Below are 67,121 nucleotides of genomic sequence, written 5' to 3'. Positions count from 1 at the left end.
AGCCCTTGATAGTACTGAATCAATAATAAATGAACTGGAAGCTTCTGTAGTCATTCTTCTCACAAGGCCATGTCTGGAGGAAGCAGGAGGAAGAGTTTCATGTCTTCCTTGCCTTCCTCCTCTCCCCCACTGCTTGGGTCCTGAGTCTTAGCTTGGGGCCTTCCCCTCTCCCAGCTGGCTGGACGGTGGGTGGTGGGCGCAGTCAGCCTTAGAAGGTGGGTCAGCAGTGGTGTTTATGAAGCTTAGGGAAGTAGGTCCCTGGCACAGCTGAGACTTTGCATTGCCAATGAGCCAGGGGCACCTGCCTTCCCGTGCCGCTGAGACAGAGCAGTAAAGAAGAAGCTGTCTCTGATCCTCACTCTTCTCCTTGATATACTCACCTGAATCCCAGGTGAGATCTCCAGAGGTCTAGTGAAATCAGAACAAGAACTTTGCCTTGTTAGTAAGCTACCACTGTCAACCAGGTAGTGGAAAGAGAAGGAAGTCTTCCTCTGTGGGCCACTGTAGATGCATAGTGTTGCTTAGATAAAAGTGAAGCAAACAAGAAAGAAAAACTCCTGCCAGCAAATTCTTTAGTATGTTGTCAAGGAGAAACCATTTATTTGAAAATAGATGTGAACTAAATGTCCATCTACAGGGAACTAACTGGTGAAAGGATGACCGACCTTCCTTCCTTCCTTCCTTCCTTCCTTCCTCCCTCCCTCCCTCCCTCCCTTCCTTCCTTCCTTCCTTCCTTCCTCCCTCCCTCCCTCCCTTCTTCCTTCCTTCCTTCCTTCCTTCCTTCCTTCCTTCCTTCCTTCCTTCCTTCCTTCCTTCCTTCCTCCCTCCCTCCCTTCTTCCTTCCTTCCTTCCTTCCTTCCTTCCTTCCTTCCTTCCTTCCTTCCTTCCTCCCTCCCTCCCTCCCTTCTTCCTTCCTTCCTTCCTTCCTTCCTCCCTCCCTTCCTTCTTCCTTCCTTCCTTCCTTCCTTCCTTCCTCCATCCATCCATATTCCATCCACTTTTCTAAGTTATGGAGAAGACATTGAAGATGATGTTCATAGCAAGATGTTCACATCATTGGATGAAAAAAATTGGTTATAAAACTTTACAAAAATTGGTTACAAAATTGGTTCGTGAGATCTTGTGCACTTTTTGTTTTCTTCTCAGTTATGTTTTCTAACTTTTCTACAATGAAGATATTAACAAGAGAAAAAAATAACTATTTTTAAAACAAAGCAGATGTGCTCTCTGACTTGGGCAGCATGGAACACTGACCTGGGGAGATGTGTGTCTTGGCAGGGGGAAGCAGGGAGGGCCAGGGAAACAGGGACATCTCTAGGCCTTGCTTACATGCCTGTCATGGGCTCCTGCCTGGTACAAATGAGGTTCTGGTGACCCCTGAGGCCTCTCACAACTTGGGGTTCCCAGATCAACTTAAGATCCCATTCAAGGATTATTTCTCAGTGTCCTGCAGACTTACAGATGAAGGCTGTCAGCTTCCAGTCCTTTGCACACTGAGAATGTGGTCAAAGTCCTGTGTTTGACCTGGCTCTGACCCTGGCCACCTGGCTGTGTGACTTTAAGAGAGACATCCAAGTTTTCTGAATGGCAGACTCCTTATCCATAAAGAGTGGGAAATGCCACGTCTCTCAGAGTTAGTGGAGTAGTAAATGCACAGTAAGAAAATAAAAAGTAAAAAGACACTCTAGTGAGGGAGACGAAATAAATACTATTCACTCAAGGGGTGGCAGAGAAGATGGTGCCGGGCCAGGCTAGGAGCATCTAGGAGAAGCTTTCACTGGACCCTCTTCTGTAGGACCAAGCCTGGTCCAGAGCTGGTGTTTGGGACTTGCTGCTACATAATGAAGACACGGGGGAGATCATGGGGTGGAGAGGAGAAAGAGACGGGACCTACGTGTGCCTGGGGGAAGGGAGGAGTGTCCGTAGAGGGGCCATTAAGGCTGGTCCCTCTTGGCACTCAGTGACTATGTGCTGGATGAACGGATGGATGGATGAGCAAGCTGGATCTGGACCAGGGTTTCTCGGGTACAGTACTGTTGACATTTGGGGTCAGACGGATGATTCTTGGTTATGTGTGTGGGAGCCCTCTGCATCGCAGGAAGTTTAACAGTATCTCTGGCCTGTCTCACTAGATGCCAATAGCAAACCCTCACCCCAACAGTTTGTGACAACCAGAAACATCTCCAGATGTTTCCAAATGGCCCCTGGGAGTAAAGTTGCCCCACTTGAAGACTACAGGTCTAGAGGGATGAAGAGGAGTTCTCAAAGGTAAGAAGGGAGTGGGTGCTGTGGAAGGAGTGCTCAGAGTCTTCCCCTGACCGCCCCCCTCCCCGGGCTTGGTCCCTCCCCACTCTCCCAGTCACCTGCCTACCCCACCCCATGAAGTCCTGCCTGCAGGGCCCAGCTTCCAAGCTGCAGAGCCAGGGTTCCAGCCCTGGCTGCTTTCCTGCCAGTCCATCGTGATGGGGCCGGGGGCCACTGGTGGTGCCTCACCCTGGCCCAGCTCAGTCTCTACACAGTCCTGTGCTTTTACCCTCCTGTCCCGCCTTCTGTGAGTCTGGGGCCAACCACAAGTATCCCTGAGCCTCCACCCCAGACGGAAGCTTCATGATCTTGCCGTGAAAGCCCAGCTGCTCAGAAGGGAGTCTTTGGGAACACTGGCCATTTGCAGAGCACAACAGGCACAGACTCCTTAGCAGAGCTCCGGAGCCTGCTGCTGCTTCATCACATGGGCCCAGACAGCAGAACACGTCTGAGCATGTCTAGGCCCCTCTGGCCTGGTCCAGATTAGTGATTGGTTAGATGGCAGCACGCACAATACCCACTGCCTTCAAATAATCCCCTGGCCATAGTTAGGAGCCAAACAAGTCCCTGACTTGCTTCTGTGCCCCTTCAAGGTTTTGTGTGCTCTGGACCAGGCCAGAGGGCTTCCCCTGGAAACCCTGTGTGAAGGGGCCTGCCCTTGCTCGTAGGACTCCAGCTCCAGGGCCGGGGTGGCTCTCTAGAGCCCAGTGTCTCCTGAGGCCTCGGCTGTTTCCAAAGTTCACCACTTCCTCTGCAGCTGATGCCTCCCAGATCTCACCCTCAAACACTGCCCTGTGGGACAGCAAGAGCTGAAATGCGGCCGCACTCTTGCATTTGCTGACGGGCCACAGGGTGCGGAGAAGTCTTTTCTGTGAGCACACACAGCACGCGCAAGCCATCATGCAGGGTGCTTCCAGGGCTCCTGGGTGTCCTTTTTCTGGATGTTTCCTTTCCCCTTAATTCTCTCACAGAGCGGTTGGTTGGGACTGTGAGTGGACACACCACCCACCACTGGCTCATGATAAACCAAGAAAAATGTTTGCAAGTGGATGTCAAACAGAAGAGTAAAATCTTAATTGCATCTTGAGTTCTTACAAATTATTAATCCTCCAGTAGAAATTATGAACCCTCCATCAGAAAAACAGGCACAAATGAGAAAACCCCTCTATAAAAAGAATCTCAAAAAAATACAATACAGAATAAGCAATATGGATATGGTAAACTAACCCCACAAAATGATTAAAAGAGAGAGAGAGAGAGAACATAGAAAAAGATGTCTTTTGTGTGTGGTTTGTCAGATGGTCAGAAATTATTTTGAAAGTTGCTTGCTGCCTCTGTGACTATGGGGGATCACATCCAGGCACCTGGCCGTGGGGACTTCCATTGTCCCCTTGGTCCCTGGGTTCCAGATTGCTCTCCATGAGGGCCGGCATCCTGCTGGGGCGGCGGGCTCAGAGCCAAAGGCAGAGAGGGATGAATAAGTGATGGGTTTCTGGGCACAGGGAGGCAGCCGGGATTACAGTAAATGAAATCTGAATGGCAAGGCCCTCACTCCCCAGCAGCTCTGCACCGGCGCCTTCTCTAAATGATCTCCTTTTGTGCACCCTCGCCATAGTTTCATTATGGCCCATTAAACAGCAATAATTAAAACAGAATATATTGGATTTGTTTATCCTGGACTTCATAAGGATATGAGGTTTGCCATGGTGCCCGTGCAGAGCTAGCACTGTGAGGACTTATAATTAGCAGGATAATTAAGGAGAAGTTGTCTTTGTAGCAAGAAGGTGCATTTCTCAGGGGCGACAAACTTCTGGTGGTGGAGAGTCCTGCCTGGGGGTGGCCCAGGGGATCAGGACCTGCCGGAGGCTGGTCCATCCCCGGGGACGAGCCGGGGTTTTTCAGTCAGCAAAATGCTGTGTGTGCCGGGTACTGTTCTAGAGGCTGGAGGTGCCATTAAGCTCGCATGCTCTCAGGGAGACGACACTAAGCACATGCCATTAAAACTTGTGGAAGGTGTTGATGGCTAGAAAAGGAAATTAAAGCAGGAGATGGGTGGAGAGTTGGGCAGATTGGGGCCGTGGTGGCCCTGGAAATCTTGTCTGGAAGAGATGACTGAGCTGAGGATCGATGAAGTGCGGCTCAGAGCCCGAAGCCTTCCCAGTCAGAGACAAGGGCAACGACAAGGGCGGGAAGGCGACTGGCCAGGCTGGGGCTGGGAGGGTTTCAGGAGGGGCTTTGCTGATGGACCAGGAAGCTACTCCCGGGTGGGTATTTCCTGCCCAAGAGGAATGAGCTCCCCACTCTGCGGTTTGGCGCCACCTGGTGGCCGCTGTTGGCTCTGGCGGACATGGGGGGCAATTCTGGGTTGGGGGGCTCCAAATGACTTCAGGACAGCAGCCATTTCAGAAGTTGCCCACTTGCTTGGTAATTCTCAAGGAAAGCAGAAACCTGAGAAAACTGGGCTGGAAGAACTGGGGACACAGAGACCCTCCCCATCTCCTTCCCTGCTTCCTAAGCTGGGGCTGTCTGGCTTTCCTCCACCCTCTTTCCTTCCACTTTCCCAGTCTCCTTTGGGGGCACCAGGGTCTAATCTGTATTTAGATTTTCATGGAATTTACTGGGCTGACCAGTGACCCAAGAAGTATGGGTATAAACAGAGAGCCCCATCTGCTGGTGGCAGCCCCCTCTAGGACTCACCAGAGTTGTGCAGTGGGTTTAGGGGAGGTCCTCAAGACCACTGCTACATGAACCTGTCTTGGGGAGAAATCGGCCAGTGGCCTGGGGTCTTGACTTCCCTGGTATTTGACCTTGTAAATATCTCTTGCCCCAGGAAAGAAAGCTCTAACTTTGTGCCTCTTCCAGGACCTGCCTCCCCAGCATTCCAACCCACATCCCACTGTCCTTTTGCCTAGGGTTTCCTGACTGTGACCTATGCCTCCAACCAGACTCTTTACCTAAGAGCCTGTCCAGGGGGATCGGAGCTCCATTCAGACTTCCATCCCCTGGCCTGGGGCTTCTCCCCAGGAGTACCTGATATTCCAGACTGTCCCTGAGACCCTGCCAGCCTCCAACTTTGCCACCCCTGACTAGAGGGGGCTGATGGATGCGGTTTTTAGTTGGGGGCTATGCTCACTGATGTTTATCACCCGTGCAGACAGTTCCCCTTTTAAAGGATGGAGACCTGAAGTGTACTCAAGGCAGAAGGGAAGCCAAAAAGCAAAATATTTTAGTGAGTATGACCTTTCACTGAAATGGGAAGAAGTGTGAATGGCTCTTATGAAACTTAAATATGCTTATTCTTTGATCAAAATAGTTTACCTACTGAAAATTTATCTTGAGAAAATAACAATGAGTGTGGATATTCTGCAATAGTCCCCAAAGTAAGATAGTGGCAGTAATTGACAATTATCCCCCAATATCTATTCCCAATGATAGAACCTGCGATATTTTATCTGGCACATGGATGTCAAGATAAGAACTGTTTCTAAGTCTCCAATCAGTCGGGTGTGTTCTGGCCAATGGGATGAGAGCCGAGGTAACAAGTGCAACCTGCAGACCCTGGGCCTCCAGTGAAGGCTGTGTTACCTGCTCTCCTTTTCTAGCCTCCCTGGTGGCTGCACAGCCAGTGTGGGGAGGGGTCCTCCTGGGCCATGCAGACAAGGGCCACACTCAAGCGATAGTGGAGAAAGCAGATTAAGGGAAGTCTTGCTACCTCCTGGAGCATAGCCACTATACCAGACTGGCTGTCCACATAAAAGGGAAAGAAACTCTCTTGTTTCAGCCACTATTTGGGGTCTCTATTACAGCACCTGGACATATGTCCTAACTACGTATAAAACCTCTAAGAATATTGTGAAACCTTCAATGACATGGAAAGATATTCACAACAGATTGCTAAGTGAATAAGAAAATAAAAAACCAGGTAATGGTATGATGCCATTTTTTTTCTTTAAAAAGTATGCATACAAGAAATTCATGTAAAATATCATAAGCTATAGAATAACATGTTAATAATGGTTATCTTTAGGTTGTGAGATCATTGATGGTTTTAGTTTATTGTCTTATGTGCTATTTAAAAAAACATTTTAACATTTAATTTATTGATGGATTGAGTTTTTCCTTTAGAAAACTTTTTCTGAAGTGCCCAATAAAAGACAAGTCAGCCATAAGCCCACTATTTAAAAAAAATCTATCCAAGGGCTGTAAATTCAGATGCCTTCAGGGGTCAGACAGAAATCATCCTTGTGTGAAGGGGTGAGATGCTACAAAGGGGGCAGCGTCTGGACCTTGGCCAGTTGGGTTCCATACAGTTGTTTTCACATTTTAAATAATATAAAGTGTAATATAAAATAAAGCCAATGTCAGTTCTGGTCAAACAGAAAAACTCTTACAGTGATAGCCAGATGGCAACCTCTGCATCAAGTATGACATGAGGGTTCCCCTCCCCTAAACCCATTCTCCACCGCCATCTCCCCCCCAGCCCCCCAGCCACTCTTTACTGCGGAGAGGGAAGGAGGTAGGCATCCCTTGGACAGGGCGGAGTTTAGCAGGAGGGGGCAGAGGTAGGAGGGAGAGGGAGGGAATGGGAATACCAGAGCAAGGCAGGCATGCTGGGATCTTGACAGAAGTGCAGGAAGGGTGGGCTGTGACTCACTCCCCTGCCCATCCCCCTTTAGCTTTATGAAAGGGAGCCCACGTGTGCTGCCACCACCACAGCCACGGAGCACTTTACCACTTCATAAATGACTTCTGCGATGGGAGGAGTCTTTTCTCTTTTGCAGATGGGGACACCGATGTTCAAAAAGGTCAGATGACTCGAGAGTTGGAAAGTAGCAACAGGAATTTTGGACACGGAATGCCATATCCATTCTACTACTTCAGGCTGTGCAATGGGGAGGCAGAAGGCTCTAGAAGGGCGTGTGAATGAAGTTTGGCAACATAGCATAGGAGAATGCTTTCATAGGGTTGTAGCCTTTCCTGCAAGACGGGACAGTGTGTCCGCCTTGCTCTGCAAACCATGAGTCACTTATGACCACCTTGGATGTGGCCGCTGTGACTGCTGAGAGGTTTGCAGCATCGTTTGGTAAGAGATTTGAGAGAGAAGAGACGATTGATTGGCTCTTGATTCATGTACTTATTTATGCCCCGACTTGTCCCAGAGAGCATCGAAGGACATAAGACTGCACTGCGGGGAAAGGCATTGATCGCCAAATGTCTGTTCATGTCTATGCCCTCTAGACTTGAGCCCACAGCTCTTGCCTTATTCATTTATGCACCCAACAGATCTTTACTGCATGTCTGCTAGGTGCCTGCCATTGGGCTAAGTGCTGAGGATATCACGATGAGCCCACACTGGCCTGCTCTCTACCTTCATGGCATCTACTTGGGGAGACAATAGTAGCAAATACAAAACAAAACAACAACACACACATATATTATATTAAAAGGTTTTAAGAACAGTGAAAGAAAAGACATCTCTTCTCTTGCCCCTAGCATCAGACTGGCACAAACATGGTTCTCAGTGAGCATCTGTTGAAGGAATGTGAAGGAGAACAGGAAGGTTTGAGCTACAGGATGAACACCTGGGGGGGTGCTGTGCTGGGGACCTCCACCTTCCCAGCAAAGGTGAGACCTGTCCATCCCTGCTTCAGCTGCCCTTCTGCAGCTGCTGGAGCTCATTCCTTCTGGCTGGGACTTCCTGGGCCAAGCTGCTGGGGGGCTGTGGGGGCAGTCATGGACAGCTGGGGTCCTCTCCAGGGGTGCAGCCTGTCTCTGGAGACCTGGTTTTGGTAAGCTCTGCTACAATGCTTATGAGAGGCTTTCCTGACACACTAATCTCCTAGGTCTTAGGGGTCTTGTTTACAGGTGCATTTCCTGAAAGCTACTTGGCACAAAGCTCATGCTCCATGGTTATTTGTGGAATGAATGAAGAAATGAATGACTAGACAGGTAAACAGTGAAGGCTCCTAGTGTGTCTCAGTGCGTGGTGCTGAGCTTTGCCCCTTTCTTGGCTGGCCTTCGGGCCACTGGGGGCTACTTGGCCCCGAGGCTGAGAGGTGGAAACTGCCGGCACCAGCCTTGCTCAGACATCGGTCAATTTCATTCAATAAATATTTATGTTGGGATTTAAGTATACTTTGAGAGCCTGCTATTGGATGAAGCTGAGGCTGGCAAGAGAAAAGGGAGGCAGTGAGTGCCTCACTGGTGTGTGCAGAGAAGTACACGGGCATGCACACACGTGGCCTGGACGTGCTAGGCAAGATGATGGCAAACCAAGTCACAAAGAGAGAACCAGACAGTACAAGTAGAACAGTGGGGTGGGCAGGTTGCGGATGGGGGTCAGCATCCTGGAGGGATGGGTTCTGATCGTGGACAGGAGTGGGCTGGTTGAAAGGGAGAGGGAGAGTCCGACAAATCCCGGTTTACAAGGGTATCACAGAGAAGTCACAGTTATGAAGTACTTACTTTGTCTCAGGGGGTGGAAGGCCGAGGAGAAGCTACTGATGGCTGGGACAGGTAACGACCTGCAGGGTTGGCATTGTCAATCCCACTTTGTAGACGAGGAAAGGGGGGCTTAGGAAGAAGCCAGCTTTGACCCCCAGTCCACCTGATCGAAAACCCACTTCCCTCCCACTGGAAATGTTTACATAATTCAAGTCTATTAGAAATTGGAAAGCTTTCATTGTGTTTACTAATCATTCATGTAGCAAACTTACTTCATTTCTTCAATAGTCATTTCAATTAAATTCTGCACATTTCCTGAGCACCTAGCATGGGCGATCGACTGTGTATTTTGTTTCAAGAGAAGCCTGTCTTATTAAAGAGAGTGTAGTGACCAGCGCTGGGCTTGGGCTGGGAGGGTGGCTTCCAGTCATGTTTCTGCTGGTTGCTAACTGCATGTTGTTCTCTCTCTGCTCCCACTCTTCACCTTCTACAGCTCTGTTATTTCATTCTTACGGAGAATTGTTTTGCACCAAAGAGCTGACCTTGAAAGTTATTTTTCCTAGGTTTATTGGTGGATAATGTAGACTTGGAGACTGAGATCATTCTTCTATTTTTGGCTGGATCTTATTTGAGATTTCCTTGGATTGGTTTCATTTTCTTGTTTGCAATTCATTATTACATTTTTAATAATAGTCAGTTAGGCTTACCAACCAAATGTCTATTAAATGATTTTGCTCCAAGCCAGTGACTCCAGGAGATCCATCACAGTAGTCCTGGATGTTGGGTTCTTAGAAATTGAAACTGTAGGTGCACCTGTAGGACAAATCCCAGACTGATGTGTGATCTAGTCCCCCAAGGTTCTCACTGCAGCTGGAACTGGGAAGCAGGGGGTAGGAGGCTGATGCTGAGCCTTGTCAAGACTTCTGGTCCCCCAGAGGACAGAGGGGAGACTGTGGGCTTTGGGGAAGGAGGGCATTTCTCCATCTCAAGCTGCATGAGGATACATGAGTGTGGAGCTCCTCCCCCAGTTTGGGGTAGGCTGTATTCTGAGAGCTGCCTTTCCAGAAAGCTTTCTAGGGCAGTGGAAAGAAGGCCCAGTGAATCCAGTGGCTTTTCCTGTGGTACCAGATAGTGCCAGATTCCTTTCTCCTTGCTATCTCATCTCTTTTCCTAGCCAGAATCTCTGGAGCCTGGCTCCCAAGGCGAAAACCTCAGGTCTGTGTCCTCTGCGCCTAGCACAGAGTAAATGCTAGATATAGGTTTGTTGAATTGGACTGAATCTCCAGAGACTATGGACTTTGTCTACCCTCCCATCCTAACACTTGACAAGAAGTCGTTATCAGTCTGAAAATTACGATAGACTCATGCAGAATTTATGTGAATGGTAGAAAAGTCAGATGCCTGCAGGAACCAGGTGGGTCATACAAATGCAAAAAATGACATAGAGGAAAGTTGTGTGGAATAGTGGGGTTTGTGGCTAAGCAGGGTTGACATGCTCAGTCTAAGGGCAATCCATTTGAATTTTTAAAAAAATTTCTGTTGGCCAAATAAAATACCTTTGTTCCAGATTCAAGGCCCTTGGCTTAGGTTTTCTAGTCAAATAGCTGTGTACAGAGTGCAACTCAACAAACCTGACAACGAAGCATGAAGAAGGAAAAAATATAAGGAGGCAAGCGTGGCAGACTGGCAGATAGGAAGGATGAGGAGCCGCAGAGAAGCTCTCCCCAGGGTGGTGCTTCTTTGGCCCAAAGTGGGCTCATCCTGGAGACAGCCATAAAAGGCATGTGCCATCTATAAGTAGCAGGACCAGGTAGCACCTGCCCAGGCATATGTCCCCGAGTGGACTATTAGTAGTGGTAGGGCGGTAACAATAATGATAGAACCATCATAGCTGGTGTTTACTGAGTGGTTGCTATGTGCTGGGCATTGTTTTCAGCACTATCTTATTTCCCTTTATTTAAAAAAATAGACTTTATTTTTTGAGCAGTTTTCAATGCACAGCAAAACTGAGCAGAAGTATAGAGAGTTCCCATGTACTCCTTGCCCCTACACGTGCACAGCCTCCCCGTTATCAACACCCCTCGCCAGAGCTGTGCGTTGACACGTCATAATCGTCCAGAACCCATAGTTTGTATTAGGGTTCATTGTTGGTGTTGTCCATTCTATGGGTTTGACAAAAGTGTAATGGCATGTACCCACCGCTGTAGTATCAGTCAGGATAGTTTCACTGTCCTGAACATCATCTAGCACTGTTTTGAATCCCCTCACCAGCACTTGATATAGGCATTTTCAAACTCCTTTCTCAGAGGAAGTCAAGGAGTTTCTGAAAGAATGAGTGGCCTTCTCAAGTGTATCCTGTTTATGAAGCTAGTATGCACAGACTCTGCAGGGATTCTGTAAGTGGTGGGGCTGTCAGGTGCCAGGTGCATGCTTTGTTATCTTGGGAGGATTAGGCAGCTTTGAGCTGAGCCCCAAGACTCAATGGGAACCACATGGGAATACACTTGGTCCTGTGGCTATTGCAGATGAAGCTATTGGAAGTTGGCTTGCATTTTAGTAGCTGCTATTACTTTTACATGACAGTAGAACTAATGAATGATAGGAAATTTCCAAGATAATAAAATGCATATCTATCCCTTGTTGTATATATATTGTTTCTGTTCATAGTTCCCTGTTCATCTGGAATTTCAATTAGCTGCTGGGTTTTTTTTTTTTTCACATATCCGATCATGTTTAGCTAACTCAAGTGTTCTTGGCAGTTTCCAAAACTACAAAATGACAATAGATTAGCTGACAATTATAGAATATGTGGTGTCCGTACTGAGCATGCGTATGCTTCACCTTCTGCCTTGGGAGAGCTGTGTGACCACTGGGAATTACACCAGGGAGGCTTTAAAAAAAATTTAATAACAAAACAACATTACAAATCACCCAGTCCCTTCTAAAACACATAATTAGGAATTCAGTGTGGTTTTTTTCCTCGCTGAAAATGGAAATATTGTTATGGTTTTAAACCACGTTTACTGAAATTGTTTCTGCTAAACAAAGTTTTAAAAGGAAGGTTGGGAAAAAAATCTCTTTTGAGCACAACTAAGATGTCAAATCCAACATATGTTCATATATCCAGGCTCAAAAGATGTTGACAGTGGTATCTTGAAATGTTTCTCCAGTTTCCCCAAAACAGAGCAAACGGTAAGAAATGAATAATGGTTGAGACATCAACCTGGAGTCTCAAATTTCTACATTTTCTAAGGATTTGGGATTCTTTTCAGGAATCAATTTAAAATAACTCATAATTCAACTGAAAGACAATTTAGGACTTTCAGGTATAGATGCTCTAGTTTCCAGCATTTTATTGCTGCTCTCAGTGTTTTTGAGATGACGGTTTTCCCTTCACAGAACAAGCTTAAAATCAGAAAAATCAAACACCCATTAGAGAAAGTAGATTTACTCTGCTATTAATTGATGTAAAGATGTAAAATTTCCATCACCCAAGCAGGAGCCTAGCACATCGCCTGCAGACATTTTCAGGGGCCCACTCAGCCTAAACAGGAGCTGTCTGCCTTTAAGAGTGGAGGTTTGAATTTTCAGTGGTAGAGATGCGCTGAGAAGGGAGGAAGCCACATCTGCACACACATCTTAGGGAGTGTGTGACACTCTCTTCCCACTTTGTTTTATTTTTAAAAAGGTGAACAACCTTGAAAGTTGAACAATCCACCCTATTCTGGCTTCTCTCTGCTCTGCTGGACAAGAGGTAAAGTAGTTCGCCTATTTAGTAACCAGAAAATGACTCAGAGGGAAGGGAGACTCTGCGGCTGCTGTGAATTAAATAGGGAGAAGAAGGAGCGTTGAGGACCAACCACAGAATTGTCTCCTTCCAGGGGCTGGAAGGTGGGGGTGGGGAGGGCCAGCCGTGTAAGAATCTGTTGAAATATGACCCGTGGTTTAACTTTAAATAAGCATTTCCGTCCTAATAGAAGCCCATCTAATGTCTCCTGCAGCTTTGATTTTGGAACACGTCACATTCCTCATTAAAGCAATCACTGTTAAAACATAAAGCAACACAGGATTTATTTCTTCATTAAACTGATGATCCGTATATGAAGCCAATTAACATTATGAGTCTGGTGAACATCAAGTGTAAAGAGGTTAGAGAAAATTAAAAGCAGTCACCTTGGTCTTTAGATAAAGAAAGTACACTTTTAGGTTGTAAATTATCAGAGTGTCCAAGCGGGACAGATCGGTGAATTTGGTTAATTGAAAAATACATTTTACCGCACAAGAATTAAGGAAAAATAACCTTTTCGTTTCGAACGCCCTTTTTGGTGGGGAAGGGGGACCATAGCGAATAGATATTAGTCACCTTTGGAGGTCGAGTGTCAGAGACAATCGGAAGAAAAAGGGGGGTCGCGTCATCAAAGTTTGCAGTAGGCTTTCGTTTCTACGTTACTTCGCTGTTTGTTTATTCGCTGTTTTGCCAACAGAAAGGAGTCGGTCTCGCGGCTCAGGGAGAGAGAGGGACGTTGCGCGAGGCGAGGCGGAGTGTCCGAGCTGACTACGAGTCCCGCGCGAGGTGGGTGTTTTCCGGAACCTGGCTAGTTTTCCCTCTAGGGAGACGGCCAGGCTCGCGTCGGGGACGCTGGGAAGGCTAGGGTCAGGCGGCGACCTGCGGCGGGCCGCTTCCCGGCTGGAGCCGCGGGGCAGGAGCAGCGCGTGGGGCTGCGGCGCCGAGAGTTTGGTTCCTTCTCTGAGCGCGGAGCACGCGTCCCAAGTTAACTTCCGCAGGTTTGAATCGGGATAGGATTGGGGTCAGTCCCCCAAAGCCTGGGATCCGGCAGGGGGGTCCCACTGCTGCGCCTCACAGAGCCCCAGAGGGGCCTTCGGGACCGGCATCTTTTCCCTCCGCAGCCCTGGACGGTCCAGTGCCGCTGTCCAGGGTTCTGACAGGCCCGGAGGCGCGGGGAGTGAGCTGCTCGCAGACTCAGGATAAGCCTGCCCAGTGTCCGGGACATCTCTGGGCCTTGATGGGAATCTGCTTCGGCGGATATGAGGGATGGAGAGCTGAGACTGGGGCTTGGACTCGTTGGCTTTTGGGGCCAATGCAGCGCCGGGCGCCTGGTTCCCGCGCCGTTACCCCGGTGCGATTGGAACATCTTGTCCAAGCCCTCCGGATACCTTCCTCAATTCGCTTGACAGGCACCCAGCTCTTGGAGAGCACAGGGTGCGCAGGCGGGGAGCTGCCGCCTAGGGCAGATGGGAACCCGAGGGGGCTTTTGGCAGACTGGGAAACTCAAGGGTAGCCTCGGGCTCTTTGATAGGGCTCCAGAGGGCAGGGGTCCTCTGAGCGACACAGGGAGGGACACAGATAGCGCGCTGAGCCTCTTGACCTGGGTTGACACAAGGTCTGCTCTTGGGGCTCCAGCCGTCTCTGGATGAAGTGGAAAGGGCGCTCTCTGCTGCCCGGCCAGCCCCTCCTGCTACCGCACCCGCCTACCAGCCCTGCAGGCGTGTTCCCCGCGGCCGGCCACCTGGACTGGCGGAGTCGGTGACCCTGGCGGAGCTGGTGCCGCAGACTCTCTCCGTCCTGAACTGAGCCAGAGTTTCCAGCGGTTTCTTCCGTGTGGCGCGGCCAACTCCTCACTCCGGGGCTGCCTGAGCCCAGGAGGGCAGCTGAAGTGCCCTGGGTCCTAACTTGTCTTCGCTGGAGCGGTGCTGCGTCTTCCTCCCATTGGTTTTCAGAGGGTTGTCCACCGGCAGCCCAGGTCCCCGGCACTCTGCCCTTCAGCTCGACAAGCCTCGCCTGAGGCGCATGTCCACGTGTGGGCCCGCCAGGCCTTTTGTTTCCAACACGCTGTGTCTTTAAGATCAAGGCTGGATCCCAGGCTGTTCAGGGACCCGACCCACCGCCTCGCCAGGGCTCCTGAACGCAGCATTAGAATGTTTATAAAATATTCAATTTATGCAGTCTGTCCAAGAAGCCATCGTCCCAAAATAAAATCAGCAGTCTAGACGGAACACAGACACCAGAACTTATCAACAGTTGTCTGACTTGCATCTTCTGATGCATCTTGAGTGGGTCATAATACCAACTTTATTTTCAGTGGTGCATAAATTAATTACACGCATTTAATAACCAAAATATCATTATATTCCCCCTTTAATATCATAAAGGCTTTCCGCCAGGGAAGCACTTAATAGTGCAGGGGGCCGTAACGGGCTATTATCCTGGTGTAATGCTATTACAGAACCAATTATGCGCCATTAGACTTGCTTTTTTTGCAGTTTATGTGATTTGATCCAATCCCGCGCCCCTGACTTGAAAATTTCAGCCCGGTACTTTAGAGTTTAATTTTCACCCAGGCAGAGGGAAGGGCGGTCTCTCTCTGCTGAGTGTCTGCCTCGGATGCATTTTAAAAGTAATTGCGAAGGGTCCCACCGCATATCATTTGCATCGAGAAGCGAACATAAATTCAGGGACCCCTTGCTGAGAACAAAATCAAACTTTCCTTTTGTACGGTCGCTTGGAAAGGGAAGCCGTGTGCAAAGAGTCCCCCCCAAAAACCCATCCGGCGGCTACAATTAACAGCGCTTTGTCAATTTGCAGCCCGGGAGTCTCCAGGCCTCTGACAAGGGCGAGCCCAAATCCAAGCTTTTACGGAGAAAGAAGGTTTGAGTCAGATGGGAAGAGGGGTGGGTGTGGGTGGAGTGTTCAGAAAATAATGCCTTTGAGGGGGGTGGTAGTGGTGGTTGTTTCTATCCTCTTTTAAAGGAAGAAAAACATTTCTAATGTTTGCTGAGAAATGATGGATTTTTTTTTTTTTTACACCACGTGGGCCATTTGTAAGGCCCAATAGACCTATCCAAGTTACTCGCTGTAGACAGCGCTGGAAATAATCAGATTAAGGCCAATTATGCGTGAGATTATAAAGGCGAGTGCTGAGCGGCGGCGCGCGCTGTAGACAGACAGCAAGACATCTGGCCACTTCCCGAGTCACTTTCTGGTTCTGCGGGCGCCAGGCGCGCCGAGCCCCGCCCGCTTCCAGCCGAGCCCGGCGTGCGGACCGGAGGCGGTCACGCTCTGGCCTTCCTCGTCCGCAGACCGCCGAGGTACGCGCGGCTCCCGACCCACTCACCCGGCCCCGCGCGCCCGGCCTTGGGGCTCGGCTGCCTTCCCGGTCCGGACTGCAGCTCGCGGAGATGGCCTGGCGCGCTCCCTGGACCCGGCTGCGGTGGCTGGGGTGGCCGGGCTTGCGGCGGGGACCCCAGAGAGCCGGGAGCCAGATTGCCCGGGTTTGGTCTTGGGGCCGAGGTAGGGGCATCGCTGTCCGGGAGGTGGACCCGAAACGAAGGGCTGTCCCACGGGGACCGGGCTTAAGACGGAGCTGCCGTGTCGCCTCCAGTTCCCACAGTGGGCTTAGGGCATTGGGAGGGTGGTGGTTTCCGGGAGGAGGGGGCCCAGTGCGCACTAAGGCCAGTCCGGGGCGCGGGCAGAGGGAGACGTAGACTCTATCGCTGTTTGCTTTGCAGCCAGGCCGGAGCTACGCGCTCCTTATCTGTCTAGCGGTCACCCTCCCCAGGCCCCACCGTCCAGCTGATCCGGCCGTCGGCGATGTTTTATTTCCACTGCCCGCCACAGCTAGAGGGTGAGTAAGCGCCACGCCTGGGACCATTCTGAACGGCCCAGAGCTGGCCAGAAAGCTCCGGGGCGGCAGTGTGGCGGGTGGGTGGCTGGGTGGGTTCCCGCTCCACGAGGGTTGCAGCCGCTGGGAGGTGGGTACGGGTGCCCCTGGCCTCCTCCCTACATCTCACTCCAGCCTTCCGCCCTGTCGCCACCTGCCTCCCACCTCCCTCCCCGCCTGGGCCGCTTGGCCCGGGGCTATTCGCACAGCAGGGACCCGCCGGTTCCTCCCAGCACAGATGCTGGTGTCACGCCTCTAATCGGTCTCCCCAGCCCTGGGGGCCGCATCAATCTTTCACGGTGTTTTGCAAACATCCCGAAAAACTAAGGTGGAGTAAGGAGATGGCCCTCATGGTCCTGACACCGACCCTGAGCCATGCACGACCCATGGCTTAGGCTGCTCTCCCTTGGAGGGCAGGGCCGTCCTGCTCAGGGAAGCTTTAACATCTGTTCTGGGCCACTGCTGCCCTCTGGAACTAGGTGGCCCAGCTCACCACCACCCCAAGTGCCCTGGCCTGGCTCCTCTCCTGTGACTCACTGGGTTTCTTGAGCCCAGACACCAACCACTCCCTACTCCCAGAGGCAGCCCCATGGCCAGGGTTTGAGTTTGAGGGTCTCCAGGCCTTAGAAGACATTTTGCCTCAGGATCCCTCATGTGGCCTCTGCACTGGATTGTTAGGTGGGAGTAGGTTTGTGAGAAGGAGACAGCTTGGCTCTCTGGTGCCCCCACACAGGGCCTGGGGGGACCCCGTGGGTGGGCATTAGACAAATGCAAAGCCATACCTTCTGGACTTGTAACAGCATCTTCCTCAGAGTAGGAGTCTCAGTCGTGCAATATTAGAACTTTTATAACTGGGAGGAATACCAGGATTTGGCTTTGACAACCTACTCCCTTGATTTATTTGTGGGGTGAGAGAATTTTAGAGGCCAGGAAATGGAGGGAGGCATGGGGGAGGGCAGAGGCAGTGAGGCACTGAGGGGCCTGAGACATCAGAGGACCTTGTCCACCTTGTCTCCAGTTACCTGGAGCAGTAACTGAGCCTCCGATGGCCAACATGCCCAGGGATTTCAGAAAGTTTGTTTTTGTCTTAACCGTGGATGCTTTTAAGAGTTCAGTAGAATTTTCTAAAGGAGGCTAAGGATCCGTGTTTAAGCTCTGCTAGCTCAGTCAGCGTTCCTAAGAAGGGAAGACCAGACACTTGTCTGCATTTCACCTCCTGTAATCTCCAAGGACCCGTGCTGCCCTGTTTTATGAGGTGCATCCCCTGACACTGTACCCCAGGCCTGGGGGGACCTTTGCATGTGTGGAGGACATAACTTCTCTGCACTTCTGAACCTGGGGTTTGGACTGATGGGTATGGCACAGCCCACTCCTCAGGTTAAAGAGGGGAAGGCCAAGATGTGGTATTTAGCAGGTGGTGGGCTGCTTGGATAACTTAGGGGAAAAGCCCTGTCTACAGGGTGGGTTGCAGAAGTCACTTAGGGTGAGTCCTGGCCTGGCCGATCATGGCCCCAGTGCACTGAACTGTTGGCTTCACACCTTTCCTTCCCACACCCCAGGCACATCCCACCTCAATGCTGATTCTGAGTGCTAAGACCAGAAGAAAAGGAGATGTGTCTTTAAGAACCTTGTTATCCCTCTGCAGATGTGTTTCTGAGCTAGTTTTGCAGAAAGGGGTGTTTTTTTGTCAGTTCAGTGTTGCTGGGGAGGAGGTGATCTGCTGTGCATTGCAGGGTTGAGAACAGACCTTTGGAATATGACATCTCCCTCAGCTTAGGAGCTTTTTAATTTTTATTCCTTATTAATCTAGAGAGGCATAAAGAAGAGAGCAAAGCATGGTTCATCATCTCACTTCTCAGATAATTTTACTAATATTGAATTAAAAAGTACTACATATACCTGCTTAGGAAATTCAAATAGAACAGAAAACTACACATTGAAAAGTGAAATCCTCCTTCCTCTCCACCTTTTTTTCTAAAGATACTCCCTATTGTTGGTTTCTTGTGATTCCTTCAAGAAAAACACACTTTTTCTTTCTATATGTTATGCCTTTTTTATGCTGAGATCATACTTCCACATCCTTTGGGACAATGCTTTTTTTTTACTTTGTAACATGTTTTGGGGATTATTCCATGTCAATATATACAGATTTACTGATTTCTTTTAAACAGCTGTGTAATATTCCATTATATGTTGTACTGGTGGGAACTTTGGTTGTTCCCAGTTTGTTTTTTTTTTTTTTTCCTAGTACCATGTTGCCAGGAATGTTCTTCTTTTCCTATTTCAGCATACTTTACCTAATTCATAGATTAAATATGTATGTGTGCACTTAAATCTTTGATGAATATTTTCAAATTACCCTCTAATAAGGCTGCACCAATTAATGCTCCTACAAATGGTTAATGAAAATGCACATTTTATTACACTCTTAACTGTACTGGGTATCATTCATTATGCACCTTATTTTTTTTTTTTTTGTCAAAATGGTGAAAATAGTAGTTCATTGTTTTGTTTAATTATCGGCAGGGTTTAACATTTTCATATTATCAACATTTCTACTTATTTTTAAGTAAAAAGCCTCTTCTCATGTTTTCCTCTTTTCTATTTGTTCTTATTAATTCGATGGGCCATTGGTCTTTTTTAGGATTCAACTAGGCACACAGTGTTTCACTTACAGATATTATGTGCACACGTTATAGAAGAATTTCGGACCAGCAGGTATAAGTTAGAAGGCTGAGGCAGATAATGTTTGGAACATCTCAGAGTCTGCATTCCATCCTTGCCAATCAAAGGGAGACAATTTGGTTTCCTGCAAAATAATGGAAATAAGGCTGCTTTGAGGCTGTCCCTTTGAAGTTGCCAATGAGCTGGAGAGAAATCTTTGTAACTAGGGTTTTGAGGAAGAGTGCAATTTGGACAAGAAGCTGGAGGGGAAGCTTCAGGAGAGACTGGGGTATTGTGGCAAAGGATGGGGCACTGGAGAGCAGAATAATAAGTAGACGGGACCCCCGTTAGTAGATAGAATTTTAAAAAGGCCAGAGGACGCTGCTTCTTTGGGACTGACGTCTTTCTGAGGGAGGTTGCCTGTGTGGCTTGCCAGCTCCTAATGCCAAACATGCAGTGCTTCTGAGACCAGAGCCCATGGCAGGTACAGCATTCACTGGCTAATGGGAACTTGCTCATTTGTTTTTCTAAGAAGCCATTGTAGACTGTGGAGTAATGGTGCATATTTGGAAAATGATCTGAATGCACGTTTGGGGCCAAATTCTGTTCTGGCTTTATACGAGCTTTGGAGGCTGCTGGGGAGGGTGGTGGAAAGGACGCCTTTCTTTTCAGGGAAGTGAGAGCAGTGGGTCCTTTATGAGCCTGGCCAGAGGGTGGGATGCCCTTGGAGAGTGGCCCTGCCTAGGTCTCTTGGAATTCGGGACGCTGGCTATTGGTGCAGACCTCTTGTTAATTGACATCTATATAACAGATCCACTATGGTGCTGATGAGCTGTGACCAACAGTAATTAATATTCATTTATAAACTTCTTACCTCCTTGTATCCTGAAGTTCTAGGAGAAATGGGCAGTGAAAGTGCTTGGTGTTTTTTTTCCTCCCCAACCCCCAGCCGGTCAGCCAGCCTTGTTGTTTACAGAAACAAGGGAAAGTAAACTAGCAGGTGAGCAGACAGGAGCTGTGGAGGCTTCTATGAAAGAATCCGAGGTAGGGGATGAGTTCAAGGCACATTGGATGCAGGGGCAGCTGGAAACCAAAGGGCAAGTGAAGGCTCTGCCGCAAGCCAGTGATTCTTCCTCGCACAGAGTCCAGAATTTCACAAGAAAAGCGGATTTGGTCTTCTTGGGGGAGAAGGTCACCACCTGCCCGATGAAATAAGCGTAGTTGGGGCCTAAAGTCAAAGGTTATTGGAGGAGAGAGAGAGCATGAGAGAATGGAAGAGAAGGGGCCCCAATGAGAGCAGCAGAGAAAGATGCTCTGGGACAGACAGGACTCTGCCTGGAGGTGCGTCCGAATGAGCATGTGTGTCCAAGGTCGGTGTGAGGACAGGGAGGCCCTCTGGTCAGGCTGATTCAGTTTGCTCCCAGTAGGCACTGCACCTTTTGGCAACCACTCTCCAGGAGATTTCGATGATGGGTTTCTGCGCAGAAAACAGCGCCGGAACCGGACGACGTTTACTCTTCAGCAGGTAATGACAGCGCTCCCTTTCTGAGAGTCAGCGACTTCCTGCCTCCCAAAATTTCAGAGTTTGAGCAGCTCTTCTTTGTCTTTTAAAATAAAGCCAACTATGGAAACTGGATCTTTCTGTTTTCTTGAGTGCTTTATGTGTCAAGAAATCTGTTTGGGGAGAGAGCAGATGACTTGGATCTTCTGATCCCAGACAGGAAATAAAGGGACAATAGTGATGGCTCACATTTGCCCTAGGTTGGTAGTTTGGGGGAACATTTCCACATCAGCAATGTCATCTGAATGTTGAGAAATGCAGGTAGGACATTCTTAATCCCAGCAGATAGATGGGAAGACTGGGGCCCAAGAAACTGACTGATTTGTAGAAGATATTTCCGTCCATAAATGGAAGGGCTACAGGTGGACCCTCATACTGTGTTTCCTGGACCTGGGTTCTTCCCCTTAGATCTGCGCAAACTGGGGCTGTCAGGAAGGTGGCCCAAATACCTCTTGGGAGTTTCTGGGGGCCTGACACTCCCTTCTGAGGGCTTCTGCAAGTTGTTCCTGTTCTCCTGTGTCCTATGGGGAAGGCTGTGTGGATTGCTCTGACTCATAAGACCACCCTTGGAGACTTTGATTCCTATGAATCTATTTAAATGGAAAAGCATATAAATATTTGTGCTTCTCTTCTTATTCTTATTTCTTGGGGAAGCACCAATGTCGTTAGTGAGTCTTAGCTCCTAAGTCATCCGTGGTAAAAATTTTAATTCTGTGGGATCTTTTCAAAGAGCTTTCTTCTCCCTCTTCCTCCCCTACTTGATCTGTGCAACTACTTCCTCACTGCTCCTTGCAAATTTGAAATATGCGTCTGCTTTCTCTCACCTTGCCACAGCCTCTCACCAGTAAATATTTTTTCCTTTTACTAGCTGGAAGCTCTTGAGGCAGTTTTTGCCCAAACACACTACCCCGATGTCTTCACCAGAGAAGAGTTAGCCATGAAAATAAACCTCACAGAAGCCAGAGTGCAGGTAAACCTTCTTTTTAATTATTTAACTCTCTAATATTAAAACTGGCAAACTTTTTTTTTGACATCATGACTGCAGAGTGCACATTTGGCCAAAGAAAGCAAATGAAGACTATCTGTCATTTTCATGATGCACTTTAATAACATCAACATAATGTGGAATATTAGATTAGGTTGATTAATCGGTCATTCATAATTAACTAGTGATAATGTTCTACACTAATTTGTCCGCGTCTCTAAGGTACTAAATTACATCAATGCACATCCATTTCCTTGCTTTGGAAAAAAAAAAAAAGAGCTGAGATGCTATTCTCAAAGCAGCTCTGACCGCTCTGGGGTAAGGCCGCTCAATTGCAGAGAACTATGTTTTCAGATGGGAACAGGGTAGGACCTGCTTTCCAGAAATTGCATCATGTCCAACTTTTCCCCTGGACGCGGACTCTTTCAGCGAAGTGGATCCGAAGAACTTGTGCAATTTAAAAATCTTTAAAAGGCAGCAGCGAGAGGGCTGCCTCTGAGCCGAGCATGGCCCGCGGTGACCGTCTCTAAGCAGGATTTCTTTTTAGAAGCCACACGGTGATTACGTTTAAGTGCACAAACCCGTTGAGCCCGGCAGATGTGCCCGAGTGCAGGAGGAATGGATTCGCAGCGCCGCCTCTCCGGGAGAGCTATTCTTTGAGCACAATTATATATTCATTTTATTTATGGGGTTTCCTCCATGCTGTTTCTGTTCTTTTTTATGTAGGGGCTTGGGGTTAAGACTATGCAAAGATCTAATTGTAGGAAATATAATAGTTTGCTTTCGGTTCCCCTGGGTCATGTTAGTATCTCTTAAAAACCAATGGCTGAAGAGAGATAATGGAATTCTGAGCAGTAAATTGGGGGTTGTAAACAAATTATTTCCCCTATAATCAGATTATGTGATCCTGATTATTAAATCTGAACATGAATCATTGGTCATATGTGGGCAAATTAAACTGATTATTATTTGGAAATGAAAATCTCCTTTGGCCAGGATGTTGTCTATCCCTTCTTTTTTTAATGCCAGTTTGCCAATAGCGGCCTAAAGACTGAACTGCAAATTGAGATAAATGACACAATTATTGAGCATTCAGAGTGGAAGATCATAACTTCTCCCTGAAAGGTGCAAGGGTGAGATAGGGGTGGTAACAATTAAGGCTGGGAATTGTTGGTCAGGCTGTTGTTGGCTATTATGCAAACAGACAATGGCTGTGTAGAATTTGTTCAGCGAGCCTCTGTGTGGGGACGCAGGCTTCGGTGGCGGGAAGGGAGATGTGTTTACATTTATACCCCTTGCTCATTCAAATATGATTAATGTTCTATAAAGCAGGGGCTTAATCGAAGCTGATGTTGTCAAACAATAACTAAATAGGGAAATAAACGACTCCATCATGCTCTTTCCTCAGAAGCAGGCGAACTGTCAGTGCAAAGTCATTAAAATATGATAATGAAAAATAGCTCAATTAAATGTTGTTATAGCTGTGACCTTCATTCAATTAAGACACAAGAAAGTGTCTGCATTTTGCTTTGCATTTAACTGCCCTAAATTTAGAATATAGATAAAATCATTATTCAATGGTTGCTGATATGTGCAATTAAAAGCCAACTGGATTAAAAAAGAAAGAAACCCAGTTAAAGGAGAATGAAAATTCAGAAGTGGGGTGGGATGGCGGAGGGCTCAGCCCCGGGACCCAGGCTTTCTCCTGGGCCAGTGTGGGAGGATACCCCGGGGTGAGGGGCTAGAGGGAGGTCGAGCCAGGCCTTTTTTGAAAGCCAGGAATTATCTCCCAGGAGAGAAGGGACGAGGTTCTGCTGGGTAAAGAGCAGCAGGATTTCACTGACCTCTGGGAACACCTTGGGCCCTGTCTGCCCGGCTGCCATGAGGCTGTCCCTCTGCAGATGCCATCCTGATTGCTAAGGCTTGCAGAATTCCATACCAGTCTCTCAGAAGGCACTTAGGGCAGGTACATCGTAAGGCTCCTCCTAACCTGAGCATGGCAAAGGATCAGGCTGCCTGATGTTTACCGAGTGACTGATGGCTTTGTGTCAGACGACAGTGCTCCGTGTTTTTCATGTGTCTCTGGGCTAACAATGCTTAGGGGGTGGCCACCATTATTACTCCCAAGGAGTTTGGATCTGGTCCCTAGCCAAGCCACTGGTCCTCAAATCATGGGTCTGCTACTTACCACCTGAATGACCTTGGGCCAGTTAATTAACCTGTCTGTGCTTAGTTTTCTCATCTGTAAAATGGGGATAGACCTACCTGCCTTACAGGGTCGGGGTGGATTCTAAACCAAACCAGGGCTGACTCCAGAGACATTGTGTCTCATGCATGCACTGGGCTGCCTGTCATGAGTTTTGATGTGTTCAGGGATGGTTTCACAGGTTTGAGGCCGGACACAGTCCAGTGCTCAGGCAAACCTGCCTAAGAGGGAATGAGCCTTTTTGATGAGGAAACCCCAGGGCAGTGTTTTACAAACTGCTGTGACGATCATGTCCCCTCCTCCCAACCATAGGAAATACGTTTCACATCAAATAAATGCACTTGGATACGTCAAGAATTTCTACAACACTTGTACCCTTACTGCGGGTGATGCATTTGGATACTTTCTATGATTTAACATTCATTAAAAAAATGCCTGTCATGCCTTCTACACTGATCTTCTGGCCCATCTTTGGGTCTGAAGCTGCAGTCCAGAGGGCACTGCTTTGGGACATCTTTTGGAGAGAGGAGGCTGGCAACCCCCCCCCCCAACAGCTGCTGCGAGATGAGCCGTGAGCACTGGGGACAGGACCCAGGAGTTTGGGTTTGGGTACTGGTTCCCTCCTCCTGTCTGATTTTCTGCCTCCATGGATGTGCATTTCCATGGGGGACTCAGGTTTGGTTCCAGAACCGAAGGGCCAAATGGAGAAAAACGGAGAGAGGGGCTTCCGACCAAGAGCCAGGAGCCAAGGAGCCCATGGCAGAAGTGACGCCACCTCCCGTGAGAAACATCAATTCCCCGCCCCCGGGGGACCAGGCCCGGAGCAAGAAGGAGGCCCTGGAAGCCCAGCAGAGGTGAGGCTGGCGGGCCCCTGGGGTCTGGAGGCTTGGCGGGTACACAGGGTTGGGAACTCAGTGTGATTTTCTTTTCTCTAGCAGCCTGGGGAGAACTGTGGGTCCCACAGGACCTTTCTTCCCTTCTTGCTTGCCGGGGACCCTCCTGAACACGGCCACCTACGCCCAGGCCCTGTCACATGTTGCCTCCCTGAAAGGTACGTTTTGTCTATGCTCGCTGGTGGGGTGGGGCTGGGGTTTGGCTGGCGCGGCCTGGCGCTGTCCCCAAGGGGTCGCGGAGATGGTCTGGCTGGCCTGGTTTCTCAGTTCCGCCCGTCCTTGTACCTCGGGCAAGTGTGGCTCCTTCTCTCCTGTTGGTCACAGTCAGGGTCGTGAACAGCATCTGCTCCCCGACGTGCTATCTTGTTTGACTTCTACGTGGCCTGAGATCGTAGGCATCACCTCACTGGCTGGGGGCTTGTCTGAGAGGTGTTGTGTCACAAGGGACCACTCTGTGTTCACAGGTGGCTTCTTCTCCTTGGTAACAGTTTTGGGTGTTAACCTGCAGCTCGTGGATGAGGCCTTGACGGGCAGTTGTCCCAGTTTATAAGGACCCTCTCCATACATGCAGCGTGCCCGCCTGCCTCCCTGGGGACTCCTGACGTCAGAGGTCTGCAGGGCTAGGATTGGTGATTTTCCAGGGTTTGCTCTCTTCTTAATAGCTGTTGTTGTCTGAAGGATGTAAACCATTAGGGATGTTTGGTCAGGCCCAGAGAGAGGAACTCCTTGGGGACTTCTGGGGCATCCCCACTGGATGAATGTGGCCATCCACCGTCTCTGCCTTCCTGGCCTCAAACCCACTCCTCCTGGGATGAGGCTAGGCAGCTGTGCTGGCCAGGAGCAGGGCTGGCTTCCACACGGGGTCTGGGGCAGTGAGGGTCTGTGCTGCTCTTGGGGCTTGTCTATCACAGGGGGTCTGGGAGGGGAGGTACAGGTGTAGGCTGTAGGCTGTAGGCCTTTTCTTGATAATAGAGGTGGTGGGAGAGACTCCTCCTAGAGGGTCCCCTGCTTGTTCTGCATTAGGATCTGGGGTCTCTTGTCCTCAAGGGGTTCCCCTCCAGGTGGTAAGTCAGACACACACACACACACACACACACACACGCACGCACGCACACGCACACACACAGTGGCAATCTGCAGCGCAAATGTGGTTTCTGGAGGCTGAATTGAGGGCATGAAGTAGCCTCCCTGGGGAGTCTCCAGAAGGGAAAGAAGGGCATTTTAGGCCTAAGGAAAAGCACATGCAGAGCATCGGGAGAGGGGAGGAGAAGGAGGTTTGTTTGGAGAATGGTTGGTATGGTGGGTGCCCATGGGAGGGCGCCCCGAGATAACGTGGAGGTGCCCGGCAGGGGCCAACACCTGAAGGCCCGGCAAGCCATGCTCCTGGGGTCGGATTTTCCTCTGTAGGTGTTGGGGCCCTGAGACCCAGAGCCACTTCTGAGCGGTCCAGGTAGCTGGGCAAATCCCTTCACTTAGACAGCTGGCTTACCTCTGTCTAGCTCTGGCCCCCCGTGTGCTTCCTCATGCTTCCTTCAGCTCCAGGGGCTACGTAGAGCGCCACCCCCCCAGAGTGGCCTTGATCTGATACGGAGCTACGGAGGTAGAGTCCTATTTGGAAGGGGCTTCGGGAAGGAGATGACCAATGGGACTTGCGGATCAGTTAAGGAACTGGTCTGGGCAGAGGAACAATTCTGTGTCTGTCTGCCAAATCCTCTCTGCTTTGGTGGGGACCAGCTCAACTCCTGAGAGTAACCACCTCTTTTATAAATGTTCTTTGCTTGCCCCCCTCCAGCCTCACGAGTTGTACGTGATTCCCATGTCTCTGCCGCGGCTGCCTGTGGCTGGGCTCTCCGGCTAGCCGAGCTGGGGCCCCGGAGGAGGCCTGCAGTGGCTCGAGGAAGGGTGAGAGGGCCAGGTTGCTGAGCAGGGAGGGCACAGTGTCTGCAGCTGGGAGGCCTAGGGCCGTGGTGAGAGGGAGACAGAGCAGAGGCTTGTGTCTTCTGAGTTTTGACCCAGGACAGAGGCAGGGGCTGGTGGCAGGGCTGGTAAAGGTAAATCTGTCATCCCTCTTCATCCCTCACTGGTACATACTGCCCTCCAGCCCTTCCCTAGACTTTTCTGGCTGGACTCTGACACCTGGGGCCTGTCCTATAGTCTGCCTCATTAAAAACAGGCTTTCCTTTGATGCTGCCCTCGCTGAGGGGGTCAAGGGGGTGGAGCTTGGGGTGTGCAAGAGCTTACAGCGGTGACAGATATCACAGGGTGCTCACCAAACTAGGGTGTATCTTTGTGTGTTGTAGGGCACTTGTTTGGGCAGCCTGTGTACCCCATGGGAAGTCCTTCCTGACGGCGGTTATGTGCTGGGGCAGGGGGCAGCTCAGGTGTCAGGCAGACAATGAGTGAGCTGAGTGTGGGTAGGCATTGTCTTCACTTCACCAGATACTAACGAGCTCTTGCTTACTTTTCTTGAGGCACATAACCCTCTTGGTCTTTATGTCATTTTCATACTTACGAGAAAGGCACAGGGAAAAGATCCATTTCTCCGATGTCAGAGACAGGTATTTGAGGAGCTTGTTAAGGGGCTGGGCACAGGTGGGGCTGGGGATGGATTCGCCCACTCAGGGGTCAGCTGCTGCTCAGGCCAGCTGATGATGGTCAAGTGGGTATGCGGACACAGCATTACCAGAACTATTGCAATTTCTGGAGAAGTTGGAAGTCTGGATTTTTATTTGAGATATTCCCATCTTTTAAATGTGGTCTCCAAGTCTTCAGGCCCAACCTGTACCCAGTTGGTCAGAGCAGTCCGTGGTCTGCCATTTTGCTCTGAGAAAACAGCTGGGATTGGTTGAGGCGGGGGGGTCTTTGCCTTCTAAAAGTGCCTGACTCCATGTGGAGGCACCTCTGGGAGCCAGGTTTTCTGAGCTGGAAGTCTCTGAGTCATAACTGCCCGGCTCTAGTCCATGTGGGTTCAGCTTTCCCTAGAGGTGTGCTTGGGGCACCCGGCCTCTGCCTCAGAACCTGGGTAACAAGTATGTGCCCACAAGTCAGTTTCTAGATACTCTGGGGTTCAACATCTGATGTTTTGTGGAACATTTGTTAAGTGGTTTGGGGACAGGATAGCAGCTTCCAGTCTCTTGCAACCTATAGCTTCTCTTCCCACCTATAGCTTCTCTTCCCAGGCTTCCCCAGGCTACAGAAATTAAGTGCACGGTCCCAAGAGAGGAGCAATCCTATTTCCTATGACCTGGTTCAGTGCCGGGACTTCTGGGCTGTGACCTCGCCTCCCTTACCTTAGTGCACCCCCACAGGTGACTGCGTAAGCAATGCTGGCAGAGTTAGTGGCCTGAGCCTGGCTTCTCAGGGGTGCTGGCCAACCTGGGGACTGCCTCACCTAAGTGGGAGGAGCTTTGTTGCTTGTTGGTGCTAGAAGGTACCTGTCTGGGCTTCTAAGCCCATCCCTCTTGTCACAAATGAGAAACCGAAGCTCAGAGGAGGAGAAGTCACTTGCTCACACATGGCTTATTCAGCTAGGTCTCCCCTTTGGGGTCTGGGCTGCCCTCCACAGGATCCTGATGTGTCCTTTCCTCCAGACACCACGTATTCATTCATTCATTCCTCTGGATGGGCACCTGTTGGTAGGGCCTTGGACCCCTATTCTCCTTTCTCCCCAGCAAGAGAGGACAGCTATGGGTCCACTGGGTGTGAGCCCTGGGGAGGGGTCTAGACTCACCCAAGACTATTGGAGACCAAGACGACTGTGAGCTGAGCACCACAGTCCCTTCCAGCCCAGAGATCCCAATCCACTTCTCCAGGCTTGTGGCAACTTGCAAATGATCCAGAAGGAAGAAATCACGCTCAGTATCAGCTCCCAGACTCAATCCAGTGCTCGTGTCTCCTTCCCTAGGCTCTATGGTCCTAGTGGGATCATACAGCCCTGGGCTGGAGACAGCAAGTATCCTGGGTAGGCCACTGAGGTTCTGGCCCAACCCTAGACAGCACCAGGGTGACTGGTGACCTGCACCTGTAGACCAGGGCCTGAGGATCTAAGCCCAAGCTGCCGTGCGAGGCAGCTGACAGCTGGCCAGAGCAAGAAGACAAGGCAGGGCTCCCGGTGCTCCAGGGCAGGATGGGTTCTCCCAGGGGGCATGTGGAGCACCTCAGCTGTTGCTCCCAGGGCTAACTGTTACAAGGCCAAGGACTCTGAGCTACGGGTCCCGTCTTTTGGTTCCAGGCATTGTTGTGACAGAGGTGAAGTCCTTGGCTGGGAAATGTTAAGAGAGCCTCCAAGGGTGTTTGTGGGAGAGCTAGGGGGTTGTTGAGGTACAGTTTGCTTAGTCCCTTTAAGTAGTGGCCCTTGAGGGCTCTTTGCCCTTGAACGCAGTTTAATGGCTGTTCTCTTGCCTGGAAATGTTTTGACTTTGGATGTATTCTGAAAACAGGAGCGCTCTTGGAATACTGGCCGTCAGCCCCTTGAGCACGCCGCACTGGGGGAAGGAAAAGGGCACATAGGTCCATGAGATGTAGAGGGAATGAACTCCCGGCGCCCCCACAGTGCTGGGCTCCCAGAATACAGAGCTGTGTGGTAAAGCCAAGCCTGGTCTCCAACACGAGTGGGGCGGACAGGCCCTAGAGACTCTGTGGCTGTGGCCCAGAACATGCCAGGGGAGGTAGACTCTGGTTCTTTATCTTTGGATTATGGGGGAAGTGGCCCAGAAAATAGGAAGGGGAGCCTGTCTCTCAGCCACTTTGCTGAACTTTGGCACACAGACTGAGAAGTCAGTAGCAGACAACTCTCGAGTATGGTTTTCTTAGGAAATTAGAAGGACTAATTGTCATTCCTTGGAGATACCTGTTGAAAGCAGGGGTTTGGAAGCAGCTAGAGAGCTGGGAAAGCCAAAATCAGACTGAAAGTTACCCCAGTATTTGGACAATCCACCCAGCCCGGAACTGCCACGTCAGTGAAGCTCAGCTTGGTGCTTCTGCCTCAGGCCAGGGAGTGAGTGTGGAGACCTTCCGGAGCTTTGCCCTTGGCGGCATACCATCATGTTGTGTTGGGGGGCGGGGGTGGGCTCTGCTGCCAGCCAGGTCCCAGGGCCAGGTCAGGGTAGCTGAGCCACAGCTCCAGGGCTGGGGTCCTGGGGGTGCTCATTCAGGAGGCCCAGTGTTGGGAGTGTGTGAGGTGCTGTGTGTGCTCGGATGGACGTGTCTGGATAGGTCAGCAGGGCTACTCAGGCAGTAGGGAGCCAGCGAAGAGTGGGAGGTGGGCGCGCACCCCAGAAGAGTGGGAGGTCACGGCCTCTCCGGGGTGGTGGGTCAAGCAGAGCGTCCATATGTGGGAGTGTGGCCGACTAGCCTCCAGATTGCCCGGCAGGCTCCTGAATGGGCATTGGGCTGTGCCCGTCTGGGGCTGGGGCAGCTGGCTACTTCAGGCCCGGAAACTGCCCACCGGGGACAGAGCGACGTAATTGAAAACGAGGCACTTGTGGGGGTTTCTTCCTTTAATTATCCTTTAATTATCAAGCAGCCGACCAGCACAGTGGCCTCCAGCAGGGGCTCTGGGGTGGCCTGCCTGGGGTGAACCCTCGCCCCTCTGTTCCCTGGCTATGTTAAGTCTTGAGTACAGCACTGGGGGTCTCTGCCTCTGCTCCTCATCTCTAAAACGGGGATCCTGATCACAGTAAGACAGAAGTTAGAGAACTGAATGAGAAGCGCAGGAGCTAGAACACTGAGGCTCTTGGAGCAGTGTGTGGACCAGTAAATACCGTCGTTATTAACCAGATCCCTTCATTCTCGTTTCCAAGTCCCTGGCTCCCGCTCACCTTTAAAGGAGCCAGTCAGGTCTGCATCTTCCAAACGTCTCCCATTTCTCCAATGTTTACTGTACCTGTGACTTACCTTTTCCTTGTACCCTTCGTCATTCCAGATTTGGCCACAATGGGGGTTCCTTCCTGTCCCTGGTAGGATTTCCCGGGCAGGGCACCCATTCCTTCCGTGGGGCTTCATGGGCAGTGATGTGTTTTGTACTTCGGGATGGTCCTCAGAGAGGACCCATCTTGTTGCAGTTAGTGTGTTTCCTTATTGAGTATTCCATGGACGCTCTCAAATAAAAAGGCAGCAGGATCCTACCCCATGCAGGGAGGGTTTGCATAACAGTAATGGGTGTCCAGAGAAAAAGCCTTTGCAACACAAAGAATTTTCCTGTGCTGTCTTAATGGCCAGGCTTGTGTTCACAATTCATTAATGCAGAGGACGTTATTAATGGCTGAGGGAGGCGCTTGGGTTTGTTCCGGGGAAGTGCTGGCCTCATGAGGAGCAGAGCGCGATGGGGGCAGGTGAGCCACAGTCCGCGGAGGCCCCCTCTCCCTGGTGCACTTAGCCCAGCTGCCTCTAACCTGTGATTGGGAGAGCTGGGTGTGAGGTGGAAACTAATTACAGCTGCTGGGGGAGAGCTTTCATAACTCTGTCTGTGCTCATGCTGCGGGATCACAGCCACTCTCCTGCACTGGGTGGGGGCCTCCCGGCCAACCTTCCCAAAACTGGAGGGCGTGGGAGGGAGGGTAGGGCCGGCCTGTAGGGCAAGGCGGGCCACGGGGGCTGGGCGGCTCTCAGTCCTTAGAGTCGGCCAGCAGCAGAGCAAGGGAATGAGGTCTGACCTTTCCTTACCCTGCCCTCCCATCCCGTCCTGGGGAGCTGAGGTGGCTCCAGCCATCCCCTGCTGGAGGGGCAGGAGGCAGACAGCCCTGCTCCCACCTCCCCAGGACAGCTGCCTCGTTTGGGCCTCGCAGGCTGTGAGAACTCAGGAGGTGTTATGTGCCAGGGACTTGCTCAGTGTTAGCATGCAGTGGGCACTCAATAGTTGCTAGCAATTGGAGTAGCAGTTCCGGTCCTGTGTCGTGTGTGTGTGTGTGTGTGTGTGTGTGTGTGTGTGTGTGTGTGTGTGTGTGTGTGTGTGTGTGTGTACCAGGGGGAGGTGAGGGGCAGGGTGTCCGGTGCTGGGCCAGGGTCTGGCCACATCCTTCCAGAGAGCCAGGCCCCTTCGTTAGTCAGGAATATGACCTCCCTGCCTCACACTGGCCTTGGTCTTGGGCTCAGGCCAAGATAAAGTGTCCAGATTCTGGGACTGAAAGGGCTTTATTGCCCAATAAACTTCTACCCCCCCAAGACTAAACTCCAGGCTGGAGGCAGCCTCTTCCTTCTCCAACATCTCCCCTCTATTCCTCTTTAATCACTTTTTCCTTTGTGTTGTGGCTTAAAAAAAAATCACAATTAAAAAACATTAAAAATTAAAAAAAAATTAAAAATTATTTTGTTGTGAAATATCATATTCATTAGAAAAATTCTTAAAACATGCATCTAGAGTGTAGTGACCCAACCTTTAAGCACCTATGTAACCACCCTCTGGGACTTTGCCTGCACCCCAGAAACTCTCCGATCCTGGACCCCTTTCTCCTCCCCCGAAACAAGAGCACTATGCTGACTTTTGCCAACCACCTAAGCAGGCATTCTGAAACGCTATTATTTAGGCTAGACTTTTTGAACTTCACGAATAAATGAAATCATACAGAACGGATTCTTCGTGTCTGCTTCTTTGGCTCAGCATTATGTTTGGGAGATTTATTCACATAATTAGGTTTAGTGGTAGATTCTTTGTGATATGTGTATGATCAGGCCATCTGCAGATAAAGACAGCTGGTCTCTTCCTTTCAAATCCTTATGCTTTTTATCTCTTTTTCTTGTCTGTGCCAGCCAGAACCCCTAGCACAGTACTGGATAGAAGTGGTGACAACGGGCAGCCTTGCCTCATTCCATTTCTTTTATAACAGCTTTATTGAGCTATAATTCATACACCGTACCATTCATCCACTGAAGTGTATGGTTCAATGAATTTTAGTGTATTAAGTGAGTTGTGCAACCATTACTAGGATCAACCTCAGAACGTTTTCATCACCCTGTACCTATTAGTAGTAACTTCTGGCTGCTCCCAACGCCCCCAGCCTCAGGGCACCAGGGATCTTGCTGTCTCTATTGGTCATGAACATTTTTGCTATTGCAACCATGGACTTTTTTAGGAATGGAGTCACGTGATATGTGGTCTTAGTGACCGACGCTGGACTATTCTTGATCTCAGGGTTCCACAGTCATGTTTGCTGTTTTTTCATTTTGTTTTGTTTTAGATATCCTTTATCAAGTAAAGATAGTTTCTTCTTGCCTTGGTTTTCTCAGAGTTTTATTTTAATTATCATTGAAAAAAATCATGAATATGAATGAATGTTGCATTTCATTGGATACTTTTTCTGCTTCTTGTTGAGGGGATCATGTGATTTTTTTTCTCAATGTTTTAATACAGTAAGTTACATTGATTGATTTTTTTAATGTTAATCCAACTGTGCATTCCTGGAATAAACCCAAATTAGATGTGACATGTCATCCTTCTTATATAGAGCTGGATTTGCTTTGCTAGTTCTTTGTTCAGGGGTTTTGTATCTATGATCATGAAGAGATTGGCCTGGGATTTTCTTAGAATTTCCATTCCATATGTTAGTATTGTCTTACTTTGCCCTCAAACCGAGTATAATAAAAGCAGCAGTAGAGCTTCCCAGCTATTTTATATCTCTCCTGATTCCGAGCACTGGCTGGGCTCAGCCAGGCAGTTCTGTTGTTTTGGCCCGGGCTCTCTCATGAGGTTGTGGTCACGTGGCCACTGGGGCTGGTACCTGCAACATGGTAGCGCTTCCTTGTCTGGGGCCTTGCAAGGACGCTGGGAGGATGGGAGCTCTCTTTTTCTCTCTCCCTGTGGTGAGCTTGGGGTGGGGTTGAATGACAGTTGATTCCCAAGAGCGGAAAAGCAGAAGATGCCACACCTTCTTAAGGCTTATGCCCACAACAGGCACAGTGTTCCTTCTGATGCATTCTGTTGATTTAAGCTGGTCACAGGGCCAACCCAGACTTGAGTGGAGGGGACTGCACACAGATGTGATGCTAGGAGGTTGGTTCATTGAAGGCCCTCTTCTGAGACTGAGTGACACAGGCATCGAGGATTCTCTGACATCGTGATTTGAATTAGGGTGTTTGTTTTTGAAACTACCTTGCTTCCAATCCTGACCACAAGCACTTTAAGGGTGTTGGCCATATCTGACTCACCTCTAGGTCCTTCCAGGCCACTCACCTCAGTCCCAAATAGAGTCTGGTGCAGAGTAAATGATAGGGAGGTTTGGGTAAAGAAGGAAAGCAGGTGATGCTGCTCTGGGTGTAGGAGACTGGCCTCACTAGCCTGCAGTGCTGGCCACCTGTTGGACCCCAGAAACAACTGGGCCCTCCTGTTCCTCATTTAGCACCCAGTGAGTACCCCATTTTGCCAGAATCTAAACCAGAGGCCAAACCTCTGGTGACAAATTAGACACATCCTGACCTTAAGGGATTCACAGGCCAAGGGTAGCCTTGGAGAGACAGTCAATAAAGAATTCCATCTCATGTGACACAGTCCTGTGCTTTCATAGAGGCCAACAAGGGCAGGCAAAGTGTGGGGGAAGCTTGGAGGGGGGAGTACCTTTTTCCCTGTAGGAATAAGGAAGCCTTTCCAGAGGCAATGTTTTAGTTGGGCTTAAAGGAAGTATGGGAGTTGCCCAGCGGGTGAGAGGACCCCAGGCAAGAGAACAGCATGAGCAAAGGCACTGAGGCAGGCAGGCCTAGTGTGTTGAGGAAAGGGCAAAGGATGAGGTTGGGTGGGGCCACGTTCCCAGGAGAGGATGGCATGGCCTCAAGGTGAACCCAAGTTCTGGAGTCAGACTGGCCATAGCCCAGAGCTGCTTCCTTCTCATCATAGGGTCCACCTGTGAAGTGAGGATCACGATGCCATACCCAATAGTGCTTGTGGTGAGCAGGGTGTCTATCTGTGCCTGGCCTATCCAGGCATCCAGTATGTGATGGTAATTGTTAGGGTTCTGACGATGAGGCTGAGAGGTCACTTGGGATCTAATTAAGGTTTGGTTTTGGATTTCTGGGGCAGAGGGTCTTACTTCCTGCAGGCATTTCTCCTCAATGGGAGAGCCTCTCAGCCTCCAAGGCATAGTTAATGAGGTCTGAGGTGTGTGCAACTCCAAGAAAGCAGCACAGCCCTCCAGGGGCCCTTGGCTTGATTGTAAAGGCATAGGTATTTGGGGAGCAGGGAACCCAAGGGGCAGAAGGTAGCCATTTCTTATGGGGAAAGTGGTTGGGTCTGCCTTAACCTTCTCCATGCCCAGCTGATATCAGGAAGACAAGGGTAGAGAATCCCAGCACTTAAGATTTGTAAGGAATCTTCTTAATGAGTATGTTATCATTCCAAGATATAGTGGGGAAACTGAGGTCCAGAGAGGGGATAAGACTGTCCAAGGTCATGTAGTACATCTGTCAGAAATAGGGCAAGTCAGGGACCCAGGTGTCCCATCGTCCAGCTCCCCACACCCTGTATCGATTCTGTTCCTTTTACAGGCACCTGCTGTCATTCTCTGGCTTTAAAAACAGCAACTCACTTTCCAGAAGCCATTTCCTATGGGTGCTGATGGGTTTGCCCTTCCTGCTAATCAATGGGGCCCTGGAGTGCAGGGAGCAGAGCAGAAAGTTTCTGGCTTGTGCCCAGATGCAGTGGGAGAAGCAGCCTGCCCGTCCAGAGTTTTGGCTGCCACTCGAAGGAGGGAGGGCAGTGCTAACTGGCACCGGGCTGCCCAGAACGCAAGTCCCTGCTGCTCCTCGGGTTGTGCCAGGGTCCTTGGATCTGGGTGTTGTCATTTTTTGTTTGCCCCTTCAAATACACCCAAGCAGAAAGGGGACCCTGGCGCTGGCCCTGAGACTGTCACAGCACAAGGAATGTTTGACTGAGTTGCCTCCCATCAAGGAGCATTTGCTGAACAAATGAGCAGATGTTAAGATAGTGGGTATACAAGTGCTAGGTGGAGTTCAGACAGGGGTGGGACTTGACGTCAGTTCTAGCAGAATAACCTGCCAAATTAATCTGGGGATTTTGACATGAATCAGATTGAGCAACTTTGCCACGAGCACTGTTTCTCTCCATGAGATACCAAGGAAGTTTAGGACCTGGGAGATGGTAACTCTGAGGACCTAAAGTATGCCAGCTCAGTCAGGAAGGAGAGACTCTCCATCCCTTTCTGCCTTCCCCAAATACTCAGTCTTTACTTTGTACCCAAATGGGACATTTCAGTTCTGGCATAGGGGTGAGAGTGGGTGAGATTGGGTGAAGGGTGCTTACGGCAAGTTTGGGAGGTGAGCTGGGTACAAAACTGAACATAATAATAATAATAATAATATAATAAACACAACTCATGTAAAAGGCAATATAAACCATAAAATGGAGATGGGAGAAAGCACATCAGGGGTTCTAAAGTAGAAGACATTTGGGTATGAATTTGACCTTGTGCACTTGATTATTGGTGAGGACGCATAGTCACAGCATCTAAAAATCTGTGCTTAAATGTGGTAGGCATCTACCTACACCCCACTCATGACAAGGGGCTGGTAATTACAAATCATAAAATATATTTCCTATCTATCATCTATCTATCTATCTATCTATCTATCTATCTATCTATCTATCTATCTATCATCTATCTATCATCATCTATCAAAAGACATGAACTATGGTACTTGTGTTAAAGGTCTCATAAATCCACACACTCGGTTCCTTGTTCAATTCTGTTATACTTAACCTGAACTTTCAACAAGAAATCAGTGTGCTAGAGCTTTACTTGTAACCAAAATTGTAGTTCACGTGCTTTTATGATGAAAATGTGTTATCGCCAGAGACGAGACAGAACTAACTTAATTTTTCCTGTCAGTCTCTATAGTAGATCAATTAAACTGCCAAGGAGATCAAATATTTCAGACTGTATTTATTACATTAAGTATTTATGTTCAGGCCAAGCCTTTAAAGCATGATGTCATATAGGAATGTAGGCCGATTAGATCAATTCAGCAGAATTTGCTGTAACTTAATGGAAATCTAATTGTGTGTTTTAATTTAGTGTCCAGGAGGTAGTATGTTCTCCAAACAAAACCATTTTCAGGCTGCATTTAAGGGCCAGATAGCTCTTGTGCAGACATTGGTGATGAGACACATTGGTAGGGCCAGAGGGAAGAGGCTGTGGTTTTTTGGGGGGTTCGTCTGCTGGCGGGTTGTTCATACCCCATGCAAAGGGACTTGTTAATCTTGAACCCCACAGAACAGGAGATGGACTGAGTGTTCCTGGTGCGTTTTCCCTGGTGCTTCGTCCACCATCAAATGACCGAGGCCATTAGCAGTTATGGAGCTGCAGCTGGGTGCTGAGGACATGGCCCTTATTCCTTGGCAATTTCCATGGGGCTCTGTCCTAAAGGACAGCATCTCTTCTCATCATCTGAATGGAAGAAGGCTGGAAATCACAAGGCACAAAAAAGGACACTATTTTCATCACACTAATACCTGGTCAGGATAGAAAGAGTGGAAAATACAATAAAATACAAAGAAAAACATAAAAATCACTCATGACCTGAGTACGCAGAATCAACCACTGTGAATATTTGGTATTGGTCCATTTGTTGTCTTCCCATCTATAAATATATATCTCTAATGAATTTGTATTTTTTATAACTTATTTAGAAATTAAAAATGTCAAACCAAAAAGTTTAAATTTATCAATATTTTCTACTTATAAATTTTTATACATATTGTATCTACAATCCCACATGGATATGGCATATAACCATACGTATTATGTACATGTGTATATACATACGTATTATGTATATGTGAATATACATATGTATTATGTGTATATGTATATGTGTATATACATACGTATTATGTATATGTGTATATACATATGTATTATGTATACATGCATATGTACATACAACTCATACATACGTGTACCAAAATGGAATCCTATTGACTTAATTGTTTCTTAACTTACTTTTTAAACTTAATATTTCATTATCATATTCATTATGATTAATTTTTTCATGGCGCTAAATATCCTCCTATAATACAATTTTGTCATAGGTTTAGTGTGTTCTCTGTGGGTGACTCTAACTTATTCAGTCAGCTCCCTATTGTTGGGCCATGAGGTTAGTCACAGTTATTGTCACCATATGCCACACTGGATTGACTTACTTTGTAGCTAATTTAATTTTTAGCCCATTCATGACTTATACCTTTTGGATAGATTAAAATAAAAAAGGGAAAAATCCCCTAGAGCCCCAACTCTGGAAATCTAGTAATTAAAAAATGACACTTTTAAGTTTGTCTTACTCCTCAAAATTCTGTTGGCAGAATAAGTTATTTTAGTCTTTGGTCTGATGGGAAAGGCTCCGCTGAGGAAGCCGGGTAGCCGTGGATGCAGTGTGGTGGTCGGTTGGGCCTCCTGTGGGGCCAGGAGCAGAGCTGGTGGGATGCTCCCCGCATACTCCTCGGCTCTGGCAGATTTCACGGCTCATCCAGGGTGTCCCGGGGGATGCTTACAGGCCAGTTCTTCAGCGGGTGACTGAAATGAATCAGTAATTAGAATAAGTTGTGAATTGTGACTTAGAATTACCCTTTCATTTGTATGGGGCTATGAAAATAGTAATTGTTTGAGGTCTTAGTACTAAGTGTGCTATGGAATGTCTCCCAAAGGTGGGTGTTATCACCTCTCCTCACAGACGAGGAACCCGAATTGTGGAAAGATGGCGAGAAACTCCATGACTGGTGAACAGTAGGGCTGGGGGCCAAACTTCAAAGCCCCCTTTCTTCTGCCTCAGAGGCAGGCTGCATCTGGCTTTCAGGCCGCAGGGATGGCCTGCTGTCATTCTCATTTTATGGAATCTTGATAATGGATGACTCGATTTTGGGGTAGACATTTTCTCGAGGGTCTTGGTCACCTCCCTGATATAATAAAGGGGGGATGCGTGGCCCCTCTTGTGGCTGGCTTAGTGTCTCCCCATCACTAACAGTCACAGGCTGGGGGCAATTGTCAAAACACTTTCAGGTGTCATCCCTCTGTGACAGTTTCTGCTGTGGGTCAGAGCTGTCAGGCTATCCTGAGGTATATACCGCTTTGCTTCTGTGCCCTGGTCCCAGATGGCTCCAGGTTACTGTGCATTTTGAATTTGTTTGGTTGTCATAAGTTTTTGTGTCTTTTCTCAATATTACCCATCAATGAATCTGCCTTTAGCAGGCACATTTCTCTCTAGTTTGTGGTAGTCTCTTAAACTGAACAATTTATGTCAGAAGTGCACTTGGAAGAATCGTTAAGTACTCTGGTGAGGGCCTTGAGTATGGCTTTTCAAGGGCAAAGTGCATGTGCTTTGGGGTCTGGGTTTTTCCTTGGTAACTATTGGTTCACTGCCGTCCTGAGCACCCCAGAGGACGAATCTCTATTTTGTTATTTCTGGTTTTCAGCGAGGGTCCAGGTCCCTGAGGTTGTTTGGGCAGGAGGCATTTGGGGAAATCTGGTGATGCTATTGGTACTGTGGAATCACGAAGAAATCAAGAGTTAGTTTTATGAGAATTCTATTTGTGGAAATCATGTTTTTCTTTGTTAAAAAAGGGTGATAAGAGTTAAGGGAGATGCTGGTGGTTGGACAACTTAAGTTCTATCACCATCAACTGAAATTCTGAAAACGTGTTAAAGTTGGAAGAACTCAACTTTATAATTCACATCCCATTCTAAAACCACTCCTTTTTTGTTGAAAGGGATTTAAAACCTTTTCTCATCCAATAGTCCATATTGTGCATGAAGATTCTCTAACGTCCTGTCGAGGGAGCTTCAAGGGTATGATGACCAGGAACCTAGCAAGCCCTCTGCATATGCACAGCATGTGGTGGTAAAGAAAGAAAAACTTGTTTTCCCCATACTTCTGCCCATTGTTTCTATTTCACCCCCATTACCAAGTGAGAGATAGAGATGGTTACCTCATGTCCTTTGTGTGCCCTGTGTTCAGCTCAGTAGAGTAGCCCCAGTTCTTCCATTTTTCAATTCTTATTCCTCTCTTCCTTCCTTCCCTCTCTCCCCTCTTCCCTCCCTCTATTCTGATGGTCTGACCATGACAGAGAGGAGAAAGAATTTATCCTCCTTTTTTCCACAGGTTCTGCCTCTGTTAAGGCAACCCATAACCATATGGTGTCATGGTGAGCTTACTGCGAAGTCATTTTGACAACAAGCTCCACTGAGCCCCATCCCCCTCTGTACAGTTGGATCCTTGGGCACAGATCATAGACTTTAGGCACATTAGATTTGTCTTCTTGTTTGATTTTGATCTTGTTCTGTTGTACAGATTGCCTCTCTGTCTTGCCCATATCTACATTCTGGATTGGCACATCTTCTATGTTCTTATCCAAGTAAGGGCAGGGCAAAGAGAGTGATTTCCAATGGTTCCTCTGTCGGTATTCCCCGATGTGGTTGTTTGGATGGGTAGGAGTCCACCCATAAGCATCGACCCCCTTTGAAGGACACTTTCACTACAGTTCAGACTAGGGGTGCAGATGAGGAAAGAGGGTGACATCTGCCAGGGGCTGTATGCCAAAGAATCTTGTTGGCCTGAGTGCACGTCTCAGGGTCTGCCACCCTGCTGTGGAAACGTCCACCCAACAGGCATGGTGCAGAGTCTGGGGCAGAGGCCTGGCTCAAGGGAGGTGTACAAACCATGCATTGCTTCCTTAGCCAAAGACGCAACTGGCGGGGTGGGTTAAGGGCATTAGCCCATGGATGTGAGGTGGTATGTGGCTGGGGTGGGAGCACTTGGCCCGAGAGACTTTGGAGGTCCTCACCCACTGGAGGAGTCATAAAGGAGTCTCGACAACCATGGGCAGTCCTTGTGATCCGGATAACCTTGACCCGAGCACTCCTTTGGGTCTTATGGTTTTATTTATAAGAACTTATTTTACTTTATTTTATTTTTAATTGTGATACAATATGTAGAAGATAAAATTTATCATCTTAACTCCTTCTAAGTGTACAATTCAAAAGTATTCAATACATTCCTTTTGTTGGGCAACCATCACTACCATCCATCTCCAGAACTTTTTCATCTTCCAAAATTGAAACTCTGCCCACTGAACAAGAACCTCCTATTTTCCTCTCTCCCCAGCCCCTGACAACCACCATTCTGTTTTCTGTCTCTATGAATATGCCTGCTCTAGGTGTCTCGTGTAAATGGAAGCATGCAGGATTTGTCTTCTTGTGACTGGCTTATTCGCTTAGCATAATGTCCTTGAGGCTCATCTGTATTATAGATGTGTCAGAGTTTCCTTCCTTTTTAAGACTCAGTGTTTCTCCTTTGCATGCATAGGCCTGACAGTGCTAACCACAGAGCGTCCCAGAGTTGTTGGGTTCCTGGTCCTCAGTTTCTCCATCCATCTGGTGTCAGGGGTGAACTGGATCATGTGCACAGACTCTGCTCCCTCCTGTAGCCTTGGTTCTGTGAGTTAATGTATTTCTCTTATTGTTGAATCTTGGTTTTGAGGACCAGGAGTGTAGTTATTGGTGGCTTTCTTGGGAGCCCACCTGTTGCAGGTGTGACCTTGCAGGTGTAGGCTGTGGGTCCCAGGAAAAGAGGCTCTGTTTTGTCCAAGTGGCACTTCCTCATCCTGCAGGTGGCATATTCATCACTGAATCACAGACTGGTTAACTCCCTGCTTGATGCTTACATTGGAGCAAAGCCTCGCTGGAGGCAGGAATCAGCCTGACCATCTTGGGCTAGTCTGGCGCAGGGCAGGCTGCCTGGGGTGGATCCTGAGCACTGTGGCCCCTCCCAGGTCGCTGACCATCCACAGCTACAGGCAAGCTCCCCTCCGACTTTCAGTACCTGCCCGGCTCAGGCTCCCCAGCCTCTCACAGCTCCTCCTCAAATGTGCCTCTTCTTAACATTCATTTAAAATTAAAAGTTGTGTTTCCAGTTTTTAAAGAAATTCACATTTGTTGTAGAAAAATGAGAAAAATTCTAAACAGACACAGAGAGGAACATGTCCGGTATTCCCGCTGCTGAGAGGGTGCACTGTTCTTCATGTGTGGTCCCCTCACACATGAGCTCCCTTGAGGAGGGAGGCCTGGAGGGGGCCCCAGTTTTCGGATGGCTCCCAGGGCTCATGGCACGGGCACCATCCCCGCAAAGGTTGCAGTTCCCCATTGAGCTGCAACTGTGTCTTTGTGTGGCTGTGTTGAGTGAGGGCCGATGGGAAAAGTGGACTCAGGATTGGACCCAACATGACTTTCTGTTTGTTTCCTGCTGCTGGAAATGGCGCGAGGCTAGAAGCCCACCAGCGGCGTGGGGCTGTGAAATGGGCTCTCAGAATTCCCTTTGTAAAGTTGGCCTCTGTGATTTGTCCCACGCTCATCCTAGTGCCTGCTACCTGCTCTATTGACCCTCAGTCAGAATTGCGGTAGGAGGCCACAGCTTTGTTTTATTTTTTAATTTTTTTTAAAGATTTCATTTATTTATTTGAGAAAGAGAGAAAAAGAGAGAGAGAGAGTGTGAGAGGGGAGAGACTTAGAGGGAGAAGCAGACTCCCCACTGAGCAGGGAGCCTGATGTGGGACTTGATCCTGGGACTCTGGGATCATGACCTGAGCCGAAGGCAGTCGCTTAACCACGAGCCACCCAGGCGCCCCACAGCTCTGTTTTAACCCCCTGTTATCGTCCTGGAGAACTGAAATACCGCCAGAGGTTCTGGTCCCACCTATCAGTAAACTGTACAAACTTGGGCCAGTTAGTCCTGGAGCTTCAATTTCCTTACCTGGAGAGTGGGGATGAGTAAGGCACACCCCTTTGGGTGGCTGGGATGCGGACGGGGGCCACCATGGGTGCTGGTAAAGGTGAGCTTCCTTTTGTCTCTGAGTAGGCTTGGAAAGGAAGAGAGAGATGCCCTGGTGTGCTTGAGGGGAGAGGAGGGGAGGTGTGTGGCCCCAGCATGGGGAAGACTATCCCTGCAAAGAGATGGGAACATCCCAGCGGGTGCTGCTGAGACTGCTTTGTGAGGGCTGATCCTACAAGCGGGCGCTGGGTCTGGGGGCCCTCCCAGCCTTTCTTCCTTCCATAGGTATTTTCCAAGGGCCTGGCCTGTTTCAGGCACTGTGCCAGGTGTTGGGGACAGAGTGTTGAATGAAACAGGAAGATACTTAACCTGTTGGGAGTCTGCAGTCTCTTGGGAGGGGAGACAGATGACAAACAAGTCAACAAACCACCAACGAGCCCCCCCTACCATTTGTGGCCAATGCTGTGAGATTTGAGCAGAGTGGAGTGTAACCAGGGAGCCTACTTTGGATGGGGAAGTCCCGAAGGGCCCCTGAGGAGGTGACGGTCTAATGGAGCCCTAAAGAGAGAGGTGTGAAGAGAACATTCCAAGGCAGGGGGCGAGGTTCTTCACTCACAGGCTGAGCCCGGAGAAGGGTCCAAGCTGGGGAAGAATGTGCCCCCTTTTCAGACAGAGGGACACAATGGTTGAGGAGCAGGCCCCCTGCCTGGTGAGGCCCAGCTTGGCCACTTACTATTCCCCCTCGATCTCCTCACCTATAAAAGGGGGTAACTGGTAATACAGCTCTGTGTTGGCTCTGCTGTGATGTTCTGTGAGCATGTGAGAGAAGTCTTGGCCAGCGCATGGGAAGGAGGAGAGCACAGTGCCATCCTGATCACGCAAGGGCTTGGAGGCTGCTGGGAGGAATTTGGATTCATTTGACAAAGAGGGATTTTGGTACCCCAGTACACCCGATCTCCGCTGCTGCTTCTTCCAAAGCCGGTGAGCACTTTCAGAAAGAGGTGAAGGACTGGCTTGTGGTCTCCTCCCTTGTCAGAAGGTTGCCCATTCACGTGGGGCCAATGGACATGGTAGACCCAGGTCTCAGGCCTCAGGGATGGGCACTAACTCCCAACTATCCTCGGCAGGACTATGGTGGTCCACCTCCTGCTCCCCTGGTGGGATCTGGCTTCGCAGCTGGCCCAGGATGCCTGGGTGGGAAGGGGCGAGGAGCTGTGGGGATGTGCTTCTCCGGCAGGGATCACACAAGAGGGCCCACCACTTGTCCTGTCTTGGGAGCTCAGAAAATCTCCCAAAGTATGTCATGCCACCGGCCGAGTCTACCCACCGGGTGTGGGTGGCTCCTGCCCCCGTGCCTGGCCGGAGTAGGCAGTTGTAGCGCACGGGGGTCCCTCAAGGACCGAGGTGGTGCCAGCACTGCTGGGTGCGGCTCACTTCTCTCAGAACTCAGATGGGCAGCAGGACCACGAGATTCCACGGCCAGATTCTCTCTATCCACTATCCTCCACACACACACACACACACACACACACACACACACGACAACCTTCTCTGTTTGCCCCCATCTTAGGAATGGCACCCTCATTCATTTGGGTGCTCAGGCCCAAACCTAGGCATCGCGTGTGAATCCTTCCTTTCCATCACCTTCTTTGTGGTCCACGAGCAGTCTGTGCGGGCTGTAACCTTCCCTAAAACCCGGAATCTGGCCGCCCCTCACCATCTTCCCTCCAGCCATGTTGAGCCAAGCCACTCTCCCCAGGACTGCTTTACCCCACTAACCTTCCCACCCTGTCCGCCACGCACTCTCTACTCCGACCTGCTGAGGCTTCCTTGCACTGAATCCTGCTCAGCTTGCAGGGCAGTCTGGCCCTGATGACCTTGACCCGTCTGCTTCTGCCCTCGCCTACAGTCTGCCGTCTTTGGCTTCAGTCAGTCTGAACACCCTGCTGCTCCCCAAACAGGAAACTTCTGTTCCCATATCCGTGCCTTTGCACTGCTCTTCTCCCTGGCTGTGTGTTCTTCCCGGCACATTCACGTGGCTGTCACTCTGATTGGTTGCCCTCAGTTCTCTGCCAAGCATTGTGCTCCAGCCATGTTTTCCATAGCACGTCTCACCGCCTGCCTTTGTATCAGGGACTCAGGGCTCCGGTGTGCCTCTCCACTAGAACTGCACTCCATGAGTTCGGGTCTCGCTGCCTGGTTCCTACTGATTGTCAGGAACAAGGGCTGGGTGCTCATGGGAGAGTCGTTGAATAAATGCACAATTGAGGATGACCCATGAAGAGAGAGTATCCTCGAACAGAGCCTGGTTGAGGGGTGAGCTCACTGCATTCCTGGATGGGTTCATATACCGTTAGCCAGCAGGCTGGGGGCTACACGGTTGCTCCTAAGCCCGGTTCCACACGTCGGACATATGCTAAGCGCTGTCCAACTGATTCCTTCAGAGTTTCTTAAACCCCAGTTCATGGTGCCCTGAGCATCTCAGTTAATTTTTCATGACTCTCTTGGGCCCTAAGAAATACCTAACAGTTTTGTTCATTAAATGGTTAGGTCCAAGCAACTCAATAAGTATTAATGTCTCGACAGCTTAGTAGCCGCTTGAAAAATGGCTGGGCTCCCTTTGTCTTCAAAGGTTGAAAACGTCCCTGTGGTGCCCCTGTCAGTTCTCAGGGGTGCTTCGGCACCTGGTTTGGGGAGAGTGGGATTTCTTCACTGGATCCTCATAATGAACCTGTGAGGTAAGTATCATTCCATTTTGCAGAAGGAGAAGCCAAGACATTGGCTTGAGGCTGCACAGCTGGTTGGTGAGGGAAGCAGGACCGGTCCCCAATGCTCTGATGATTCCTTACTCATCTTTGGGGTCCTGAGCACTTATCATGTCACCTCTCCCTTTAGGGTCCTGAACCAAACAGAATCCGTCAGCCCCTTGCCCCCGCCTTGTGTGCCGGGAGACAGAATGTGGGCAGTGATGGCAGCCCGTTGTTTTTCCTCCTTTCAGGGAGCCCACTGTGCTCTTGCTGTGTCCCAGACCCCATGGGGCTGTCGTTCCTTCCTACGTATGGCTGTCAGAGTAACCGCACGGCCAGCGTGGCCGCCCTGCGCATGAAGGCTCGCGAGCACTCGGAGGCCGTCCTGCAGTCGGCCAACCTCCTGCCCTCCGCCAGCAGCAGCCCCAGCCCTGCGGCCAAGCCGGCGCCTCCTGATGGCAGCCAGGACAAGAACCCTCCCTCCAAGGAACAGAGTGAGGGGGAGAAGAGTGTATGAGGGTCCCGAGTGTCCAGGCCCGAGGCGCCCTCCCCTGCCCCCTGCTTCTCCCAGCCTCAGCCCCTGTGGAAAACTCCAAAAAGCAAAGGGAAGCCTGCGGCCCAGGGCCTGCTCATGGACTCAAGAAGGGAAGTGAGACCTACAGCTCCCTTGGCATCTGGAGAGTGCTTCTCGAGTCCTACCGGTGGGGCTGTGTTGTCCTGGCTTCTTTGGTGACAAGTCCGGATGGAACTCGTGGGCACCAGAGCCCACTCTGTGGTGAGATCCCCCGGGGTTTCCATCTGGGCCCAGAAGTGTTGGAGGGAAGTAGAGTTGCTCACCCCCCTCGCCTTCCTGTCCCTCTCCTGGGCCGCCTTTGAAGGTCTTACCAACCCAAAGAACTGTGGCGTGGGTCATCCTTGAGAGATGCCCTGGGCTGAGGCTTGTGCTACGAAGCAGGACTGTGCCTGTTGCATGAAGAACCAGGAAACTGGTGTAATCCCAGTGAACTCTTACTGCTCTCCACCGAGATTAGCAGCAATACCCCCCCTTTGTCTCGTTGGAGGATATTGGTTGTAGGCTGGGTTAGTTTAGATGGTGAGAAGGTGTCGGGTGAGGAGGGGTCGGCACAGCCGGCCAGGGAGGCTGGGCCAACAGACAGGCTGCCAGCTTCGCGAACTGGGGCCACCATTGTGATGCTGCGGGCACCGAGCCAGTGTGGGCTCCCGCAACAAAGCGCCCACCTGCAGGCCTGGCCTCTCTGGACCAGACCTCTAGGTTGGTGGGACGTTGACCAGTGGAAAGCAGTACTCTGATCTAGGCAACGCCGAGGGTCTTCGGAGAGGGAAAATCTCCCACAAACATCTCCGACGTATGTACACATCTGGATGAACTACCTTTCCTCAGGAGGGACCTCTCCAGTGGTGTTATTTATTGATTTACTATTTTTACAGAAGGAAAAAAAAAGTAGGAAACAAGAGGAGAATGGTGTATATGGAGAAATGGAGCATGGGGAAGAGGGCTTCCTGTGGTGCGAAGAGGAGTCATTCCAAAGGGCCAAATTTCGTAGAGATTTCAGTTTCCATCTACTGGGTGTGTTTTCTCTCATGTGGATAGTAAACTTGAAGAGATCCAAGGGAAAATGTGCAATAGCGTGAGCTCTGACACTCCCCGGCAGGGGGTTCTGGTACCTAAAAGGTTGCAGTCTTGAACGGCTTACTGATGGCGTTTCCATGCAAACTGTTATTGCTTTTATGGCAATTATTTTCCTCTCAGTTATTATAATCAAAATGTTCTAGCTTCGGATCACCCTGCTCCCCTTTCAGCCCCCCACCGATACTCCCGAGTGTAGTGTGCCTCGTCTCTGATGCCCGCAAAGCATTTGATAAAATACACTGTCTCAAAAAGAAAAAAAAAAAATCAAGTCCTTCTTCCTGCTGTATTTTGCTTGTTGAGTACAAAGATGAAACGATTTGCCAAAAAGTGGCAGAGTCGCTTCCGTTTCCCTGTAATTACGAATGTTTGGTTGAACGATGTAAGCTCAAGCCCTTATGTACACTAACTCTTCAATCTAATTGTTTGATTAAACTCGTATTTCCTCCAGAAAGGTACATAAATAAGTGAACTGTTGAGCAAATTAAGAATACTTAACAGCATTGCATCTGAAAAGTAGTTACGCTGATTAAATTTTGTGTCCTTGAGGACTTTCAGGAAATTACTTTTGATCGTCAATAACACAATTAAGTAAACTACACACACATTAGCATGAATAATTGATAAGAAATTATGTATTACCACGAAGCACTGATTTAATAATTCATGATGCGACACTCTAGTGACTGCGCAAAACTGGATAACATCGTGAAAAGTCTGCCTGATGTTACTGAAAGCAAGGAGAGAGATCAGCACCAGACCTCTGCAGAGATATCGAGTACTTAGTTTTGTTGTACAAAGGCGAAAAGTAACCATGCATGATGTAGTTTCTGTTTGTTTAAATACCCGAATAAATCTAGAAGAGTTAAAAAGAAAGACAGAAAGAGCCCAGGTTCTCTCTTTGTTGCTCCTGGCCCTCGGGCTGCAGGCCTGAGTGGAGAGTGCCCCTCTGCTTTGGCCGGCACGCAATTGAAGATCTTTCCGAAGCTTCCAGGTGGAGGGCTTTGAGGCCTTGGCTCAGGAACCTTTTAGCAGATGCTGGGACAAGACCTGGCCTCTGCGCGGGCCAGAGCCTCCCACCAAGTGCTGGTGCCTGGGGCGGGGGGAGGGGGGTCGGTCCTTCTGTCCTGGGACAGATGGACAGATGGATGGACACGGCCTCGCTGTATCCCTTCCGGGCTGTCTGGGGTGAACTCTCCTTTCTGGCAGTGAGAACGGCCGTCGATGGGGCCCCTGCAGCTCATCCCGTCTGCAGAAGTTCGTAATGTGACTACAACAAGGCCATTGGGCTTCAGTCTGGGAAGGAGGCACAGGCCCCAGGGATTGATTAATTGATTGATTATTATTATTCACTTATTAGTTGAAGCCCTTTGAAGAGCTTAATGCACTTCAGGTTATGGGAAAGGAGTCGAAGTCACAACGGGGTCAGCAGCCCTCCTCGTTGGGAATGACGAACTGCTGGGGTGCGGATCGACAGTGTGGGGGGCAGGGAGCTGGAGGTGGGTGGCCCTGGCATAGGACACGGGGCTCAGAGGCTCCCTTCTCCATCCCCCCATTGGTGCTTTATTTAGGAATACCCAGCATTTCGCCTCTCGATTGCATACATCTCCCTTATTAATAAATAATCCCCATTTATTAAACTCTGCCACCATCTGATGGCCTGGGAACTTTACAGAGGCTAATTTATTTAATCCCAGTGACCAACCCGCAAGATAAGTATCACTCTCCCCATTTCGCAGACAGGAGAACTGAGGCACAGCAAGGTCGGACAAGTTCTCCAAAGTTACAGGGGTGGTGGCTTCCAATGAGAAGAGAGAGAGAGCTTGGCTTCATTCCCTGTCACACAGGGAGTGCTAACTCAATGAGTTAATGAGATTAACTGGGCTCAGTCTTCAAGGCCCAAGAGGGCAGTGGAGGGGTAACTAGGGCCAGTTTGTCCTCGTGGGTTTGACAGGGGGAGAGTTGAGGTCACTCTGTTTTGCCTTTGCTTGCATCTGTGGGCTTCATCCTAGGCTGGCCTGTGGAGGGGAGAACATGCCACCCCAGCATCTCTCTCTTGGGTCCATCCTGGCAGAGGTGGAGACCAGCCTGGCCCCATTTTTTCTGTCCCTGTGCCAGCACACTTTGCCTTTGCATCTGTGCCAACCTGTCCAAGGGCAGGCCCAGCAGGGATTCCCAGTGTTGATGGTGCCCAGAACTTCCAGACCGCTCAAACGGCTTTTCCAGCAAGAAGGGCATCAAGAAGGGGCCAACCATTCCACATCATGGAAACCCTCTCTTCTTAATTTTCTGGCCTCACCAGGAAAAGTGAAACTTTTACGACTTCAGAACTTGACTGAAGAGCTCCTACTTGTTCAAAATCCCATCTGTCATCGGCTGTGTTCTGTGGGCAAGTCACTTAACCTCTCTGTGCTTTGATTCTCCCTTATGGAAAATGGGGATGATAATGGAACCAGCTTCATAGCACTCTCTGAAGATGACGTAAGTTAATTGCTAAACGGTCCCTGGCACAGAGGAAGTGCAGTATAAATGTTAGCTCCTGTCCCACCAAGCCTTACACATCTCAAAGGCTTGAAGACCTTTTGCAGGTAGAAAGCTCATGGTCTCAAGAAGGAAGCAGGGCGGGATGGCTCTCAGCCTGAGGACATGCCTTCTCTTGGAGGTCTTGCCCTCCCACAGCCCACATAAATTCACTCAGGAGGTAGGTGTGGCAATCCCCAATCCCTCTGCAGGCTCATTCATGGCTGAGAGCCTGGCATCTTGCCGGCTGGGTCTTGGGTCCTGAGAACTTGGATGGGAACCCATGGTGCCTGAAGGCAGGTGTAGGCGGCAGGGTTGGGGTTGAGGGAAAGGGAATGCCTCTGTGAAGACTCTTTCAGTGCAAGCAATAGGAACCACTGAAGCCAGTTTAAGTCAAAAAGTGATGTTATGAGAAGGATACAAGGTATGCCATGAAGCTCAGGATGGCTGAGGTTCTAGTCTTGGGCTCTCGTGGGCCAGGCACCAAGGGCCAGGGGCCATCAGACCCTCCCTTCTTTCTTCTCCCTGTCTTCCCCCTTTGCTGCTCACAGAGCACCTCACTCAGGTTGGCCCCCAGGCAGGGGTTCACTGTAGTTTTGGAGCCTCTGCTAGGCCTCCAAGAGAAGGAACCTGCTTGAGCTGGCTTGGGTCAGGCATCCACCCGTGGTCCTATCAGGCGTGGCTAATTGTGGTCGCTCAGCTGCGCCCTGGGAGGGGGGACAGCATTCTCAGACAGGAGGGGCAAAATCTGAAGTGTGCTTGCTCCTGGGAGACCACGCTGGAGGCACAGAAGGGCGCAGGTATGGCCGAAACATGCCCAGCGGAGGCAGGTCAAACCTGAGGATGAGGCAGAGCCTATCAGAGACTTATAATATTTGTTTTAAAAATGATAACACAGCTCCATTATTCGGCCCCACTCTTGGACACAGCCAGACTTTAGAGAACCCAACATGTGTTGGTTTTCTCTCCAGGACTTGGCCAAGCACCCTTGTGATCTCATGTGCAACATGAAACATTGCAGGGACACGGTGGGGGTGCGTGTGGGAGGGCTGTCTGGGCCCCATACCCAAGAAGCTCGTGGATCCCAGGGCTGTGGAACATTCCAGGTGTCCCCTTGAGCTAACCGCAGCTACCTGCCCATGTCTACCACCCCCCCACACACAATGACAGCAAAGCTCTGGACTCTGAATCTGGGCCCCTGGGGCCCCAGCACCACTCAGTGCTGTCTGAGGAGGATGGCGAGCTGAGAGCTGGCTGGCAGGCCTCAGGCACCTCCAGTCTTCGTGTTCAAGAGAAGTGGCTGCATCCTTCCCCCAGCATGAGCTGTTCTCCTGGCCAAGCCAGGTCCATATGCTCCCTCAGTCCCATGGCACGAACCAGGATCCGGCCCTGAACCCACCGGGAGGGACATTTTAGAAAAGGGGCTGCTTTTGCCTTATGGACTTTTAAGACACCTTTTTCTGAGTCATCTCAAAACAAAGCAGGCCATCTTGGTGGAAAGCAGTGTCATCTGGGTACCCTAGAGCAGCAAGGGTCTGCTCCTTGCATTCTGTAGGATAGGGCCGGGGAGGCTGGGCCTCAAAATGGAGCCTTCTCTTGTCTCCCATCTGCTCCCAGCTCCTGAGCTAAGAGGTTGGGCCCCCGAGGGGCAAAACCCCTTCCCTTCCGAGCCTGGCTCTGGGCAGGAGATGGGCTATTGCTCGTTAGTGCTCTTCCTTAGGACTTGGGCACCTGCCGCAGCTTCCCTCGACTCGGGTGCATCTGGGCAAGCTACCTAACCTCTCTGTGCCTAACTTCTTTATCTGTGTAGTGGAAATAATAATCCTAATTTCAACTTCATAGGGCTGTGGTGTGGGTCAAGGGAGATGATGCATATGAAGGCAGTTTGTGAACAATTCTCAGGAGAGCAAGGTCATTGGCAGTACATCGAAACCCTACTGCCTGAAGCAGCAACTCGGGCCTGGCAAAATGCAGCTGAAGGGCAGAGAGGAAGTGGCTGGCCAGGAAGTGAATTGCGCGGACTGTCCCCTGAGCTTTGAGTGCCTCGTGGCCCCTCCCTCCCCCAAGGTCTGGATGGGGCAGCCAGAGGGGCTAAGTGACGGTGTAATGGCCATATCTGTCAGCACTGGCCAAATGGGTTTTCCAAGAGTCAGCGAGCTAATGGCCCAGAAGCCTGGAGAGAGCTTCTCCTAAGTGGAGCACTTTATCTACCGGGGAACATAAGAGCAGCATGGCCCCAGGCCGCCGGGATTCAGAGAACAGCTGCTCCTCTGGCAGGCTTGAATGAGTGCCCTCTTCCCACTGGCTTGACTTACACCTGCTGCTACATGCCAGTCTGCAGGTGGCAGCTGAGGTGGCTGGTAGGGGAGTATCACCGGGCCTGGCCTTGAATCCAGAACCCTGTACCGCCCACTGGTTGTGGGGTCTTGGCTTGTCCCTTGCCCTCCCAAGGCTCGGTTTCTTCATCTGTAAAATGGGGGCCACCAAGATTAGGTGGGGTGAGGCACTGATTCTGGGCCTTGGGGGTTAGTTCCTGCCAAGCGGGTATATAAGCTCTTCTAGGTGATGATGATGAAGAGGTTCAGACTGATGAGGGAGAAGAACCCTGTGTTCTGAGGGAGAAGCCCTTGTAGGTGGAAGGGGATGCAAGAGCACAGTGAGCCTGGGGCACCACGCATGCTGTGCAGACAGGCCCTGATTTCTAGCCGAGCGTACCTTGAGAGGCACAAATGACTTGCCTACAGAGGTAGAACTGCCAACTTACACTTTATAAAATGGGTTCTGTCTCCAGAGAGCTATACTATATCACAAATTCTTTGAGTATTGGAGGCATATTTTTATTTTTTTGGAGACATATTTTTTAAAAAGTCTTTTTGTTATAAACCAATTTTAGACTTACATGCAAGTTGCAAAAACAGTAGAGTTCCCATGTACCTGTTGCCCATTTTACCCCAGAGACATAGTTCACATAACCCTTGTGCAATGATCGAAACCAGAACATTGACATTGGTACAATATTATTAATGAAATCACAGACATTAATTTGGAGTCCATCAGGTTTTACATGTGCTAATTTTTCTTGGGGGGGTGGCTATTGAAATCTCATCAGTGTTTATTTTCCTGTAACATACTATAGTCAGGGTAGAGAATTTTTCCATCACCCCTCACCCCCCACCCCTAACCCCCATAACCCCTGATGGTTGCCATTGCTATAATTTTCTCATTTAAAAACTGCTATATACATGGGATCATAGAGTGACTGCATGTGTTTTATTTATTTATTTTTTAAAATTTTATTGTTATGTTAATCACCATACATTACATCATTAGTTTTTGATGTAGTGTTCCATGATTCATTGCTTGTGCATAACACCCAGTGCTCCAGACTGCATGTGTTTTAAAAAACGAGTGTTAAACACGATGTGGTATTCATGATGATTTAAAACGTTACATAGAGAGAGTAAACATTAACTCTATACAACATGACTTCTCGGGGCTCCATCAGATAACATATGGTGACATTTATGAGACAGAGGAAATGTATTTTTATTAATTTATTTTTTATTGTGGTTAAATACATGTAACATAAAATTTATCATCATAACCATTTTTAAGTGCACAGTTCAATCGTCTTAAGTATATCCACATATTCTTAACGTATTCTTGTGCAATCTCCAGAAGTTTTTCATTTCATACAACTGAAGCTCTATATCCATTAAACAACAGCCTCCCATTTCCCTCTTCCCCCAGCCCTGACAACCCCTATTCTACTTTCTGTTTCTTTTCTTTTTTAAAGATTTTATTTTATTTATTTGAGAGTGAGAGAGAGATTGAGAGAATGAGTGGAGGGAGGAGCAGAGGGGGAAGCAGGCTCCCTGAGGAGCAGGGAGCCCGATGTGGGACTCGATCCCAGGACCCCAGGATCATGACTTGATCTGAAGGCAGACGCTTAACCAACTGAGCCACCCAGGCACCCTACTTTCTGTTTCTATGAGTCTGCCTACTCTAGGAACCCTATGTAAGTGGAGTCATGTGGTATTTATTCCTTTGTGGCTCGCTTATTTCACTTAGCATGATACCGTCAAGGTTCATCCATATTGTAGATGTAACAGTTATGTATCAGAATACCCTTCCTTTTAAGGCTGAATAATATTCCATTGTATGCATACATCACATTTTGTTTGTCCATCCATTGGATTGATCGATGGACACTTGGGTTGCTTCCACTTTTTGGCTATTGTAAATAATGCTGCTATGAACATAGGTGTTCAGATATCTTGTCAAGACCCTGCTTTCAATCTTTTTAGAGGTACATCTGGAAGTGGGATTTTGGATCATACGGCAGCTCCAAGTTTGAGTTTTTGAGAATCCACCATATTGTTTTCCGCAGTGGCTGCTCCATTTTACATTCCCTCCAACAGTGCATGGGGGTTCCAATTTCTCCATAGCCTCGTCAACACTTGTTAATTTGTTTAATTGATGGTGGCCATCCTAATGGGTATAGGTGGTAGCTCATTGTGGTTTCGATTTGGATTTCACTAATGATTAGTGATCTTGAGCATCTTTTCATGTGCTTGCTGGAGGAAATTGTCTTTGATGTGAAAAAGCCTTGGTGATGGGGATTCTGGAAAGGATTGAGCAGGAGAATGTGAAGTTGACTTTGGTAATGTTTTATTAGCTTTTTGGAATAATTGTCAAGAGGAGATGGAATGCCAGTCTGTTTGTTTTGGCCGAGGAATCTGTGGTAAGCTATGAGTGCATGAATTTTCTCTGCATTTGGATCATTATACTACAACCTACAATCACATGGTAAAAAAAAAAAGGAAGCGAGGTGAATTATATTTCTCCCCATTGCCACCTTTTCCTCTACAGTTTCTCTCTGCAGAGATGCCCGTTGCTACCTGGTTCTGTGTATCCATCCAGAGATGTGCAGATGTACATATACTTCTTTTCACATAAATAGTCATGTATCATACACACTCTTTGGTCTGTGCTTTTTTTTTCTCTTAAATACATATTTTGGAGAGAATCATCTATTAGTGTATATGGTTCAGCTTCTGGAATGTCCTTCTGAAGCTAATTCTCAATCCACATGTCTGTATTCCCTCCATCGATGTTTCCTTGCAGCTCTTCTACTGGTTTATTCCTTGCACAGATGGACATCAGGTACCTGGACTGGACCGACGAACGTCAGTATGAAAGCCAAGGTTTGTTGGTAGCAGTGTGCCTGGTTTTGATCTCCTGTTTTAATTCCAGGTAGAAACTTGATGTCCCCCCTTTATACCTTATTTTATTTGAAGATGATAAGGGCCAGTACTCAGGTATAACACAAATATTGCTATATTGATAAATACGTTGATACCAAATTGTTGACTATTTAGATTAAAATATCCATTCATCAGCTGATGTTCCAAAGTCCTACCTTTGGCACAAGAAAGTTGACTTGGAGGTTTGCAGTATAATGTATGACAATTCTGCTTGTGGGAGTGTTGATGTCTTCATGTCAAGAGCCAGTGCAGTCCCATGAGAGAAGAGCAAAGCCGGGGAGGACTAGGGTGTTGGGAGAGGAGTGGGGAACACAGGCTGAGGGCCAACAGGAGGGACCTGTGAACCAGGGTGAGCTTTACCCTGGAGGTGATGCAGGGAAGTCTTGGCGTCTGAAGGGTCGTTGGGTTGACTTTGTCTTTTATTATGGAAAATAATGATCACTGATGGATACCATCTATGAGCAAAGAGTTCTACCAGATGCTTCCCATATATTATTTCTAATGCTCACGTGAATTGACAAGGTTTGTTTGTTTTTCTCATATGACATCTGAAAAAAGCAAGGCTAAGAGGGTCTAAGTGACTTCTCCAGAGTCAAACAGCTAGTGATTGGTGGAGCCAGAATTTTCACTTGGGGTCATCTGATGCCAAAACGCTGGCTCTTTGCCTTTTGCTACACTTCCTTTCCTACTATTGCTGCCTCCAAGTGGAGGCATGTTCTGTGGTGAACACCAGACTATGGAGCCCTCCTGCCTTGTTGGAGGGAGGAGAGCATCCTGCTGGCTGCAGGGCTGGTCAGTGGATTGGATGGTGCACTTTCCAAGCAGAGGCGGGCCCTTAACCCTACCCACTCCAGGCAGACAGTTTGATTCCCTGTCTGCTGACGGGGGACCAGACACCCCATTTTCCATCCCTCCAAGGCTACTGAGGGGATCATGCCCCTCCTTGGGAGTAGATTGGGTATCCTAAGCATGGAGCTGGTGGGGCTTCCCAGAGTGTGGGCATTGCACCTGACCCCACCTGTGAGGCAGCAGGACATGTCTGCACAGCCGCCGGATATGCCTGGCTGGCTCAGCCCATGGTCACCAGGTCCTTCCTCCCATCTGTCCAGTTATCACTCCTGCCCTATCTCCGCCAGCTCCTGGCTCTTGGCGGATTCCAGCCCATCTCTAGCGGTCAGGGTCCAGCAGGTACCCTGCCGTGGGTGATGGAGGAAAGCTGAAGAGAGGGACTGTTTTCAAGCATGTAGGCAGAGTAAAGGGAAGCCAACAAGAGGTGGTGAAGCCCTGAGGGATTGGTCTCACCTCCGGACCCGATGGGAGGGCACTGGAACCAGTGGGCCCTGTCACTTGGAGAGGGCTGCTGGATAGGAGCATTGGGCCTGGGGAGAGGGATCCAGGCACTGTCAGCCCTCAGCCTCCCAGAGAAAGAACCAGAGGAATAAATATTCCTGGCCCACTTTCCTTCTGCCCCCGATCCCTGCCGGTTCCCCATTGCCCAAACAGAAGCCAGAGGGCAAAGGAGCTTCTTGATGCAGCTGCAGAAGGATGTTGGAGGCCATTGGGAGACCAGGCTGCCCGCCATCCCTCTGGTGCCCTTGGCACATGGGACTGATTTAGTCTTCCACTGTCCCAGCTGGGTCTCCTGTTGTTTCCACCACCACAGTGAGGAAAACTGGACCCTAGCCAGAATTTTCCTGACTTCCTGGGAAATGTGGGTAGGTAGCAAAATGAGGACAAGATGTGGAAGAAAGTGTAAAAGTTCTGGGAGGTCCTGAGCAGAGTTACAAGGGCCGTTGGGGCCCCCCTGTCCTATCTTTGGGTCACACTGAGGCTGTCCAGCACCCTGTCTCTGTTAGTTTCCAGAGCTCCAGCTTCCCCTGCCCTTCCGTCATAGTTTAAGTGGTTATCAATTACTCATGGAAATGGAAGACATGGCTACTCTGTCGCTTTCATTAATGTCTATAGCTCTTTCTCCAGTTGTCTGTTCAGAGCTGACTCCCCATTGCCAGTCCTGGGCCAGAGGCCCATGTTCCTTCTGAGCTCCTTCCTCCCAGACACCAGGTAGAGCAATAGCTGCTCTGGGATGAGCCTGTGTGGGGCCAGTGAGCGGGGAGCTCTGAGGACAGAGGGGGACCCCAACTGCCATCCAAGTTGGACTGCCTCGTTCTTGTCCTGAAAAGGTGGTCTGTTTCTTGGTTCATGTTTCTCTGTGGGTGCAGGGGTGGTTGGCAAGGCTGGAGGAGTCCTGGGAGAGAAGACGGGGGGCGGATGATAGCAGGCCAGGGCTGCTAGCCACACCCACTGCCCTATTTTCTCCAAGGATCTTCTTCACTCTCTGGTTTTTTGGAATCTACATTGCCATGTTTATGGGGGAATTAAGGAACAGATGTGGGGTTGACACAAATTCCTGAATTCCTTGTTATTTTTTGAACATTTTGTATTGCTGGGGGAAATGGAACACAACCTGGGAGAAAATATTGCATCTTGTAAATGAACTTCCTCCATACCCCCTCTCTCCCTCCTCCCCTCCCCCCTCGCTCCCTCCCCCCCCCCCCCCCCCCCCCCGCTTTACCTCTCAGCTGGCAGGCTCCTCTGCCTGTCAGCCCCATCTTGTCACCCCACTCACCCACATGTAGTGTAGCAGTTGTGAGTGTAGCAGGCAGCTTGTAAATAGACCCCCAGTGATTCCCCACCTCACATTTAATCCCCTTACCTGGAGTATGGTCTGGATTTTGTAACTCATTTCTAATAAATAGAAGTTATGGGATGTGTTTTGGTTTGTCTCTTTTTTTCCCATTGTTCATTTGTTTTGTCTCTCAAATTCCACATATGAGTGAAATCATATGGTATGTGTCTTTCTCTGACTGACTTATTTCACTTAGCATTATACCCTCTATCCATCCGTGTTGTTGCAAACGGCAGGATTTCATTCTTTCTTATGGCTGAATCATAATCCTGTGTGCACACGTGTGTGTGTGTGTGTGTGTGTGTGTATCACATTTTTATCCATTCATCTATTGATGGACACTTGGGCTGGGATGTGGCTTCTCAGATTAGGCTATGAAAAGATGGTGGCTTCCATCTTGGGGACTGCTCACTCAGGGTGAGGGTGCGTGCGTGAGGAAGCCAGCTGACGAGTCATGAAGCTATCCTGTGGAGAGGCCATATGGTGAAGAACTGAGGGAGGCCTCAGGCCAACAGGATCAGACACCTATCTAGCCAGTTTACAAAAACCCTTCCCCAGCAGTCTTCAGATGAGACCACAGCCCAGGTCAACAGCTTGATGGCAACCTCATGAGACACGTTGAGCCAGACACCAGCCAAGCCGTGCCCAATTCCTGAGTTACAGAACTGTGAGACAATAAATGTTGTTTTGAGCTGCTAAGTTTTGGGATAATTTGTTACACAACAATAGTTGGGGAGGTTCATTAAGGCATGGAAAGGAGAGGCTGGACCCGGACGTACGTTGGCAGTGGGATAGTGGGAGTCCTGCCTGCTTTCAGGAGTGGGACAAGTGGGACAGAGGGAGCAAGGTGTCTCTCTATGGCTGTGGCATCATCTGACAGCCTCACCTGTCTTGGAGCTAATATTAGCTAGAGCTCAATGCCAAGGCTGAGGGACGGTGGATGACTTTATTGGGGTGGGGGAGGCTGGGGTCCCTTTCCTTTTATTATGGATGGAGCTCAATGTCTATTTTATTAATAATACATGCCTGGTGGTGACGTCTGTGAATGAATCTTTTTCTCCCACATCTAATTGTTCTGTTGGGCATCCCTCCTGTAGTTTTATCATTCCATCTTTTCTTTATTTGGTAGTTTTATTGCCAGTGATTAGTAATGGCAGCAGTTGGAGTCCTTCTTTATGGGAAAGATTCATCTCTGTTTACTAATGGGATGAATCTGGAACGAGGAGGCTTGTCTCTATCCCTGCCCTCATTTAGGAGAACCTAGAATCATAATACCCCTGGGCTCCCTCCCTCCCCCTCCCCCAGCACCATCTTGTAACGTCACATTCTTAGGAGACTTTTTCAGGCTGGGGAGATGTCCCTGTCACAGACCTGGAGTGTGTCCCCACCACACAGTGTGAGAGTCCCTACTGCCTGACCCACTATTGCTGCCTGACCAACCCATGTCCCAGGGATGGAACTTTCTAGCTTTGAGTGAAGCTGACCTTCTGCTGCAGTGCCCTTGATGACAACCATGCTTCCAGGCATGGCCCAAAACCTACAGGACTCAAGGCCGGGGGCCCAAGGTGGGGTTCTCGTTCCTGGTATGACCTGCCTAGGCACGATGCATCCTTCCTGATGCACTTGTTCCCCGTCTGGTGTCTGAGAGCTAAACGGGCTATAAAGTGAACCTCTTCTGCTTTTATGGAGAAGGTGGAGAGTTGCAGGAGTGAAGCACGTTGAAAGTGAGAGGTCTGTGGGGAGAAGCACATTTCTGTGGATGGATGTAGTTATGTCTGCTTGTGGGGAAAGTGGAGAGTGAGGCAGGAGGGGGCTCCCGCCACCGTGCAGCACACCGACTTCACCGAGGTTGGTTTCCCAGAGGGCATCTGGGTGCCCTTTCAGGGTTCTTCCCCATCCCTTCCTGCACCGGTGCAGCTAGTACAGCACGGCTGGGCTCCTCCTTGTGGACCCACGGTGTTGGTGGAGAACTCCGGCTTGGGAGCTGGACAAACCTCGTGTTTGGATCCCAGCTCCACTCTGTCCGTGTGCTGAGCTGTTTGGACCTTAGATTTTTCTTCATCACAATGGAAAGAATAATAACTTATCGGTAAGGGGCTCATCAGGCTTCTAAAGAGTGAGCCCAGCTCCTCAAGGTAAGGAGGGGTGGCTGGCCAGAGCTTAGAGCCTTAACACCTGCCCCCCTGAGGAGCAGCAAGAGGTCACTGTGGCTAGGGAGGACAGAGGAGTGGCAGGAGACAAAATCAGAGAGCTGGAGACAAAGTCAAGGGCTGAGGAGCTCTGGTGGGTGGGGTGTGGGGCTGGTGGGAGCCTGAATCCTTCTGGCATCTGGCTTTTCACACACCAGGCACTGCAAAGTCCAGGGCCTGCCTCAGGAGCTTTGGGCAGAGCATCAGCCTCGTTCCTCAGTGACTACTTCTCACAGGGAACTCAAGGAAGTTCTCTGCCTGGGGCCAGAGCTCAAGCCCGGAATACCATCCCAGAAGCAAAGCTTTGGCTGGGCCGTGGATCCTGCAGCGTCTCAGGTTCTGCCTCAGGAGTAAGGCCGCACTGGGAGGCCATGGTCGCTCCTTCCACACTCTTTTCTCTGATTCTGGTCTTGGGGTTGGCACCAGAAAGGAGGGAGTAACTTTGTTCCAATTAAGCCGCATTCGCTTTGTCATCTGAATCCAATTCCCCTTCAGTCTCGCAGTCTAGGAATTATCCTTTATTAAACTCGGGCCGTTCCTGCATGCGCAAGCCTCGAACTGCAGCCGCAGCAGAATTGGGAGTGGTCCCCCTGGTGCCGTGCGGCCCTGCACTCCTGGAGGTTTTCCTCTTGCAGCTTTTTCATGCCTGCTTGGTGGGAGGAAGCCAGTCAACAAATGACCTCAGCATCCAGGAAGGGGAGCTGTGGGTGTGTTGAGCAGGACCCAGTCCCTGGCCCAGCCTGGAGGGCCCAGCCAGGCTTACTGGGGGCTGTGTGCAGCCAGGCCACCCCCAGACTGTGGGGTCTCTGCTGAGCAGTGGAGGGGTTGTGGCAGAGGGAACCAGATGGATGAGCACTTAGTGGGTGCTGGGCAATGGGCTAAGTGCTTTACTGGTACTAACTCACCTAATCCTTACTACCATTGTATGAGGCTGGGATTAGAATGATCTCCATTTTATAGATGAAGATACTGAGGGTCAGAGTGACCTGCTCAATCACTGAGTAAGTAGTGCAGTGGGGATGTGAATCCGAGCAGCCTGATTCCAGGCCCTGCCCGAGCTCCTCATGAAGGCGGGTGCGGGGAGGGGGGCTCTTCTCAGTAATGCCTTTGATGTGTCTCTATGGGTTGGGGGTAGGTAGTGTTTTGCTAGCCTGGCATGTTTTCATTGCAGATCTTCAGGGGTTCCCTTCTGGGGTGGTGGGGAGGGGCTTCTACCTTCTCTCAGTCTCCTTGGCTGAGGAAGGTCAGATGAATGTAGCCCTAATGGACATCTTGAGTCAATTTCATGAGAGGAATGCAGCTACGTCATGTCTTAGCTCCTGCATTTGTGACCCATGATATCAGTGAGAAAATAAACGTTTGTTGTTTTAAGCCACAAAGTCTTGTGGTATTTTGTTATGTATCAATGGATAACTAAAACAGTGTTTGTACGAATTTGTATTCTCACAAGCAGCATATGAGAACTCCCATTGCTCTGTGTCCTTGCCAACGGTTGGGATTGTTGGAACTTCTTATTCTGCCAATCTGATGGGTAGGTCATGCTATTTCATTGTGACTTTAATTTGCTTCATTTACTTTAGAGTTCTGTTATTAGATGCATACACATTTGGGATTGTTATGTCTTCTTGATTAATTGGCCCCTTTATTACTCTGAAAGATCCCTATTTATTCCTTATTCTAAAATCTACTTTAATTAATATGAATATGGCCACTCCAGTTTCCTTTTTTTCATTTTTTATTCTTCTGCCACTTGATTTTATTCCTGTGAACATTAAATCAGTAAGTCATCTCTTTCTATGTGTAACTTAAGTTTATTCATGCTTCTTGCCATACGATATTCATTTTGCTCTACTATTGGCTTATTAACTCTATCTCATTTTATTTTTTAGTGGCTGCTTGAAGGCTATCAATCTAATCTTTAACTTATAATAATAATGTTATTCTGAGGCACCTATGTAGCTCAGGTGGTTAAGCGTCTGATTCTTTTTTTTTTGAAGATTTTATTTATTCATTTGACAGAGCACAAATGGGGGAGACGCAGAGGGAGAGGGAGAAGCAGACTCCCTGCTGAGCTGGGAGCCCAACATGGGTCTCGATCCCAGGACCTGGAGATCATGACCTGAGCCGAAGGCAGACACTTAACCATCTGAGCCACCCAGGTACCTCAAGCATCCGACTCTTGATTTTTGGCTCAGTTCATGATCTCAGGGCTATGAGATTGAGCCCCACATTGGGTTCCACACTGGGCATGGAGCCTGCTTAAGATTCTCTCCCTCTCCCTTTGTTGCATTCCTTTAAATGGAGTTGGGTTTTATCTGGGAAGCAGCTAAGTTACTTGGGATACGTTGGATCCTTTAGAATTTACTTTGATGAGGAAGCGTTCTGTAATTTGTGTTGTTCAAAATGGTAGGCACTACTTACATGCAGCTCTTACCCGCTTTCTATATGGCTAGTGAATAGTCATGTTTGGCTAGTGGCTATCATATTGGACACTGTAGCTTTAGAGGCTTGACTTCAGCTTTTTTTTTAAGATTTGTTTATTTATTTTAGAGAGAGAGCGTGTGTGCAAGAGAGAGAGAGAGAGAGAGAGAGCACAGCAGGAGGGGCCAAGGGAGAAGGAGAGAGAATCCTCAAGCAGACTACCTGCTGAGTGTGGAGTCCAATGTGGGACTCAATCCCAGGAACCTGAGATCATGACCTGACCTGACCTGAAATCAAGAGTCGGCTGCTTAACTGACTGAGCCACCCAGGCGCCCCACCTTCTAGCTTTTTAAGGGCAGATCTAGTGAGTCTTTATTCTAAGATTTATTTAGCTCCACTACTAAGGTGATGCCCCCCCCGCTGAGGATTCTACCTAATGCCCTGTGCCAGAGGATGCATTTCCATTCTAATTAGAGGGAGATGAACTAGTCTCGACTTTGCATGAGCTCTGGGAATTGTTCTATCTATGCATTTCCGGTGATTCTTTACCTGGGTTTGGTGGCTTCCTCTCAAACCTATGTATATTTTCTTATACTTGGCCAAAGACCCAAGGGGAATCCCTTTTGCAGATTTCCAGAACTTTCCTTCTGGACAGCCCCCTCCTCTCTAGTACTCTGCCCTGAAAATTCTGGTTTTCTTGACCTCTCGAAACTCTAATCTCTGTATCCACAAAGCCAGACTACTGGGCTCTGTTTGGGTTTCCCCTCCCTGAATCGCAAGCCTGGAAATTGCCTCTAAACAATAAGCTGATGAAATCTTGGGGCCCGCCTTACCTGTTTCCCTTCTCTTCTGGATGGCGGTCCTCTGTTGCCTGCTGTCCAGTGGCTACAAACTGCTGCTTATTGTAGAGGAAGCCCTACTACCACGAGGGGAGGCAGAAAAAGCATGCTCTCACAACATGTACTTTAGTACTGATAGTGGCTGATTTCAATGTTTGGTAAATTCAGTTAGGAGCTCACTCATGGAATATGATAAAGTTATTTTTCTAAGCAGATTTCTGTTAATACCAAGTTTCCTTGTAAAATCCCAAAGATTCTTGGTTTAAATAAAAATGGCCAGATTGGATGGGCCTACAGACCTCACCTTGGAGGGACACACCTCTTCTGGTTTGCTGGAGTCCCTGCGCAGGTGGCAGAGAGAAGGGAGCTGCCCTGGGAGTCATTTTGGACCTAGCAAATTTCTTTCTGGGCCAGCAACAAGGGGGCTTAGATTTACTTAGAAGAACCTTTTTTCTTAGCATCTTCTGCCAAAGCTTGGAGGATTCAGATTAGATTCAAATCTGTTGTGGGAATTTTGGGAGGGAATAGCATATGGCTTCTCTCTTCCTTCCTCCTGCTTCTGGTGGCTTCTGCCCTGCCCCCTCCCTCCCTGCTCTGCAGAGTGCAGGACAGGGAAAGGTCTTTCCCCAGGCTGGGTGGGCTGTCCTTTTCAGCATGATAACATGCTCTGGGAAGATGGTGTGGTCGGGGGTCCTTTAACTGATGGTCTTAGCTGGGATCTTCTAATTTTAAGTTCTTGAAGCCTCAAGAACATGCCCAAAGGAAGCTGTTGAAACTTTTAGGGATATCTTAGTGGCTGATTTGACTTCCCAAGACACTTCGGAGTCACCCTATTTCAAAACCTCATAGAGAAATTAATTGAGACATGAAGATGTCAAGCAGTGTCTCCTCTAGGACTTTCTAAAGCTCTTCCATGCTTGATAATATTCAAATCCTATCTACAGAGTTAAACTGGATGTGTGGACACCTTAGGTCATGATGCTATTTATCGTTTAGAGCCATATTTTTCCCTGTCATAATATTTATTAGACAGTTTCATTGGATTGAGGGTAAGCGAGAAGAGGATAACCAGCTGAATTTACCCCCCTCATCCTGAAGGAAGGCAACCTTGATTTTCCTTAGGTGACTTAAGAGTTAAACCCCATCTAAACCAGCCTGGCCTTCCCACTTGGTAGCCAAACATGGTGAAATACTTCAGAAGACTGGGATCTGGTACCGAGTCTTCCCATGGCAATAAACACAGAGTTCAGGGCCACTCACCACTTTCACTTAATGTAATTTGTCTAATGTCCTCATCATTTCATTGTCACCAAACCAAATAAGAGTTGGTTACTAATTTGGGTTTTGGACGTTGTTGTGAGCACCAGGCAAATCTTTGGCCTCTTTTTGTTGGCAGGTGTGAATTTCTCATCAAAGAACATTAGTTAAATGTGAATGCCGACTTATGGGGTACATTGTGGGACATCTGTTCTTGGGCCTCAGGTCCCTGAGACCCCATTTGTGGGGCCACAGCCTGCCCAGCTGCCCCTCATACAGGGTCAGGGGAGCACAGTGCCTGCTCTGGTTTGGGACTGGGTTGACTCATCCACATGGTGTTAACAACTAGGTGGGAAAGTGAGGAAATAAGATCAAAATGGAATGGGTTGCTTTCCTAAAAGATCCTTTTAACTGGCTTCAACTCTTCCATTTAAAGTAAGAATCCCTGGGGTGCCTTGCCTGGCTGGCTCAGCGCGAGGAGTGTGCGACTCTTGATCTTAGGGTTGTGAGTTCAAGCCCCACATTGGGTGTAGAGATTACTTAAATAAATAAAATATTTAAACAGGGCAAAATAAAATAAGAATCCCACTGAATTCAGTGATGTTTACATGTTGCCTACCTTGGACCTCACACTGTGCTAGGCACTGGGGATGCAGTGATGATGTGGACAGGCAAGATTCCTCCTTCCAAAACTGACCATTGGGTAGGTGAGGGGGACAATTAAGTAGGCAATTACAGCCTGTTCTGTGATGGGGGAAGCCCAAGGACCAGCAGGTGGGGAAAGTGAGGTGCACGGTCAGGAGCAAGGGCACTGGGGATGGCCTCCAAGAGGACATGGTCTAAGCTGGGGAGTGTTAGGGTTCACAAGAGTTAGACAAGAGGAGGCTGTCAGGGAGAGGGTGAGAGCAGATAGGGAAGGAAGGCTGGCGGAAGGACAGAGTTCCCGTCATCTCTTGCTGTGTCACAAACTACTCTGAAGTTTAGTGGCTGAAAATAACAGCAATCAGTTTATCATCTCTCATGGTTTTGTGGGTCAGGAATCTGGGAACAGCTTGGTGAGCTTCTTCTGGCTCAGGCGGCCAGACGCAGGAGCTAGAACAAGAGGGCCGGGGTCTCTCCCTTTCTTTTCATCCCCACGTGGTCAGTGTTGGCTTCCTTACAGCAGAGTGAGCCAGGGGACGTGGACTGCTCCATGGCCGCTGGGGGCTTGAGGGGTGCATGTTCCAGGGGACTGGGGAATGTGGTATGGCATTTTTTGACTTGGCTTTGGCATTGCACACCAACTCTATCCTGTTGGGCACAGACCAGCGGGCAAGGAGATGCAGACCCAACCTCCTGTGGAGGGGTCAGAGAATGTGCAAAGTGCTGGAAATGGCCCATTTGATCAACTCAAAGAAGCCCAGGATGACTGGAGTCCAAGGAGGCAGGTGAGGAGGCCACTGAGAACTGAGGTCCCAGTATGTGGCAGCCGTGCATGTCTTCCTCTGGAGCTGACTCTGCTGAGGTGAGCAGGAAGTCCTGGAACATTCTGGATCAGGGTGGGGCATTATTCAGGGCTTTGGAGTCCCTGTGAGGAGAGTGGAAAGGGGTCATATTGGGAGTAGGAGGAGTGGGGGGCTCTAACAGCAGCCTGAGTGAGGGGTGGTGGTAGGGTGCCGATGAATGGTGCATATTGACAGATGCCTGGAGATAGAATCCACAAGTTTGAGGTCTGATTGAATTGGGGACAAGAGATTGGGGGCAGTGGGGATGGGGACTGTGGCTTGGGCCACCAGGGAGTGGGCATTGTGGTGCTGAGCTGGGAAGGCCAGAGGGGGAGGACCTGGTTTGAGAGGAGAGCTCTGGAGCTTTTCCTTCTTCCATTTTTCTCTTTGGAGGCAGATATAGTTGCTCTGCTATCACCAGAGTGTGGGTCTGAGCGGGCCCCCACACCCTCTCAATTTGGCCCATAGTCCCAAATCCTGCCTTCCTCTGGCCCCTGCACCTTTGATTCTAGGAGAACATGGAGCCCAATCTTTTTAAGGCTTAATAATATTCCACTGGACGGAGGGATGCCATTTTGTTTGTCCGCTCATCTGTTGACTGACATTTGGGTTGCTTCCAACTTTTGGCTATTTTGTGAATAATGCTGCTATGAACATGGGTGTGCAGATATCTGTTTGAGTTTCTACTTTCATTTCTTTTGTGTATCTGCCCATGTGGTAATTCTATGTTTTGCTTTTTTTTAAAAAAATATATTTATTTGACAGAGGGAGAGACAGCGAGAGAGGGAACACAAGCAGGAGGAGTGGGAGAGGGAGAAGCAGGCTTCCCATTGAGCAGGGAGCCCAATTCGGGGCTTGATCCCAGGACCCTGGGATCTCAACCCGAGCTGAAGGAAGCCACTTAACGACTGAGCCACCCAGGTGCCCCTCTATGTTTAGCTTTTTGACTAACTGCCATTATTATTTTTTGCAGCGGCTGCACCGTTTTCTATTCCTACAAGCAGTGCACAAGGGTTCCAAGTTCTCCACATCTTCGCCAACACTTGTTTTCCTTTTTCTTTTTTCTTTTTTTAAATCCTAGCCATCCTAATGGCTGTGTGGTGATACCTCTTTGTAGTTTTGATTTGCATTTTCCTAATGAATAGTGATGTTGAACATGGGTCAAAAGGTTTCCATCAGAAGGTATCCACCTTCTGGGAAGTCAGCAAACTCGGCAGAAGAGATATGGTAAGTGTGTGTGGGTCAGGACTGGTGGGGAGGCCATTGAAATCACATTGCCTGGTGCAGTGGATCAGCTGGCTGGACAGAGGGCTCCCCCTATACTCCTCACACAGGTACGCAACAGACGACCCATGCAAGGAAGGGCAGAGATGGTGCTTCACTATGGCGGTGTTGGCTGAGTTCTTGACCTAGCTTGCTGGCACTTTCCATCTTGATCAGCAGGGAAGAATGGGCTGCTGAAAGCACAGGAATGCCAAGTGAGACTGACCATGTCATCTAGAGTTTGTAAATGTGAAAGAAGAGCACACCAGCCTAAAATTTTCCAAATTCAGAGGAAAATATAGGA

The 67,121-nt window shown here is 49.2% G+C and overlaps 1 protein-coding gene across 1 annotated transcript; it reads left to right on the top strand.

Annotated features, from left to right (window-relative positions):
- Positions 1-16,357: 16,357 nt before the first annotated feature.
- On the top strand, positions 16,358-45,760 carry DRGX (dorsal root ganglia homeobox). Its single transcript, XM_027586475.1, has 6 exons — positions 16,358-16,391; positions 20,519-20,616; positions 21,521-21,622; positions 24,519-24,697; positions 24,782-24,894; positions 45,495-45,760. Exons 1-6 carry the CDS (start codon positions 16,358-16,360, stop codon positions 45,758-45,760), a joined length of 792 nt encoding a protein of 263 aa, XP_027442276.1.
- The last annotated feature ends 21,361 nt before the right edge of the window (positions 45,761-67,121 follow it).

Source organism: Zalophus californianus, chromosome 15 (genome assembly GCF_009762305.2).
Source record: "Zalophus californianus isolate mZalCal1 chromosome 15, mZalCal1.pri.v2, whole genome shotgun sequence".
Classification (NCBI taxonomy): Eukaryota; Metazoa; Chordata; class Mammalia; order Carnivora; family Otariidae; genus Zalophus; species Zalophus californianus.
The sequence above is the reverse complement of the archived record's forward strand: the minus strand, read 5'-3'. Positions and strand labels throughout refer to the sequence as shown.

What these genes read in the sequence shown, in the direction of transcription:
- DRGX (XM_027586475.1), top strand. Translation starts at nt 16,358, where the DNA reads ATGTTTTATTTCCACTGCCCGCCACAGCTAGAGG. An exon ending in CTGCCCGCCACAGCTAGAGG is followed by an intron (nt 16,392 to 20,518) that starts GTGAGTAAGCGC and finishes TGCTCCCAGTAG; the next exon opens with GCACTGCACCTTTTGGCAAC. An exon ending in TCACAGAAGCCAGAGTGCAG is followed by an intron (nt 21,623 to 24,518) that starts GTAAACCTTCTT and finishes TGGGGGACTCAG; the next exon opens with GTTTGGTTCCAGAACCGAAG.